Source organism: Pinus tabuliformis, chromosome 2_2, assembly GCF_031772625.1.
Source record: "Pinus tabuliformis cultivar Carrire ecotype Pingquan chromosome 2_2, CPIR1, whole genome shotgun sequence".
In the NCBI taxonomy this organism is placed as follows: Eukaryota; Viridiplantae; Streptophyta; class Pinopsida; order Pinales; family Pinaceae; genus Pinus; species Pinus tabuliformis.
In genome coordinates, this window is record NC_142300.1 from 737,577,299 (window position 1) to 737,649,387 (window position 72,089).

Below are 72,089 nucleotides of genomic sequence, written 5' to 3' on the forward strand. Positions count from 1 at the left end.
ATTTTTGGATGTACGGAAAAGATCCTGGATCAGGCTTCCTTTCTTTATTTGTATGTATCTGCTCGTCATTTGTGAATTTTGACTTCACATCGGTAAGGACCATGTATTTTGTTCTCATGGTGATCTACGCTTGGGGTAGAGACATGCTGTCATGGTGATCTACGTCAGAAATATATGCATGTGCAAGAAGCTCAAATCAGATGCTGCGTTTGAGAGAAAGTGCTGAAAATTTTTAGGTAATTGTTCCATTGTTCCACGAATTGTAATTGAGTTCTATCTACCTCTGATCTAATGATCTGTATGAATGAACCTTAGAGAATTGTGGAGGAATGTGTTGATGCTGGTCTAAATCTTCTCTTTGGACTGAAAGAACGACGTGCAGTGTGCGGCAGAAGTTTTCCATTTGGGATGAGGATATTTTGGGTTTCAATGTGTGTTTAACAGTAAGTCAGCTATAATATTGAATGGTAGATTTGTTCTTTTCTGTCACTTTCCGAACCAGGAAAAAAAATCAGGGATAAACATACATATCTGGTAGACAAACCATTTTCGATACATGCCCATTGAATGGTAGATCTGTCCCTTTCTGCATTGTGGACTGAACATAATCTGGACACGCAGCAATTTCAATGCAGATCAACTTTATGTGAACCAACGTGGCCAAACTAAAATCGGATAACAATTCTTATCCGTGAGCATGTCAAAACGGTGTAATATCATTTTGAATACAGTTCAACTTTATATCGATAAGGTTATACTATGTTCTAATATGTTATAATATCATTTTCAATGAAAGATCAACTTTATATCAAAAAAAAAATTCCAGATCCAATTTTATTGTGACAGTGCCATGAGAAGGAGTCCAATCAGCCTATAGAAGGGTCGAATATATTGTTTTTCACCAGCAGTAGGAGGGCTGAGCTATTTATCATTCAGAGTACAAATTCCAAGAAGATTTTCTACCACCATCAGTTGATATTGAAGTCGTTGTGTCCAGTAGTTGAGGAGCTTGCACTGGTTGATATTAAATATATGGTGATTGTCATTTTCAGATCCAAGGATGTGCAAATAAGGAGCCTGTTTCAGATTTATTTATGCTCAGAATTTCAAGGTATCATGGCCGCATTGATTAGGAAGTCGTAGAGATTAAAGAGTCGGAGCATTGAGGTATGGTTTCTCATTGTACCCAAGGTTGTTTTGTGCATTTTTCAGAGAATATTAAAGCTGAACCAGGTGCCAGAGAAAGCTCTATCTTTGTTATGGAGGAGAGCCAAAATTCTTTATAAGAAGATGGGACAAATTTCCTAACTACCAAGCATAAAACCGAACTAGATAAATGTACAATGATCCTATGTTTAAAATGAATGAAGAGGGACAACAAATCTGATATGAAGGAGACCATCATCGTATATATAGGTTCACATGCACCAGATTTGAGTATTCTGCCATAATTCTGTAGCAGACTGCCTATACAGAAGATTGAGTTTATTTCAGTGGCATATGCAATCAACTTGTTCAATTCCTTAATAGAAGGAGCCTATACCAGGTGTACTCCTCCAATAGCCTTATAACTTCCAGACCTAAAGCAATCTGTCTAAAGTTGGTTCGTGACCTGCATAGGCCAACTTTGTATTTTCTACAGCGACTTCCATAAAGAATGATCTAGCCCCAAGGCTACAAACTTGTATTTTCTGTGGTTGTTTCAGTTGAGCAACATATCTATTGTATCTGTGTTGGAAGGACTTTGAGCCTCTCATTCTTGCTGTGAAATTTCTACAGAATTTAAAGAACAAAAAGTCTGGTGATATTTGTATAATTTTGACAGTTTCAAGATATCTCTGGTTGATTTTTTCCCTTTAAGCTATAGGGCTCTCTTGTGCAACTTGAAGATATTTAGCAGCTTACATTTTTCTGTGAGATTTGGAGATTTTTAAGGTGTAGAAAAATGGCTAAGCTTGAAAGAATATTAGAATTATTGAGAACTCTAATCATGTCCACTGCTAACAGCACAGTCAAAATTAACAAAGCCTCTCTTTCAGACATTCAAACATGTCTGCAATATGCACAAGAAAAGATAGAGTTTTTGCAGCTTGAATCACAACTGCAGCAGGAAGAATTACAACAGTGGAGTCATCATTCTGAACCTGTTTCTGTTCAGAACAATGAAGCAGACTCCCATAAACAGCAAGTCAATATTGTTCAAGTTCATTCAGATCCAAAATCCTATAAAGCAGCAGTTGTACATGCAGATGCAGAAACTCAGTCTGCATTTCCCAAGCCCATCATCAGACCTTGGGAACAGCTTGTCCACAACAAGCACAGAACTGGTCTTGGATATGACAAGGACTTGTCCTTTCATATTCCAGACTACTCAAAGCCCATTTAGTTTCAGAGTACTGGATTCATTCATGACAGTTCAGCTGCTCTTCATGACAGTTCAGCTTCAGCTGTTCCAGAATCTGCCCCTCTTCCACAACAACAACAACAACAACAGATCGTCAAATGCCAACACTGTGACTGAGTTGGCCATCTAAAAGATCACTGTTTTGATCTTCATCCATGTGAGCACTGTCATAAAACTAGCCATTCTTCACACAAATGCTTCAGAAATAAACGTCCTGCAAGAACAAAGATTCATCTTGGATGGATCGCTTCTTGGCAATGGGCATCAACAGCCAAGAAGATATTCCAAACACATGTCAGAACCTGTTCCAGAATATTGAACAGTCTTGCAGTTGAGTTTTCTCCATCTTCTCACCTTGTATCTGACAGGGGGGGAAATGATGGTCATCTACAAGTTTCAAAGCCACATCAAGCGAGCCTGAGCCATAACCTGCCACACTAGTTTCAGAGTTGTAGCCAGAGACAAGATGCCTGAACATGCCTTCAGTTGGCAATCTGGGACTTCCTCTAGCAGAAGACTCCAGCTTCTTGCCAGTTTTGGAAGAGTTCCAGCAGAGTTGTTGGTCATCCTTAAACCATCACAGATTGAGAACACTTCCTCTAGCAGAAGACACCAGCTTCTTGACAGCTTTGGAAGAGTTCCAGGAATTGCATTAAGCATTCCAGAGTTGTTGGTCATCCTTAAACCATCACAGAATGAGAACACTTCCTCTAGCAGAAAACTACAGTTTCTTGCCAGTTTTGGAAGAGTTCCTGGAACTGCACTAAGCGTTCCAGTGTTGGTGGTCATCCTTAAACCACCGCCCTTTTTTTACCAACATTTCATAGAGCACATTCAGCCTAGTGCTGCCATGTATTTTTTGCACATTTTGTATTACAGCTCTCTTCTTGGACTCATACATAACCCTTCGGATTAAGGGGGGGGAATGTTGGACACCTAATCCTAAAGGGTTAGTGTGGAATTCGAATGGACAAAAGCAGTCCAAGAGACCTTGGGATCTGAATCCCAAGAGTCACCTATTGTACTATAAATGTGTATCTTATGTTAATAAAAAAAACTCACTGATTTATCTTTCACATTGTTTTGTTATCCATGTGTGTTTAACAGCCTACATGAAATCTTATGTAATCCTGACATTTGGAAATTGACATAGATCTCCTGGTCTTCAAGATCTGCTTTGAAGCCTTTTGCTGACAACACCTCATTCACTTTCTTCCATATCATGTCTGACTCTTTCTATATGAACATCTGAGTGTCTAAGTAAACAGGAAAATTCACTAGAGTACTCTCAATTGCCTCCCTAGTGTTGTGAATTATAGTGTCCTTTGAGAAATATCTCTTAGGATCCATATTGATAGTAACTGATCAAGAGAAGTGCTCGAAAACTACAGTACTTGTACGATAAAAATGAACTCATGGGAAACAAAAATTAGCTCAAGAAAATTGATTCACAAAGAAAGATCAAGGAAACAACCACAATACTATGAGGAAAAATTTCACAATTTCTAGACTGAGGGAAGAGACTGGCCTCATGAATTGCACATTTCATAGTATGAGCAGTCAGGGTTAAAGCTTGAGGCTTGAGATTCTACAATGCATAGTCTTAGTCTAGGCAGACTAAGGGAGAGACTATGCATTGTGCAGTCTCAGTGGCCAAGGATGAGGCATGAGCCCTAGAAATGCACAATGCCCAGTTGGGAAAGCCATGGAATTTTCATTGTACAGTCTCAAAGGCCAAGCCTCAAGCTTGAGCCTTGGACTTGCGCAATTCCCAGTTGAACATGGCAATTTCTGGCCAAGTAAAGAGGTAGATATTCTTGGGAACAGGATGGGGAAGGGGTATATCTTAGTGATGGTGCAAGTAAGAGTGAAGATCTAACTAAAATATAGATTAATGAATATCAAGTGTAGAATATCAACATGCAAAAAGAAAAACAAGCATGCAAAGGGAATTGTCGAAACAACAACCACTACTGGGTAAAAATAAGAAGTTGATGTGACACTTGTAAAATGTAAATGAAGGACCAAGCCAACACTAATAAAAACTAATAGAAGATAAACAACTAGTAACCATGAAAAGAAACAAGAAAAACAACACTCACAAAAGTGAAATGGCAAAAAGTGACAAAAGTAAAACTCACCCCGAAAAGCGCTGAAACTCCACCAAGGTTTCCTTGATCTCCTCGGGAATGCTAAAACTTCAAGATCAAATGTGCAAATGATATCTAGGGGAATCTATTATATATATCTAGATTAGATAGGGTTTTTTATGCACATGCCTAAAATCAAGGGAAAATTGCCAATTGACAAAAAGTCCAAAAATAACAACTTGTGGCACTCTTCAAGAAACTAATTGATCACTCCCTATTTTCTAGGGATTTGTTTTTCTTTTTTTTTTCTTTTTTGGAAACCATCCATTCACACTGCCAAGAAGGATTACGCAGTTCCCAACCACAAGGGGTTGGGCAACTCCTTCACTTAGTGAATTGTGGAAATTATGAGAGAAAGGGAAGCTTTGCGCAATTTCTAAACTAAAGGCCGAGTTGTCTCCGAGAAGTGCACAATTTCTAAGCTCAAGGCTACCCTGCCTATTTGGATTGTGTAATTCATATCCTCAAGGCTACCCTGCCTTCCAAGATTGCGCAGTTTCTAGAGGAAAGACTAGCAATGCTACAAATTCAAGGCAGGAGATAGCATGTGTCTAAAAAGTATCAAATCGGGATCAAAACAACACATCACAAGCTCTGCATGAAAGATAATTATTTAAGATAGCATAAATACTCGATGATAGTGAATGATGAGATCCCGTCAATAGAAGGAAGGCTCTAAAACCTAAGCACGAGAATTATTTTGGAGGGTGGTTGTAGCAACTACAACACATACTTATTGAAATTAAGGATTACAAATTTTGTTTCACATTGAACATTAAAAAGAGCTTGTTCATAGACAGAAGATTAAATATTTGTTATTATCTAGGCTAATGATAGTAACACCAATTTCAAATTATTTTTTTCTCATCTTTGATATGTAAGGACCTTTGGAAGATTTTTGGAATGTTGGGAATGTGAAAATAAAGAATATGTAGCCATTAAGGTTTTGTGGGATGTACCGAAATTTCAAGTCATAACAATGATTGAAATTGATGTTCTACATACACTTGCAAAGCATGATAAGGTTGGAAAATAGATTGTATTTTTTTTTATGCTCATTTAAAGCAACTCATTCTACATTTTGAACTTTTTCATGGGTTTTGTAAATGGAAAGGTTGGGAATTTTTTCTTAGTTAACTTGGATTTATGATTTCCTATTTTGAGATTGGGTTTTATAGTTCCTTGCTTTTAACATGATTGAAATTTACTTGTAAGGGTTGCTTACAATTGAATAATTGATTTGAATACCAAAATCATTTCTGCATTGTAAGCCATCACTATTTATTCCAAACCATTTTTACAAAATTAACACGTTAGATATTCTCTTGGAAATAAAAATTTTAAGCAATTATCAGATGACCATCTATATATTCGAAGGATTTTGGTAGTTCAGTGAGATGCTTGCACCAATTCTATATGATCTTATATGTACACTTGCAAAGCATGATAAGGCTGGAAAACATATTATATTTTTTTTTATGTTCATTTAAAGAAACTCATTCTACATTTTGAACTTTTTCATGGGTTTCGTAAATGGAAAGGTTGGGAATTTTTTCTTAGTTAACTTGGATTTGTGATTTCCTATTTTGAGCTTGGGTTTTATAGTTCCTTTCTTTTAACAAGTTGGAAATTTACTTGTAAGGGTTGCTTGCAATCGAATAATTGATTTGAATACCAAAATCATTTATGCATTGTAAGCCACACTATTTATTCCAAACCATTTTTCCAAAATGAACATGTTAGATATTCTCTTGGAAATAAAAAATTTAAGCAATTTTTAGATGATCATCTCTATATTCAAAGGATTTTGGTAGTTTAGTGAGATTCTTGTCCTAATTCTATATGATTTTTTTAGAGAAAATAATCACTGCCCCTTCCCTGTTGATCTTGTTCGAGTTTTTTCTCATCAATTCTCAAGAATGTTGCATATAAGTTGTCTCACTTTTCATAAATTTTGTAGTTAAAAACACACAACTACAAGTAGTTGTTGCTTCATGATCCTTTCCCAGGGATCACCAAAAACATAAGTTTGTTCCAAGATGTAATTCAAACAATTACTTGGTTATGTAGACAATAATTTACAAATAAGAGTGATGGGAGTTACTGGACTTATCGCTAAATCCTTGTCTCTATTGTTGCAGCTAGATTGAAAGAAGATCTACAATAGATATTAGCTCCTACTTCTTTCCTGCAACTTTCACAAAAGAAAGAGAACAACCTCCTACTTCACTATAATCACAATATTAGTGCACAAAAAAATCCAACATGCAATCTGTTGGCTTGATGGGGCCTGACCCAAGTTCAGCATTAGTTAGCCAAAAAAATCCCTACATTACTGGCCCTTTAGGCATCAACCCGTGGAGCGTGGACTGAAGTATCACTTGAAGAAATATGGGGGGATGCTGGAACCAACTTTCCACACCCTGAGATGGTTGTGATGTAGTTTTATTTATTCTATCCCTGCCTTCGCACAGGTTGCTTCGCTCTAGGGCTTGCAAGACAAACCATGCGTTCCGTTCTTCAATATCTCCGCAAAAGGATACAATCATCCTTCGTGCAACCTGAGCCTACTGCTTGGGGGATTTCATGCTACTATGGAAGTGTGCTGTACAAATTCCCAGATTAATCTAATTTCATTTCTTATCTTATCAAACAATTATATTTATTCCCACATAAATAGATATTCATATATGTGTACAGTTATTCAATGTAATTGCATTCATTCGTGCACCATATAAGCATAATAAAGAAACATTCATATATAACATATCAAGATGTTGAGAGGTAAAAACAGGAGACGAGATGCCTGGGAGAAAGATGTCTGGGCGTGGAAAGGGCGGAAAGGGTTTGGGAAAAGGAGGTGCCAAGAGGCACAGGAAGGTGCTGCGTGATAACATTCAGGGAATTACAAAGCCCGCCATTAGGCGTATTTCCAGGAGAGGTGGTGTCAAGCGTATTAGTGGCCTTATATCTGAAGAAACGAGGGGTGTACTAAATATTTTTCTTGAGAATGTCATCAGAGATGCCGTCACATACACAGAGCACGCCAGGAGAAAGACTGTAACCGCCATGGATGTTGTCTACGCCCTGAAAAGGCAGGGCCGAACCCTATACGGCTTTGGAGGGAAAATGAAGACGGCGGCAAGAGCAGGGTCTCCCAAGCCTGTCATGCAGACCCAAAAGCTGAATCAGAAGAACGAAGAGGCAAAGAGGAGGGATCGGCATAAGCAGGAAGTGCTCCCTTCCCCAGCAAAAGGTATGAACCAGATTCAGCCGTACTCTCCTCCCTTTCAAATTTTTATTAGACCTCCTATGGGTAACCCTCATATTGTCTGGGTAAACAATGATTTTTCTATCCTGCAACTTAAGCATAAAATATGGGAAATGATGGGGTATCCTATACCGATCCAACATCTGGTAAATGGCCTCCGCTCTCTCCAGGACTGCCGGCTCTTAAAGGACTACTCCATAAAACCAGAGATGACCATTACCCTAAACTTGCGGCTGTGAGGAGGTGCGGCTCAGAGCATCCCAAGATCTGCAGAGGGAGACAAAAGGAATATGCCCAACAGTCAACAGCAATCAAATAGAGGCCCCTCCTACCGAAACATCCTTCAAGGGAAAAAAGCGGCAGGCTCTCCTTCAGAACAGGCTGGAAATACACTGAGACCCTACATAGTAGAACTTCAAGAACAAACCCCAGCACTGGAAATCAACAGTACAGCAACAGAGGAGCACACAAAGATATATGAAGCCCAGGCACTAATATGCCGCTTCAATTGTTTCTGGCCGAAACCCATGGACCTCTTTCACTGGATTTTTACTCAATGGTCTCTGGAATGTGAAATACACCTCTGTTCCAAGGGGTTTTTTATTGTTAAATTTCAAACCGCGGAGGAAAGGGATACAATAATCAGAGAGGGGCCTTGGTTCTGGGGGTCCACGGGGTTGTTTATCACCCCATGGTTTGCAGATTTTGACCCCAACACCATGTTAGTCTCCAAACTACCAGTATGGGTGAGGCTTCACAACTTGCCTCTTCATTTTTGGAACGAACAGGTTCTGGAAAGCATCGGAAACAGCCTCGGGCGGTATATTAAAACAGACACGGAAAGGCAAGAAAATAGAATCTTCACCTTTGCTCGGATCTGTGTAGAAGTAGATCTAAGTAAAGGTTTACCAGAGAATATCATGCTGATCTATAAGCAACAAAACTGGCTGCAATCTCTTGATTACGAGAATACAGCGTTCAGATGCAGGAATTGCAGGATGACAGGACATCTTCAAAATACTTGCCCAGAGGTTAAGAAAACAAACAGCAAAAAGAAACCGATCAGGAAGCAGAGGAAAGGTTGGCAGTTTCCTCCTCCTGAGCCAGAAGAGGATGAGTCAGAAGAAGAAGAGGAACCAGTTCCATCAGAAAGCAATAAACCTACACAGGAACCTGAGGTGCAAACAGTGGACTCGTCTGTTCCCGTGGATCCACACCGTCCATCGGCTGATATGATTGTTGTGGACCCAGGCAGCGGAGGAATTAAAAGACAACATACTTCAGAAACATCAGATTCGGACAAGGACACAGGATCTCCTCATGCCGAAAGCCAGATTGTCCTTGCCTCTTGTGAGCCATCTCTGGGAGAATGGCGCAAGGTCGAAAAAAAGAAAGGGAGAAAAACGTGATCTTGCAGTTTCCGCTTTTCTCCTCTTTCTCTTCCCCTCTTCTTTTTCTTCTTCTTGCATTCTTTTGAATGCAAGGTTGTCTCGCTTCGCCGCTTTGTGTGCCAATGTACACGAGCTGCTCTGACAGCGAGCCGTTCTGGTAGCTGAGACTCGCCCCGATTGCTGGCGGTTGTAGTCTTGGTGTTACGCTTACATAGTTTATGTAACCCTTTTTATTAATAAAAGGTTGGTCTTTTTCTGTGGAAAAAAAAACATATCAAGATGCATCAATAGAACATAGACACAGAAATTACAGAATATCTCTTTATTAATATCTTCGACGTGGTTACAAACTTTGTCCGCCCTGCGCACACAGTTGCAAGGGTCCACACACTTAGCTGTGGACTTCTACCCTAGGCCTTTACACACTCAGCTGCAGAGCCTTTACCTACACTACAACCCAAGACTTAGACTTATTTCTCTAAAGCTATGATTCTATTACATCATTCATTATTGTCTATCTCCTCTCAAACTACTTAGGGCTTAGCTCTTTCTATACAATCCCATGGTCCGCGGACCATGGGTAGTTCTCTTACAGTTGACTTTAATTTTAAAAAAACTAAGGGCAGACTACCCTTTATGACATATAACACCTTCATGCTCTATGACCACAAAATGCGGAGTCTTTACAATAATATTACAAAAATTGACTTAAATATGGGCTTTTAGCCCCAAAAATACCCTTGGAGTATCCCTCTCCCAACATAATCTATTATAGAATTACACAGTGGAAATATGGGAGGGAGTCACTTTCATTATAGTAACATGGAAGATACATAGAAAATATGCCTAAAACATGAGATGAACCTCCTCTTCATCTTCCTGCCTAGTCTACTACTCCTTAAAAGGATATCTTCTGATAAGATTAGAGCTCTTGCACTATATTATGGACACTAGATCTAGCCCCTTTCATCTTGATAGAGTGAGATTATGTAGGTTCATTATATACTCTAGGAAAGTGTAATTAGACAGCTAGGGGCTTGTGAAGTTAGAAAACTTCCACAATAATAGAACCCTAGCCAACTCATACACAACTGGGTGAAGTTGATCTCATTGGGAATTACAAACTCTAAAACCCTTTTTCTCAATTGTAAGCCTTTTCTCAATTATGAAATAATAATTATTTAATAATTTTGAAATTTTGACAAAATAATTATGAGAAATTACTTAATTATGTAATTTCACCTTTTTAACATGGAATAACTCCCACATATGTAAAAGAAAAGGTGAAAGGGAATGCATTCTAGCCAGCATCTAAGATAAGTTGAACTTGGGTTTCTCTCATTATGGTGAAGTGGAAAACAAGTTTATGACATATTCCCCCTAACCCATGAGGCCAAAAGAGCAATTGATGGTTGAAAGGCATCACAATAAAACTATAAGATCAAAATGGGAGGAAGGAACCACGACTACAAAGTCAAATTAGAGAAAATCACATGTTAAAGTCTCAATACTATTAGTATTATCATTGAGTCAGGTACACCCATGCTTGGTCATACAGAGAAACTAAACATGGTCACAAAATATAAAATGTGGATCCATGTGACAAATCAAAAAGATCATAGCCACCAACAAATATAGTGTGGATCTATTTAAAAGTATATATCAATAGGATTATGGACACATAAAATACAGGGTCCACATAGTAGTCCCCAAACTACATAAATGATACATAACTCTAATCCAATCTGTAGGTGATGCCATATAAGAGTGAAATATCCCCAACCAAGGGTCTTCTACACAACCTCGATGGTAGAAATATAGAACATGCGAATGTATGTGCTAATATTGAGCATGATAGAAACCATATTATTATTGGTTAATGAGGTGTACTATTAACATACATTAGGGGAATCACTAGTGATGAAAATTGATCCCAAGGTACCTAGAATAACCCATAGGTGTGAATAAATGAATTGAATTCCAACACCTATAGACTCAACTTATTAGGATTCAATGAGGTAAGCCCATTGTCAATCGTGGGAAAGCCTACCACTATGGACTACAAGATCTAAGATACTACTCATTCCTAGATTAAGATCCTCGATAATGAGTTGAAATAAATAGGAGAATATTCCTTGAAGGAGGGTGTTAAAGTATTCCCCACCAATCTAAGTGAGAAATACTAAGACATGATGTCAATGGATGAAGTCATGAAGTGATGAAGTAAAATTGATACAAGGGTGGCCGACAAAAAATAAGGTCAACAAGGACTGCAAATGGTTGACATACGCTGAGACTTCCCTTGAAAACATAATGACAGGACACAAAAGTGACTTGGAAACATTGAATATTGAGAATAATGTAATATTATGCAACAATACATGAGGAATTAAAGCACACTCCATAGTGAATGGAAGAGTAACCAGCCAGAGGAGTAAACAAACTCATGTATGGTGTAGCTCATAGGAAAGCTAAAACCAAGTTGTGAGATAATGAGTCAATAAGTTCCATGTCTAATGGAGACATGACTGATGTTTCCATTTCAAATAATAATGAGTGAATGATTCCCCTTCCCTGTTCTCTTTGTATCCTTTATAGGTTAATTACCATGAAGAGAAGGTAAGTAAGCTCAACAATTCCATTTTTGTTCAGTTTTAATGAGATTTAAAAAGAGATCAAAAGATACTCTATTCCTTTAAAGGATTCATAAGCATAAGAATGACATAAATTAATATCATCCTAGAGGAATCAGTGGTATAAATGGTAGCAACTAGTTCCAAGTTGACATAACCACCCTAAGAATAAGGAGGGAAAGATGTTGGCAAATAAGACCACTCATGATAGGCCACTCTAGGAAAGGGTAAAAATACCAAGTGAAAGTGAGCGATAGGCCAAGAACATAATGATATTTGTGGTGAAATGAAACAAATGATTATCAATGTTTCTAAGATAGGTGAAAGAGATATAACAATCACAAGGTATATAAATATGCAATCCTCCAATGCTAGGGCCAGAAGACGACGAAGAAGAGAAAAATGAGGCTCAGATTTTGAGTCATGGCGGGTCAAGAGAAGGGATTCAGAAAAGGAGATAAATAAAAATTGCATGGATCCAACATGAACAAAGGTCTTAAACTAGGGCAAACATGTACAAGTAAGATCTACTACGAATTTACACAGTGCATAAGAGATATGAGTTAATATCGTAACTTGACAGGGTAAGACCTAAGACATAATGAATTTCAAAATGATGGTCAATAATGCAATAGAGGTAACAATATGAGATACCTACACATATATGGAAAGTTCAAGGGAAACACACCTAAGATACAACAAATGTTGAAATAAAATCGACACCTTATTCTATAAAAACCATCCAAAAATACTAGACCAATGGTAAAATCACATAATAAAAGAAATAAAACATGGATTAGGTAAAAATAGGAACATACATATTTTAAGTTTTATTATTTTTTTTGGGATTTTTTGGCATATATGAGGTATAAAAATTCTCACATCACACGCCAAACCAAAAAGGATAAAAAAATCACACACACTCTTATGTACAATATGTCCAAATGCAACTCAATCTAATAGATCATGTCAAGGTGTACCCACTACTTGATTAGGTAAAGTCACATAATGAAAGGAATAAAATCATTATCGTAAAATCAAATAATGAAAGAAAGAAAAAATAGACTAGGTAAATATAGGACCATATATTTTTTGAGTTTTATGATTTTTTTGGATTTTTTTTTGCATATATGAGGTAAAAAAATTCTCACATCACACTCCAAAACAAAAAGGATAAAAAATATCACACACACTCTTATGTACAATATGTACATGTGCAACTAAATCTAATATATCATGTCAAGGTGTGCCCACTACTAGGAACAAGCCAAGGATTTTGTTGACAACGTTAATCCTCTCTGTGGACAAAGATAATCCCTCTAGCTGAATGAGTGGGTCTAGCAACTGAAGTGGCAATCAATTAGTCATCTTCCTAGGTTATAATTGAAAAGTATAACGAAAGAGATGACCTACCTCATTCTGATGTTATTCTCGTTTCCTCTGCTGATAGACTCGAACCACTTGTGTCACGGAATTGTTCCTGCTTCTATCAGCATTTATGTACCTTCACAAGTGATCAAGAGACAACATAGCATGCCAAAACCAATAGAAAATCCAATAACAACCTACTTAACTAATCAAGGGATGTCAAGCTAATAAATACATGAACATATATATTTTGGGAAGATGAACCATCAGTTGTATATTATTTAAGGAATAAAGAGAAGCTTACAACCAAAGCCTTGATGTTGAAAGGTTCTCCCTAAGTGGTAATCCAAGTCCAAGCCAAGAAACTCTCCAAGCACTTCTTCTCCAAGTCTAATTAATAGCCTCTAGGCACAAGCTTAGGATAGGGGTGCAAATAGACATAGACCAACCATTTGGGAATGGGAGAGGAGGAATTTATAGGCTAGGAGAGGGAGTTAGGACTTCTCCAAAGATAGGGTTAGGCCCACATCTCAAGGAGGTAGCTCATAGGGATAAGACAAAGACGCTAAATTGGGAGGATTCCACCTCATCTATGCACAACCACTTCCATCACACCACTCTGGAAGCTTCTAGATCACGAAGCTTCTCATCTCCTTTGGGAAAATTACCTTTTCGGGATCATCGCAAGTATGAAAGGGAACAGATCAATGCCATTGAGGATCAAACATAGTGCACAGGCGGTCATCATTATTTTAAACTTGATAAGAGTGATGAATCTCATTTTAGGGTTTTAAGAGTTATTTCTTTAGAGAAAGCTCAAGACATTTTCCAAACAAAGTCTTAGGAGGGATATGAGTTGTATACATGGATGAGTATACTGTATAATGGTGATGTTTCAGGAACTTCGGGGTATTTCACAGGGAAGTGTAGGAGGCATGAAAAAATATTGTGTAACAGATGCCCCCTAAACCATGAAGGCATAATGAGGAGTGATGGCTGAGATACTTTACGGGCTCTCGCAAGGATGAGGACACACACTGTCAGGAGACCTGCAAATCAAGGATGCATATACATATATCAATAAAAAAATTCATGGCATGGACGCAGCCATCCGAATGATTAAGACTATATGAAAAGATCCATGATATGGGCACAACCATCTAGATAATGAGGATCATCATAAATATAAAGTCCCACGGTATGGTCACAGCCATCTGTATAGTAGAAACATGTGTACAATCATGAATGACATATATCTCCTTGCAACCTAAGTCATAGAAGACAAGACTCAGGGTCTTTCGCTCCATCCTAACTTGATCAATGTACGAATCCTAACATGTGAAAATGTATTGAAGTTGAACATGCTAGAAAACCACCTAATTACCGACCAATGATGTGTACCATTAATTGGTACGAGAGAAGACACCAATAATGAAAATGGCTCTCAAGGTACAACAATTCAATCCGTGAATGTGATAATGAAGATGAAGTCAAACACTTGTGGAATCACCTAATCGAAAGCCAATAATGAAGAACTGTTATCATATGCAAAGAACTGGCTATTAGGGCATGCCAACTCTAAGGTACTGAAAGGGAATTTCTAAGTTATCTTCCTAGATAATGAGCTGGAGTCGACAAGAAGCGACCCGTCGAAGGAGAAAAATGATGAATCCCCCATAATCGACATGAAACAAGGAATAAAGTGGAATAATGATTAGGACTATAGTAATGACTCAAATAGTGTATAGGTAAATAATTGTAGATTGGACTTCTCTTGAACATTGGCAACACAACTCCGAAGTGTGGCATCATCTGACTCAACATAGGGCTAAAGGTCATGATGATAGAATGGAATAATCGAATGAGAGGCAAAATGGATCACCCAAACCTGGGAGGACAAGTGACTAAGTGATGAAATCCGAAACCCGACATGAGAGCAGAAGAGTGTCATGTTCAAGAGCGACATGCTACCTATAAAAATGATGTCTCATCTTCATTTTTCCCCTGCTATTTCTAGCGATTACCCTACTTATTTTTTATCAAAAGATTGAAGGGGATATCATATGCTTGTCATGTAAGTTCATTCTTCGAATGAATCCATCCTAGTAACTTTTTTGAGACGTAGGAAGGAGAAACTTGGTCTCATCATGGTGAAGATTCTTTCATCATAAAGTTTTAATGAGTCTGATGTAAGAATAACTCAGTATCTTTTTCATATTTAGGGAGTTTGAAAAAGAAATGAAAAAGAAAAGTCCATCATGTCCCTTTTCGTAATTTGTCCCTCAAACTCGAAAAGGTAGAAAACAATATCTGATCAAACCTCTTGACCATGTCGATCAAGGTGTACCATTTTTGTAAATTTTCAATCTCAGCCCGAAAAATGGGTAAATGTATACTGAGGTGACTTCATTTACTTTAACGATTTCAAAACGTCAAGTACTCTGAAACCTTTTTAGTTTTCGAGAGTCATAAAAAAGCTCAAAGATGACTCCAGGGGGGTTCCTTTTTCATTTATTTAATGAGTCCAAAAAGAGATAAAATAAAACTTGCAAGAATCATCCAACAATGATCACTTTTCACTTTGAAGGTACCTGTAACTGCACAAGAAACACACCAATCACTTATATCAAGAAAAAATATTAAAATATTATGAAAATATTGACAAAAATGACTTTAAAAACTTATAAATAGCCAAAAGTAATTTTATTTTTTTCCATTTTACCATAGTAAGCTTTGAAAGTGCATTTTGTGCCCTAATTCTCTCGATTTTCTAGTGGTTATTGTAGGAGATCCAGGGTATTGTTTCACTAACTGTCTGTAATAGGTAAGAGGCCCATTCATGCTCTTGTATTTTTTCACTTTTTAATGCATTTTAAACGGTTATTTTTATGTTATAGGGGAGGATTTAAATTTTTTAGGGTGCCGACGACCAACACAGGTATGGTCATCAGACACACGATGATCGCGCTCGAGGTCAAAGGCTCATGTGATGCCATCACACTATTTGTAAAAATAGACGTGATGGCACCAAGGCAGATTTTTTGGAAAGAAAATCCTCTTTTAAAGCAAAACATGATGATTTCATTGCATGAAAAAAGAACTAATTGATGTTTAAATGATGTTTTGCAAGAGAAAATGGTCTTGGAATGGAAAGAAAGAGGCCGTGAGGCTGAATACTTCCAAGCAGTTGAGGACCCTAAATGTATAAATGCTTTGAGTAATTGTGGGCTGCTAAAATTCTTCAGAACGACAACGTTAAGGGCTTAGATGGAATTTCTACCCTATTTAATTAGTCTCTGGGATATAGATCAAGAGATTTTCATAATAAAATGCCAGGAACTAGAACTTAAGGAGATGGATATCTACTTCATCACGAGATTGTCCTGACAAGGGGAACTGGTCCAACTCTTTGGATTTCACCAAGGAGGTGAAAGTACAAGGAGTCTAGTCCAAAGGTATTGTCGAGGTGTTGAAATGACCAATGGAGGGAAGGTGAAGATATTGAAAATCACCAACAACCTCGTCTTGAGAATGATTTTGTTCACTATGGCACGTGTAGCTAGCACGCAAGCCTTGCTTGAGGCTTCAAAATCCTAGTTCCAATATGCTATCGCATGTTTGACCCCCGCTGTATTCAACTGGTGTGGAGGCCTTTTGGCAAACATGAAATGACAACTAACCAAGGCGAAGCATGGACACCTGAAGTAATTCAGGTTCAGTTCGATATTGGTGACCCTTTTTTTTAGAGTGAGTGCCCTTATTCTAGTATTAGTGAGCTGAGGTAACCGATCCTATCCCCTGAGGTTCGAGACTCATGTGATGAAGTCAACTCATGCCTCAAGGAGGAACAGGTTAGCATATGCACTACCCACCACAATTTTTCATTTGGCTAGAATGCCAACTACTCGTGGTGGATGACTATGCTTATGTTGGCATGGATTTCAGCTGGGATCTATATCTGCCTCTACCACCAGGAGAAAAATGGACCGACGTAGGTAAAAACTTGCTTTTTGGATTTTTTCAAGTTTTACGGTTTTTTGTAAAAGTGTAAATTGAGACTCAACTTGTGATAAATGTGTAGATGTGGGACCAGCGAGACCATCAGGCATGTCGCCAATAGCATGGAAAATTGCGCATTAGATAGTGGGCATAGACTATGAAGAAGGGGCGGACCCCTTAGCCGAGATGGAGTGAAATATGGAGGCAATAACTCGTGGAGTCCCAGAGTATGCCACTATTGATGATGTTACACTTCGTTGGCAAAGGCACATAGTGGGAGTCTCTGTGAGACTGTGTTGGCTGTTAGTCTGAGTGATCAGAGCGGTCTTGTGCTATCATGAGCATCTTGTGGGACGATAGTTTATCTAGGTCTTCTTACACATTTTGTAGGCTTGGAAAGTCAACTGTATCAGAACACTTTATTTTTTTATATTTTGATGTAAACACTTCGATAGCCCTGAAATATATATATATATATATATATATATATATATATATATTATATATATATATATATATATATATATATATATATATATATATATATATATATATATATATATATATATATATTCATGTTTTATTTCCTACTTATCTATCCATAACATGATTAGTTTTATAAATGAAGAAAATTCCTATCAAGAACAAAATTTTCTAATGCATCTATTAATGTATTTAAATTACGTGGAATATGTTGATATGTAATGAAATCAAAATTTCTTTCAAACAATCTAACATGTATATACATACACAATATTTGTGGATTTCTCACTGAGTAATGATTCTTTAATTGTAACACAACAAGCTATGAATCCAACTTGACAACTAAATCCCTAATGCCAACAGCAACTACTTCTAACAAGAGTTCAATAACTGCACTATATTTAACAATATTATTGGTTGTTCGACCAAGGAAAATACCTTGTAAGTTAGTTAGATCACCATTAGGGTCATAAATCACCCATGTTGCGGAAGACAAATTTCGTGTGCTACGACAAGCACCATCATCAAAACCAACATAATGGCTTGACATTTTCAAACTGAGTGGAACACATGGTAAGTAGAAAAACACATGTCTACAAAAAAAACAAACACACCAAAAATAAAAAATGCACGCTAGTGAATTAACACACAGTTGAAGCTTCGAAAATCAGGTCTACAACAAGGGGGATACCCACCCGGTCTGGACCTTGGTTAGCAGCTCCTTTTCGACTTGGGGTGGTGGGTCCGACTGGGGATAATGCGACTAGTTTTCCAATATGTGTGTGTGTGTTGAGAATTGATATTTCCTGTTATGAAACCAGCTCAAGAAAAGATAGAAAAGATAGATCAACGCCTTAGAATTCAGCCTCTTCGAGGGGGCAACCTCCTTTACATTACATAAATGAACAATTCTTGGATGATACAAATGACAAAACCTCCTTTCTATATATAGCAGTCTAAGGAGTCACAATATAATCCAGCCGACCTAACAATAATAATATAAAGCCACAAAAATAACAATAGAGGGATTCTATGGGGCACAGAAATAACAATATGGGGGTAATAGGGGCACAACAATATAAATAAGGGGTATAACTACAATAGTAATGGGGTAATCACTAGTATTATAGGGACCCAACATGCCCCTCTCCTTCAAAAAGTGTTGCCCTCAACGCTTGAGTAGTTCTGGATACTTCTGCATAAAATTCTCATCCTCCCATGTGGAATCTTCAGCGGATAAGTTCTTCCACTTGATAAGATACTCTGAAATTGATCGATTTCGTAGCTGTTGAGTTCTTGTTTCTATGACTGCTTCTGGTTCCAATGTAATTTTTCCTTCCTCGTCAAGTTCTGGCAATATTGTTTGAATTGGGAGCTTGTCACCTATAACCTTCTTTAAACATGAAACATGGAAAACTGGGTGCAATCGAGAAGCTGCAGGAAGCTCCAATTTGTATGCCATAGTACCAATCTTTTGCAACACCTTGTAGGGACCATAATACTTTGGTGATAATTTATTATCCTTCTTAGCTTGCTTTAGGGACATTTGCTTATATGGTCGTAGCCATAGGAATACCTAATCACCTACATCAAAACTTCTTTCACTGCGATGTTGATCTGCCTGTTGTTTCATTCTATTTTGTGCCAACACGAGGTTATCCTTTAAGAGTTGGAGGACTTGTTGTTGATGTTCGATGTGATGTTCCACTGCCTGAACCTTAGAATTTTCTCTTAAATTTTATGTGATGGATGGTGGCTGATACCCATAAAGTGCCATAAATGGGGTCATTTTTGTTGCTGTATGGAAGGAAGTGTTATACCACCATTCAGCCAGAGGCAACCATTTGACCCATTTTGTCTGTTTATCAGATACAAAGCAACGAAGATATCCTTCCAAACATTTGTTTACTATCTTAGTTTTCCCATCAGATTGAGGATGATAAGATGAGCTATGAGCTAACTGAGTACCAAGACAAGAAAATAATTCTGTCCAAAAATTTCCAGTGAAAATGGGATCTCTGTCACTTACAATAATCTTTGGGTTTCCATGTAGCTTTTGAACTGTTTCCATAAATGCAGTAGAAACTGTACTGGCTTTAAATGGATGTGATAATGCACAAAAGTGTGCATACTTGGTAAGTCTGTCAACTACCACCATGATGACACTCTTTCCCTCAGACTTGGGTAAACCTGTGATAAAATCCATTGAAACCTCCTCCCAACGTTGGCTTGGAATGGATAAAGGTTGTAATAGACCCGGTGTCTTAATTGTTTCAACTTTATTTTGCTGGCAAAACCAAACATTCCGCCACAAACTTTTGAATATATGATTCAAGGCCATCCCAAAAAAATTCCTTCTTAACCCTGTGGCAAGTTTTTAAAAATCCTGAGTGCACTCCTAAGGGAGAAGTGTGCAATTCCATAAGAATCTTTTGTTTTAGGTGGGAATTCTTACAGAGGTATAAGCGATCTTTGTACCATAACGAATCATTTTGTCAGCTAAATGTATCAGAAAAACTGGAATCTTATTGTAGCTTTCGAATAAGTGCCCACACTTCTTCGTCATTCTTCCATTCCTCCCTTGCTTCATTTATCCAATCTGGTTGGATAATAGAAATGGCACACAACAATGCTTCCACATCCTCATCCTTTCTTGAGAGTGCATCTGCCACCACATTTTGCTTCCCTTTTTTTTAGATGATTTCAAAGTCATAACCCAACATCTTTGTGACCCACTTTTGTTGCTCTTCAGAGGATAATCTTTGTTCTAAAAAGTATTTAAGGCTATCATGATCCGTTTTTACCTTGAAGTGTCTTCCCATTAGGTAGGGTCGCCATTTCTTAAGTGCATGGAGTATTGCCAACATTTCCTCCTCATAAATAGCTTTGCTTAAAAACTTTCCCTTGATTGGACGACTTTCAAAAGCAATGGGTCTTTCATCTTGCATTAGAACAGCACCAATTCCATTTCCTAAAGCATCACATTCCACAATAAAGGTTTTTGTGAAGTCCGGCGTAGCTAAGACCGGTGCTTGGCACATTGCCTCTTTAAGATGTTCAAAGGCCTTTGTTGCTTCCGGAGTCCATGAAAATGAATCTTTCTTCAATAATGTTGTTAGAGGTGTTGCTATTCTCCCATAATTCTTAACAAACTTACGATAATACCCTGTCAACCCAAGAAATCCTCGCAGATGCTTTAGGGATGTGGGGATTTTCCATTCGTTAATGGCTTTAATTTTGCTAGGGTCTACCTTAACTCCTTCATGAGATACAATATGACCCAAATATTCCACCTCCTGGACTCCAAAGAAACATTTGGATCTTTTTTCATATAATTGTTTCTCCTCCAATAGTTGTAGCACCCTGTCAACATGTTCAACATGATCCTTCCAAGACTTGTTGTAGATTAGTATGTCATCAAAAAATACTAACACAGATTTTCTAAGGAATGGTTTGAAAATTGAATTCATCAAACCTTGAAATGTTGAAGGTGCATTGGTAAGGCCAAAAGGCATGACCAAAAATTCATAATGACCCTCATGAGTTCTAAATGTCGTTCTTGGAATGTCTTCAATCTTCATTCTGATTTGATGATATCCCGAATGAAGATCCAACTTGGTGAAGTAAATTGATCCATGCAATTCATCCAATAATTCATCAATAACAGGAATGGGGAACTTATCTTTAATAGTGAGCTTATTGAGCTCCCTATAATCCAGACACATGCGCCATGATCCATCCTTCTTGTGCACCAATACTGCTGGAGCTGAGAAAGAACTTTGACTTGGTTGAATTATACCAGCCTCTAGCATTTCTGCAACCATACGTTCAATTTCACTTTTTTGGGCATAGGGATATCTGTACGGCTTGATGTTTGGAGGAACACTTCCTGGAATCAGATGAATAGCATGATCATGATCACGCATAGGTGGGAGACCTTTGGGAGTCTCAAATACCTTGGAATGATTGTCCAGGACATTTTGGAAATCTGGAGAAATAGATGATTCTAATGTGGAAACATCTAGCGAACATAATTGTGCAATTACACCTCTTTGCTCCTTATTAAGAAGCTTAGTCATGCCATTAGAGCTGATTATCTTTCCTGGTTTCCCTGCAATACCCCTTAATTCAACTTCTTTTCCTTCCGTAGAAAATTTGATGAAAAGTTCTTGAAAATTAAAAGCTATTGTACCCAAGGATTGTAGCCATTGGACTCCTAGTACAACATCAGCACCTCCCATTGGAATGGAAAGCATTGGGCTAGTCAATACATATTCTCCCATGGATAGCTTGATATTATGGCACTTTCCAGAGCAATTTATTGTTCCTCCATTTGCAATCATCACTTGACACTCTGGTGCTGGATATAGGAAGCAATTCAATCCTTTTGCTACCCTACAATGAATAAAATTGTGGGTGCTTCCTCAATCAATCAACACTATTACATTTTTCTTCTTGATTTGTCCTTCTATTTTGATGGTTTGAGGAGTGGTAATTCCCGCCAATGCATTACAAGATATGGTCGGATTTATTTTTTCTTCATCTAGGCTTTGTTCTTGGAGTATATCTTCTTCTTTTGACCTTTCTTGCTCCTTTTCTTCTTCCTCTTCACAATCTATGTAGAATAATTTCTTCTCAGCACACTTATGACCTTTAGTGTATTTTCTATCACAACTGTAACAAAGCCCTTTTGCTCTTTTTTCTTCCAATTGTTGTGGTGTCAACCTTATAGGTTGTGGAAGACTAGGGGCAACAACACTTCCGTCTTTATAGTTGTGAGTGGTATGCTTCCTGGTTGCCATAATTTTGCTTTCCATTTTTCTTGCTAACCTGAATGCCTTCTCTAATGAATCAGGTTCCCAAAGGCGAACATCATGTTGGATATTATCCTTTAAAGACCCTATGAACACATCAATCCTATGCTCCTCTGGAATATCTTTTACCCTTATGTTCAATTTTTGGAACTCCTCAATGTGCTCCATACTTAACCCTTTTGTTTGAGACTTATCAATTGGCTAAAAAAAGTGTTGCTTTTTGTATCTTCATAATGTGCTATCAATTCTTCCGTAAAAATTGCCCAAGTGATAAATTGTTTACGAGAGAAAAGCCATTGATACCATACAAACTGATTTGGTTCCAAATATACAGTTGCCATACGTACCTTTTGTGTGTTTTGCACATTATTGAGATCGAAGAATTGCTCCATCTGTAATATCCATGTGGCGGGATCCTTGCCATCAAACTTCCTCATATCGATTTTTGGAATATGGTGATTCTTCGATCCAACATTAGCGTCTATGGAATCATGATTAACATTTCTTTTGTTCTCATCATGAGTTTCCTTTACTACCTTTTCACCATTAGTGACCCTTTCTTGTAGCAACTTCTTCAATTCTTCCATGTCTGTCTTCAAATCTATCTTCAAATCTGCCATCGAATCCTCCATCTTAGCTTCCATGCCCTTTATCTTAGATTCCACGCCATTTATCTTAGATTCCACGCCACTTATCTTAGCTTCTGTTAGCTTTTGTGAGCGTGACATTTGTTGCACGTGTTCTTGTAATTTTGATATATCATGTAGCATTTCTTCCTCTTCTTCATGAGTCATGCTAGAGCTTTCAGGTTCCTTACTAGGTGTTTGCATTTTCTTTGCTCGGGGCATCGGTTACCGACAATAATGCTTTACTATGCCCTTTGAATTCCGTTAAACCAAGCTTACACGAAATTTAAAAAAAAAACTACACACCTTTTTTTACTTTATAGAAGCCTGATATTGAATCTGATGTATCTCTGTAATTTCGGATCATCCAGTTCTGTAATTGCTACTTGTAGTAGCCTTCTGCGTCCTCTTTCCAATGCCACAAGTCTGAGCCAAATTGGATTCTCCAAGGAAGCGTTATGTGAAATCTCCCACAGTGACTTTCTTTTAGACTGGTTCAGTAGAGCGAACTTGTATGACATGCCACGGGTCACTGTTTCAACCTTTGAATCTAAAACACACACAAAAGAAACTGCAGTCCTTCCTCTTTCTGTACCTTCTTATGAAATTTCAATCTGATCCCCATAGAGAAAGTTATGACGATTTTCCCCAGGTCACATGTTTTGAATGTAATTCAGGAGTCTGCAAAAAGACCAACTTCCTCAGATCATATCTCCGTAAATATTGTGCGAAAAGCTCTGAAATTCAGACCCAAGGTTCAGCGCGATTTCTTCTCAAATGGGTTTTTTTTTTTTACTTCTGAAACGTCACAGAAAAAAGTTATAGCGAAAATGCCACGATGACCTGTTTGGAGCAGCGAAACCCTAGAATCCAAAGCTCTGATACCAAATGTTATGAAACCAGCTCAAGAAAAGATAGAAAAGATAGATCAACGCCTTAGAATTCAGCCTCTTCGAGGGGGCAACCTCCTTTACATTACATAAATGAACAATTCTTGGATGATACAAATGACAAAACCTCCTTTCTATATATAGCAGTCTAAGGAGTCACAATATAATCCAGCCGACCTAACAATAATAATATAAAGCCACAAAAATAACAATAGAGGGATTCTATGGGGCACAGAAATAACAATATGGGGGTAATAGGGGCACAACAATATAAATAAGGGGTATAACTACAATAGTAATGGGGTAATCACTAGTATTATAGGGACCCAACATGCCCCTCTCCTTCAAAAAGTGTTGTCCTCAACGCTTGAGTAGTTCTGGATACTTCTGCATAAAATTCTCATCCTCCCATGTGGAATCTTCAGCAGATAAGTTCTTCCACTTGATAAGATACTCTGAAATTGATCGATTTGGTAGCTGTTGAGTTCTTGTTTCTATGACTGCTTCTGGTTCCATTGTAATTTTTCCTTCCTCGTCAAGTTCTGGCAATATTGTTTGACTTGGGAGCTTGTCACCTATAACCTTCTTTAAACATGAAACATGGAAAACTGGGTGCAATCGAGAAGCTGCAGGAAGCTCCAATTTGTATGCCATAGTACCAATCTTTTGCAACACCTTGTACGGACCATAATACTTTGGTGATAATTTATTATCCTTCTTAGCTTGCTTTAGGGACATTTGCTTATATGGTCGTAGCCATAGGAATACCTAATCACCTACATCAAAACTTCTTTCACTGCGCTGTTGATTTGCCTGTTGTTTCATTCTATTTTGTGCCAACACGAGGTTATCCTTTAAGAGTTGGAGGACTTGTTGTTGATGTTCGATGTGATGTTACACTGCCTGAACCTTAGAATTTTCTCTTAAATTTTATGTGATGGATGGTGGCTGATACCCATAAAGTGCCATAAATGGGGTCATTTTTGTTGCTGTATGGAAGGAAGTGTTATACCACCATTCAGCCAGCGGCAACCATTTGACCCATTTTGTCTGTTTATCAGATACAAAGCAACGAAGATATCCTTCCAAACATTTGTTTACTATCTTAGTTTTCCCATCAGATTGAGGATGATAAGATGAGCTATGAGCTAACTGAGTACCAAGACAAGAAAATAATTCTGTCCAAAAATTTCCAGTGAAAATGGGATCTCTATCACTTACAATAATCTTTGGGTTTCCATGTAGCTTTTGAACTGTTTCCATAAATGCAGTAGAAATTGTACTGGCTTTAAATGGATGTGATAATGCACAAAAGTGTGCATACTTGGTAAGTCTGTCAACTACCACCATGATGACACTCTTTCCCTCAGACTTGGGTAAACCTGTGATAAAATCCATTGAAACCTCCTCCCAACGTTGGCTTGGAATGGATAAAGGTTGTAATAGACCCGGTGTCTTAATTGTTTCAACTTTATTTTGTTGGCAAACCAAACATTCCGCCACAAACTTTTGAATATATGATTCAAGGCCATCCCAAAAAAATTCCTTCTTAACCCTGTGGCAAGTTTTTAAAAATCCTGAGTGCACTCCTAAGGGAGAAGTGTGCAATTCCATAAGAATCTTTTGTTTTAGGTGGGAATTCTTACAGAGGTATAAGCGATCTTTGTACCATAACGAATCATTTTGTCAGCTAAATGTATCAGAAAAACTGTAATCTTATTGTAGCTTTCGAATAAGTGCCCACACTTCTTCGTCATTCTTCCATTCCTCCCTTGCTTCATTTATCCAATCTGGTTGGATAATAGAAATGGCACACAACAATGCTTCCACATCCTCATCCTTTCTTGAGAGTGCATCTGCCACCACATTTTGCTTCCCTTTTTTTTAGATGATTTCAAAGTCATAACCCAACATCTTTGTGACCCACTTTTGTTGCTCTTCAGAGGATAATCTTTGTTCTAAAAAGTATTTAAGGCTATCATGATCCGTTTTTACCTTGAAGTGTCTTCCCATTAGGTAGGGTCGCCATTTCTTAAGTGCATGGAGTATTGCCAACATTTCCTCCTCTCATAAATAGCTTTGCTTAAAAACTTTCCCTTGATTGGACGACTTTCAAAAGCAATGGGTCTTTCATCTTGCATTAGAACAGCACCAATTCCATTTCCTAAAGCATCACATTCCACAATAAAGGTTTTTGTGAAGTCCGGCGTAGCTAAGACCGGTGCTTGGCACATTGCCTCTTTAAGATGTTCAAAGGCCTTTGTTGCTTCCGGAGTCCATGAAAATGAATCTTTCTTCAATAATGTTGTTAGAGGTGTTGCTATTCTCCATAATTCTTAACAAACTTACGATAATACCCTGTCAACCCAAGAAATCCTCGCAGATGCTTTAGGGATGTGGGGATTTTCCATTCGTTAATGGCTTTAATTTTGCTAGGGTCTACCTTAACTCCTTCATGAGATACAATATGACCCAAATATTCCACCTCCTGGACTCCAAAGAAACATTTGGATCTTTTTTCATATAATTGTTTCTCCTCCAATAGTTGTAGCACCCTGTCAACATGTTCAACATGATCCTTCCAAGACTTGTTGTAGATTAGTATGTCATCAAAAAATACTAACACAAATTTTCTAAGGAATGGTTTGAAAATTGAATTCATCAAACCTTGAAATGTTGAAGGTGCATTGGTAAGGCCAAAAGGCATGACCAAAAATTCATAATGACCCTCATGAGTTCTAAATGTCGTTCTTGGAATGTCTTCAATCTTCATTCTGATTTGATGATATCCCGAATGAAGATCCAACTTGGTGAAGTAAATTGATCCATGCAATTCATCCAATAATTCATCAATAACAGGAATGGGGAACTTATCTTTAATAGTGAGCTTATTGAGCTCCCTATAATCCAGACACATGCGCCATGATCCATCCTTCTTGTGCACCAATACTGCTGGAGCTGAGAAAGAACTTTGACTTGGTTGAATTATACCAGCCTCTAGCATTTCTGCAACCATACGTTCAATTTCACTTTTTTGGGCATAGGGATATCTGTACGGCTTGATGTTTGGAGGAACACTTCCTGGAATCAGATGAATAGCATGATCATGATCACGCATAGGTGGGAGACCTTTGGGAGTCTCAAATACCTTGGAATGATTGTCCAGGACATTTTGGAAATCTGGAGAAATAGATGATTCTAATGTGGAAACATCTAGCGAACATAATTGTGCAATTACACCTCTTTGCTCCTTATTAAGAAGCTTAGTCATGCCATTAGAGCTGATTATCTTTCCTGGTTTCCCTGCAATACCCCTTAATTCAACTTCTTTTCCTTCCGTAGAAAATTTGATGAAAAGTTCTTGAAAATTAAAAGCTATTGTACCCAAGGATTGTAGCCATTGGACTCCTAGTACAACATCAGCACCTCCCATTGGAATGGAAAGCATTGGGCTAGTCAATACATATTCTCCCATGGATAGCTTGATATTATGGCACTTTCCAGAGCAATTTATTGTTCCTCCATTTGCAATCATCACTTGACACTCTGGTGCTGGATATAGGAAGCAATTCAATCCTTTTGCTACCCTACAATGAATAAAATTGTGGGTGCTTCCTCAATCAATCAACACTATTACATTTTTCTTCTTGATTTGTCCTTCTATTTTGATGGTTTGAGGAGTGGTAATTCCCGCCAATGCATTACAAGATATGGTCGGATTTATTTTTTCTTCATCTAGGCTTTGTTCTTGGAGTATATCTTCTTCTTTTGACCTTTCTTGCTCCTTTTCTTCTTCCTCTTCACAATCTATGTAGAATAATTTCTTCTCAGCACACTTATGACCTTTAGTGTATTTTCTATCACAACTGTAACAAAGCCCTTTTGCTCTTTTTTCTTCCAATTGTTGTGGTGTCAACCTTATAGGTTGTGGAAGACTAGGGCAACAACACTTCCGTCTTTATAGTTGTGAGTGGTATGCTTCCTGGTTGCCATAATTTTGCTTTCCATTTTTCTTGCTAACCTGAATGCCTTCTCTAATGAATCAGGTTCCCAAAGGCGAACATCATGTTGGATATTATCCTTTAAAGACCCTATGAACACATCAATCCTATGCTCCTCTGGAATATCTTTTACCCTTATGTTCAATTTTTGGAACTCCTCAATGTGCTCCATACTTAACCCTTTTGTTTGAGACTTATCAATTGGCTAAAAAAAGTGTTGCTTTTTGTATCTTCATAATGTGCTATCAATTCTTCCGTAAAAATTGCCCAAGTGATAAATTGTTTACGAGAGAAAAGCCATTGATACCATACAAACTGATTTGGTTCCAAATATACAGTTGCCATACGTACCTTTTGTGTGTTTTGCACATTATTGAGATCGAAGAATTGCTCCATCTGTAATATCCATGTGGCGGGATCCTTGCCATCAAACTTCCTCATATCGATTTTTGGAATATGGTGATTCTTCGATCCAACATTAGCGTCTATGGAATCATGATTAACATTTCTTTTGTTCTCATCATGAGTTTCCTTTACTACCTTTTCACCATTAGTGACCCTTTCTTGTAGCAACTTCTTCAATTCTTCCATGTCTGTCTTCAAATCTATCTTCAAATCTGCCATCGAATCCTCCATCTTAGCTTCCATGCCCTTTATCTTAGATTCCACGCCATTTATCTTAGATTCCACGCCACTTATCTTAGCTTCTGTTAGCTTTTGTGAGCGTGACATTTGTTGCACTTGTTCTTGTAATTTTGATATATCATGTAGCATTTCTTCCTCTTCTTCATGAGTCATGCTAGAGCTTTCAGGTTCCTTACTAGGTGTTTGCATTTTCTTTGCTCGGGGCATCGGTTACCGACAATAATGCTTTACTATGCCCTTTGAATTCCGTTAAACCAAGCTTACACGAAAATTTAAAAAAAAAACTACACACCTTTTTTTACTTTATAGAAGCCCGATATTGAATCTGATGTATCTCTGTAATTTCGGATCATCCAGTTCTGTAATTGCTACTTGTAGTAGCCTTCTGCGTCCTCTTTCCAATGCCACAAGTCTGAGCCAAATTGGATTCTCCAAGGAAGCGTTATGTGAAATCTCCCACAGTGACTTGCTTTTAGACTGGTTCAGTAGAGCGAACTTGTATGACATGCCACGGGTCACTGTTTCAACCTTTGAATCTAAAACACACACAAAAGAAACTGCAGTCCTTCCTCTTTCTGTACCTTCTTATGAAATTTCAATCTGATCCCCATAGAGAAAGTTATGACGATTTTCCCCAGGTCACATGTTTTGAATGTAATTCAGGAGTCTGCAAAAAGACCAACTTCCTCAGATCATATCTCCGTAATTATTGTGCGAAAAGCTCTGAAATTCAGACCCAAGGTTCAGCGCGATTTCTTCTCAAATGGGTTTTTTTTTTACTTCTGAAACGTCACAGAAAAAAGTTATAGCGAAAATGCCACGATGACCTGTTTGGAGCAGCGAAACCCTAGAATCCAAAGCTCTGATACCAAATGTTATGAAACCAGCTCAAGAAAAGATAGAAAAGATAGATCAACGCCTTAGAATTCAGCCTCTTCGAGGGGGCAACCTCCTTTACATTACATAAATGAACAATTCTTGGATGATACAAATGACAAAACCTCCTTTCTATATATAGGAGTCTAAGGAGTCACAATATAATCCAGCCGACCTAACAATAATAATATAAAGCCACAAAAATAACAATAGAGGGATTCTATGGGGCACAGAAATAACAATATGGGGGTAATAGGGGCACAACAATATAAATAAGGGGTATAACTACAATAGTAATGGGGTAATCACTAGTATTATAGGGACCCAACATGCCCCTCTCCTTCAAAAAGTGTTGTCCTCAACGCTTGAGTAGTTCTGGATACTTCTGCATAAAATTCTCATCCTCCCATGTGGAATCTTCAGCGGATAAGTTCTTCCACTTGATAAGATACTCTGAAATTGATCGATTTCGTAGCTGTTGAGTTCTTGTTTCTATGACTGCTTCTGGTTCCATTGTAATTTTTCCTTCCTCGTCAAGTTCTGGCAATATTGTTTGAATTGGGAGCTTGTCACCTATAACCTTCTTTAAACATGAAACATGGAAAACTGGGTGCAATCGAGAAGCTGCAGGAAGCTCCAATTTGTATGCCATAGTACCAATCTTTTGCAACACCTTGTACGGACCATAATACTTTGGTGATAATTTATTATCCTTCTTAGCTTGCTTTAGGGACATTTGCTTATATGGTCGTAGCCATAGGAATACCTAATCACCTACATCAAAACTTCTTTCACTGCGCTGTTGATCTGCCTGTTGTTTCATTCTATTTTGTGCCAACACGAGGTTATCCTTTAAGAGTTGGAGGACTTGTTGTTGATGTTCGATGTGATGTTACACTGCCTGAACCTTAGAATTTTCTCTTAAATTTTATGTGATGGATGGTGGCTGATACCCATAAAGTGCCATAAATGGGGTCATTTTTGTTGCTGTATGGAAGGAAGTGTTATACCACCATTCAGCCAGCGGCAACCATTTGACCCATTTTGTCTGTTTATCAGATACAAAGCAACGAAGATATCCTTCCAAACATTTGTTTACTATCTTAGTTTTCCCATCAGATTGAGGATGATAAGATGAGCTATGAGCTAACTGAGTACCAAGACAAGAAAATAATTCTGTCCAAAAATTTCCAGTGAAAATGGGATCTCTATCACTTACAATAATCTTTGGGTTTCCATGTAGCTTTTGAACTGTTTCCATAAATGCAGTAGAAATTGTACTGGCTTTAAATGGATGTGATAATGCACAAAAGTGTGCATACTTGGTAAGTCTGTCAACTACCACCATGATGACACTCTTTCCCTCAGACTTGGGTAAACCTGTGATAAAATCCATTGAAACCTCCTCCCAACGTTGGCTTGGAATGGATAAAGGTTGTAATAGACCCGGTGTCTTAATTGTTTCAACTTTATTTTGCTGGCAAACCAAACATTCCGCCACAAACTTTTGAATATATGATTCAAGGCCATCCCAAAAAAATTCCTTCTTAACCCTGTGGCAAGTTTTTAAAAATCCTGAGTGCACTCCTAAGGGAGAAGTGTGCAATTCCATAAGAATCTTTTGTTTTAGGTGGGAATTCTTACAGAGGTATAAGCGATCTTTGTACCATAACGAATCATTTTGTCAGCTAAATGTATCAGAAAAACTGTAATCTTATTGTAGCTTTCGAATAAGTGCCCACACTTCTTCGTCATTCTTCCATTCCTCCCTTGCTTCATTTATCCAATCTGGTTGGATAATAGAAATGGCACACAACAATGCTTCCACATCCTCATCCTTTCTTGAGAGTGCATCTGCCACCACATTTTGCTTCCCTTTTTTTTAGATGATTTCAAAGTCATAACCGAACATCTTTGTGACCCACTTTTGTTGCTCTTCAGAGGATAATCTTTGTTCTAAAAAGTATTTAAGGCTATCATGATCCGTTTTTACCTTGAAGTGTCTTCCCATTAGGTAGGGTCGCCATTTCTTAAGTGCATGGAGTATTGCCAACATTTCCTCCTCATAAATAGCTTTGCTTAAAAACTTTCCCTTGATTGGACGACTTTCAAAAGCAATGGGTCTTTCATCTTGCATTAGAACAGCACCAATTCCATTTCCTAAAGCATCACATTCCACAATAAAGGTTTTTGTGAAGTCCGGCGTAGCTAAGACCGGTGCTTGGCACATTGCCTCTTTAAGATGTTCAAAGGCCTTTGTTGCTTCCGGAGTCCATGAAAATGAATCTTTCTTCAATAATGTTGTTAGAGGTGTTGCTATTCTCCCATAATTCTTAACAAACTTACGATAATACCCTTTCAACCCAAGAAATCCTCGCAGATGCTTTAGGGATGTGGGGATTTTCCATTCGTTAATGGCTTTAATTTTGCTAGGGTCTTCCTTAACTCCTTCATGAGATACAATATGACCCAAATATTCCACCTCCTGGACTCCAAAGAAACATTTGGATCTTTTTTCATATAATTGTTTCTCCTCCAATAGTTGTAGCACCCTGTCAACATGTTCAACATGATCCTTCCAAGACTTGTTGTAGATTAGTATGTCATCAAAAAATACTAACACAAATTTTCTAAGGAATGGTTTGAAAATTGAATTCATCAAACCTTGAAATGTTGAAGGTGCATTGGTAAGGCCAAAAGGCATGACCAAAAATTCATAATGACCCTCATGAGTTCTAAATGCCGTTCTTGGAATGTCTTCAATCTTCATTCTGATTTGATGATATCCCGAATGAAGATCCAACTTGGTGAAGTAAATTGATCCATGCAATTCATCCAATAATTCATCAATAACAGGAATGGGGAACTTATCTTTAATAGTGAGCTTATTGAGCTCCCTATAATCCAGACACATGCGCCATGATCCATCCTTCTTGTGCACCAATACTGCTGGAGCTGAGAAAGAACTTTGACTTGGTTGAATTATACCAGCCTCTAGCATTTCTGCAACCATACGTTCAATTTCACTTTTTTGGGCATAGGGATATCTGTACGGCTTGATGTTTGGAGGAACACTTCCTGGAATCAGATGAATAGCATGATCATGATCACGCATAGGTGGGAGACCTTTGGGAGTCTCAAATACCTTGGAATGATTGTCCAGGACATTTTGGAAATCTGGAGAAATAGATGATTCTAATGTGGAAACATCTAGCGAACATAATTGTGCAATTACACCTCTTTGCTCCTTATTAAGAAGCTTAGTCATGCCATTAGAGCTGATTATCTTTCCTGGTTTCCCTGCAATACCCCTTAATTCAACTTCTTTTCCTTCCGTAGAAAATTTGATGAAAAGTTCTTGAAAATTAAAAGCTATTGTACCCAAGGATTGTAGCCATTGGACTCCTAGTACAACATCAGCACCTCCCATTGGAATGGAAAGCATTGGGCTAGTCAATACATATTCTCCCATGGATAGCTTGATATTATGGCACTTTCCAGAGCAATTTATTGTTCCTCCATTTGCAATCATCACTTGACACTCTGGTGCTGGATATAGGAAGCAATTCAATCCTTTTGCTACCCTACAATGAATAAAATTGTGGGTGCTTCCTCAATCAATCAACACTATTACCTTTTTCTTCTTGATTTGTCCTTCTATTTTGATGGTTTGAGGAGTGGTAATTCCCGCCAATGCATTACAAGATATGGTCGGATTTATTTTTTCTTCATCTAGGCTTTGTTCTTGGAGTATATCTTCTTCTTTTGACCTTTCTTGCTCCTTTTCTTCTTCCTCTTCACAATCTATGTAGAATAATTTCTTCTCAGCACACTTATGACCTTTAGTGTATTTTCTATCACAACTGTAACAAAGCCCTTTTGCTCTTTTTTCTTCCAATTGTTGTGGTGTCAACCTTATAGGTTGTGGAAGACTAGGGGCAACAACACTTCCGTCTTTATAGTTGTGAGTGGTATGCTTCCTGGTTGCCATAATTTTGCTTTCCATTTTTCTTGCTAACCTGAATGCCTTCTCTAATGAATCAGGTTCCCAAAGGCGAACATCATGTTGGATATTATCCTTTAAAGACCCTATGAACACATCAATCCTATGCTCCTCTGGAATATATTTTACCCTTATGTTCAATTTTTGGAACTCCTCAATGTGCTCCATACTTAACCCTTTTGTTTGAGACTTATCAATTGGCTAAAAAAAGTGTTGCTTTTTGTATCTTCATAATGTGCTATCAATTCTTCCGTAAAAATTGCCCAAGTGATAAATTGTTTACGAGAGAAAAGCCATTGATACCATACAAACTGATTTGGTTCCAAATATACAGTTGCCATACGTACCTTTTGTGTGTTTTGCACATTATTGAGATCGAAGAATTGCTCCATCTGTAATATCCATGTGGCGGGATCCTTGCCATCAAACTTCCTCATATCGATTTTTGGAATATGGTGATTCTTCGATCCAACATTAGCGTCTATGGAATCATGATTAACATTTCTTTTGTTCTCATCATGAATTTCCTTTACTACCTTTTCACCATTAGTGACCCTTTCTTGTAGCAACTTCTTCAATTCTTCCATGTCTGTCTTCAAATCTATCTTCAAATCTGCCATCGAATCCTCCATCTTAGCTTCCATGCCCTTTATCTTAGATTCCACGCCATTTATCTTAGATTCCACGCCACTTATCTTAGCTTCTGTTAGCTTTTGTGAGCGTGACATTTGTTGCACTTGTTCTTGTAATTTTGATATATCATGTAGCATTTCTTCCTCTTCTTCATGAGTCATGCTAGAGCTTTCAGGTTCCTTACTAGGTGTTTGCATTTTCTTTGCTCGGGGCATCGGTTACCGACAATAATGCTTTACTATGCCCTTTGAATTCCGTTAAACCAAGCTTACACGAAAATTTAAAAAAAAAACTACACACCTTTTTTTACTTTATAGAAGCCCGATATTGAATCTGATGTATCTCTGTAATTTCGGATCATCCAGTTCTGTAATTGCTACTTGTAGTAGCCTTCTGCGTCCTCTTTCCAATGCCACAAGTCTGAGCCAAATTGGATTCTCCAAGGAAGCGTTATGTGAAATCTCCCACAGTGACTTGCTTTTAGACTGGTTCAGTAGAGCGAACTTGTATGACATGCCACGGGTCACTGTTTCAACCTTTGAATCTGAAACACACACAAAAGAAACTGCAGTCCTTCCTCTTTCTGTACCTTCTTATGAAATTTCAATCTGATCCCCATAGAGAAAGTTATGACGATTTTCCCCAGGTCACATGTTTTGAATGTAATTCAGGAGTCTGCAAAAAGACCAACTTCCTCAGATCATATCTCCGTAATTATTGTGCGAAAAGCTCTGAAATTCAGACCCAAGGTTCAGCGCGATTTCTTCTCAAATGGGTTTTTTTTTTTACTTCTGAAACGTCACAGAAAAAAGTTATAGCGAAAATGCCACGATGACCTGTTTGGAGCAGCGAAACCCTAGAATCCAAAGCTCTGATACCAAATGTTATGAAACCAGCTCAAGAAAAGATAGAAAAGATAGATCAACGCCTTAGAATTCAGCCTCTTCGAGGGGGCAACCTCCTTTACATTACATAAATGAACAATTCTTGGATGATACAAATGACAAAACCTCCTTTCTATATATAGGAGTCTAAGGAGTCACAATATAATCCAGCCGACCTAACAATAATAATATAAAGCCACAAAAATAACAATAGAGGGATTCTATGGGGCACAGAAATAACAATATGGGGGTAATAGGGGCACAACAATATAAATAAGGGGTATAACTACAATAGTAATGGGGTAATCACTAGTATTATAGGGACCCAACATGCCCCTCTCCTTCAAAAAGTGTTGTCCTCAACGCTTGAGTAGTTCTGGATACTTCTGCATAAAATTCTCATCCTCCCATGTGGAATATTCAGCGGATAAGTTCTTCCACTTGATAAGATACTCTGAAATTGATCGATTTTGTAGCTGTTGAGTTCTTGTTTCTATGACTGCTTCTGGTTCCATTGTAATTTTTCCTTCCTCGTCAAGTTCTGGCAATATTGTTTGAATTGGGAGCTTGTCACCTATAACCTTCTTTAAACATGAAACATGGAAAACTGGGTGCAATCGAGAAGCTGCAGGAAGCTCCAATTTGTATGCCATAGTACCAATCTTTTGCAACACCTTGTACGGACCATAATACTTTGGTGATAATTTATTATCCTTCTTAGCTTGCTTTAGGGACATTTGCTTATATGGTCGTAGCCATAGGAATACCTAATCACCTACATCAAAACTTCTTTCACTGCGCTGTTGATCTGCCTGTTGTTTCATTCTATTTTGTGCCAACACGAGGTTATCCTTTAAGAGTTGGAGGACTTGTTGTTGATGTTCGATGTGATGTTACACTGCCTGAACCTTAGAATTTTCTCTTAAATTTTATGTGATGGATGGTGGCTGATACCCATAAAGTGCCATAAATGGGGTCATTTTTGTTGCTGTATGGAAGGAAGTGTTATACCACCATTCAGCCAGCGGCAACCATTTGACCCATTTTGTCTGTTTATCAGATACAAAGCAACGAAGATATCCTTCCAAACATTTGTTTACTATCTTAGTTTTCCCATCAGATTGAGGATGATAAGATGAGCTATGAGCTAACTGAGTACCAAGACAAGAAAATAATTCTGTCCAAAAATTTCCAGTGAAAATGGGATCTCTGTCACTTACAATAATCTTTGGGTTTCCATGTAGCTTTTGAACTGTTTCCATAAATGCAGTAGAAATTGTACTGGCTTTAAATGGATGTGATAATGCACAAAAGTGTGCATACTTGGTAAGTCTGTCAACTACCACCATGATGACACTCTTTCCCTCAGACTTGGGTAAACCTGTGATAAAATCCATTGAAACCTCCTCCCAACGTTGGCTTGGAATGGATAAAGGTTGTAATAGACCCGGTGTCTTAATTGTTTCAACTTTATTTTGTTGGCAAACCAAACATTCCGCCACAAACTTTTGAATATATGATTCAAGGCCATCCCAAAAAAATTCCTTCTTAACCCTGTGGCAAGTTTTTAAAAATCCTGAGTGCACTCCTAAGGGAGAAGTGTGCAATTCCATAAGAATCTTTTGTTTTAGGTGGGAATTCTTACAGAGGTATAAGCGATCTTTGTACCATAACGAATCATTTTGTCAGCTAAATGTATCAGAAAAACTGTAATCTTATTGTAGCTTTCGAATAAGTGCCCACACTTCTTCGTCATTCTTCCATTCCTCCCTTGCTTCATTTATCCAATCTGGTTGGATAATAGAAATGGCACACAACAATGCTTCCACATCCTCATCCTTTCTTGAGAGTGCATCTGCCACCACATTTTGCTTCCCTTTTTTTTAGATGATTTCAAAGTCATAACCCAACATCTTTGTGACCCACTTTTGTTGCTCTTCAGAGGATAATCTTTGTTCTAAAAAGTATTTAAGGCTATCATGATCCGTTTTTACCTTGAAGTGTCTTCCCATTAGGTAGGGTCGCCATTTCTTAAGTGCATGGAGTATTGCCAACATTTCCTCTCATAAATAGCTTTGCTTAAAAACTTTCCCTTGATTGGACGACTTTCAAAAGCAATGGGTCTTTCATCTTGCATTAGAACAGCACCAATTCCATTTCCTAAAGCATCACATTCCACAATAAAGGTTTTTGTGAAGTCCGGCGTAGCTAAGACCGGTGCTTGGCACATTGCCTCTTTAAGATGTTCAAAGGCCTTTGTTGCTTCCGGAGTCCATGAAAATGAATCTTTCTTCAATAATGTTGTTAGAGGTGTTGCTATTCTCCCATAATTCTTAACAAACTTACGATAATACCCTGTCAACCCAAGAAATCCTCGCAGATGCTTTAGGGATGTGGGGATTTTCCATTCGTTAATGGCTTTAATTTTGCTAGGGTCTACCTTAACTCCTTCATGAGATACAATATGACCCAAATATTCCACCTCCTGGACTCCAAAGAAACATTTGGATCTTTTTTCATATAATTGTTTCTCCTCCAATAGTTGTAGCACCCTGTCAACATGTTCAACATGATCCTTCCAAGACTTGTTGTAGATTAGTATGTCATCAAAAAATACTAACACAAATTTTCTAAGGAATGGTTTGAAAATTGAATTCATCAAACCTTGAAATGTTGAAGGTGCATTGGTAAGGCCAAAAGGCATGACCAAAAATTCATAATGACCCTCATGAGTTCTAAATGTCGTTTTTGGAATGTCTTCAATCTTCATTCTGATTTGATGATATCCCGAACGAAGATCCAACTTGGTGAAGTAAATTGATCCATGCAATTCATCCAATAATTCATCAATAACAGGAATGGGGAACTTATCTTTAATAGTGAGCTTGTTGAGCTCCCTATAATCCAGACACATGCGCCATGATCCATCCTTCTTGTGCACCAATACTACTGGAGCTGAGAAAGAACTTTGACTTGGTTGAATTATACCAGCCTCTAGCATTTCTGCAACCATACGTTCAATTTCACTTTTTTGGGCATAGGGATATCTGTACGGCCTGATGTTTGGAGGAACACTTCCTGGAATCAGATGAATAGCATGATCATGATCACGCATAGGTGGGAGACCTTTGGGAGTCTCAAATACCTTGGAATGATTGTCCAGGACTTTTTGGAGATCTGGAGAAATAGATGATTCTAATGTGGAAACATCTAGCGAACATAATTGTGCAATTACACCTCTTTGCTCCTTTTTAAGAAGCTTAGTCATGCCATTAGAGCTGATTATCTTTCCTGGTTTCCCTGCAATACCCCTTAATTCAACTTCTTTTCCTTCCGTAGAAAATTTGATGAAAAGTTCTTGAAAATTAAAAGCTATTGTACCCAAGGATTGTAGCCATTGGACTCCTAGTACAACATCAGCACCTCCCATTGGAATGGAAAGCATTGGGCTAGTCAATACATATTCTCCCATGGATAGCTTGATATTATGGCACTTTCCAGAGCAATTTATTGTTCCTCCATTTGCAATCATCACTTGACACTCTGGTGCTGGATATAGGAAGCAATTCAATCCTTTTGCTACCCTACAATGAATAAAATTGTGGGTGCTTCCTGAATCAATCAACACTATTACCTTTTTCTTCTTGATTTGTCCTTCTATTTTGATGGTTTGAGGAGTGGTAATTCCCGCCAATGCATTACAAGATATGGTCGGATTTATTTTTTCTTCATCTAGGCTTTGTTCCTGGAGTATATCTTCTTCTTTTGACCTTTCTTGCTCCTTTTCTTCTTCCTCTTCACAATCTATGTAGAATAATTTCTTCTCAGCACACTTATGACCTTTAGTGTATTTGCTATCACAACTGTAACAAAGCCCTTTTGCTCTTTTTTCTTCCAATTGTTGTGGTGTCAACCTTATAGGTTGTGGAAGACTAGGGGCAACAACACTTCCGTCTTTATAGTTGTGAGTGGTATGCTTCCTGGTTGCCATAATTTTGCTTTCCATTTTTCTTGCTAACCTGAATGCCTTCTCTAATGAATCAGGTTCCCAAAGGCGAACATCATGTTGGATATTATCCTTTAAAGACCCTATGAACACATCAATCCTATGCTCCTCTGGAATATATTTTACCCTTATGTTCAATTTTTGGAACTCCTCAATGTGCTCCATACTTAACCCTTTTGTTTGAGACTTATCAATTGGCTAAAAAAAGTGTTGCTTTTTGTATCTTCATAATGTGCTATCAATTCTTCCGTAAAAATTGCCCAAGTGATAAATTGTTTACGAGAGAAAAGCCATTGATACCATACAAACTGATTTGGTTCCAAATATACAGTTGCCATACGTACCTTTTGTGCGTTTTGCACATTATTGAGATCGAAGAATTGCTCCATCTGTAATATCCATGTGGCGGGATCCTTGCCATCAAACTTCCTCATATCGATTTTTGGAATATGGTGATTCTTCGATCCAACATTAGCGTCTATGGAATCATGATTAACATTTCTTTTGTTCTCATCATGAGTTTCCTTTACTACCTTTTCACCATTAGTGACCCTTTCTTGTAGCAACTTCTTCAATTCTTCCATGTCTGTCTTCAAATCTATCTTCAAATCTGCCATCGAATCCTCCATCTTAGCTTCCATGCCCTTTATCTTAGATTCCACGCCACTTATCTTAGCTTCTGTTAGCTTTTGTGAGCGTGACATTTGTTGCACTTGTTCTTGTAATTTTGATATATCATGTAGCATTTCTTCCTCTTCTTCATGAGTCATGCTAGAGCTTTCAGGTTCCTTACTAGGTGTTTGCATTTTCTTTGCTCGAGGCATCGGTTACCGATAATAATTCTTTACTATGCCCTTTGAATTCCGTTAAACCAAGCTTACACGAAAATTTAAAAAAAAAACTACACACCTTTTTTTACTTTATAGAAGCCCGATATTGAATCTGATGTATCTCTGTAATTTCCGATCATCCAGTTCTGTAATTGCTACTTGTAGTAGCCTTCTGCGTCCTCTTTCCAATGCCACAAGTCTGAGCCAAATTGGATTCTCCAAGGAAGCGTTATGTGAAATCTCCCACAGTGACTTGCTTTTAGACTGGTTCAGTAGAGCGAACTTGTATGACATGCCACGGGTCACTGTTTCAACCTTTGAATCTGAAACACACACAAAAGAAACTGTAGTCCTTCCTCTTTCTGTACCTTCTTATGAAATTTCAATATGATCCCCATAGAGAAAGTTATGACGATTTTCCCCAGGTCACATGTTTTGAATGTAATTCAGGAGTCTGCAAAAAGACCAACTTCCTCAGATCATATCTCCGTAATTATTGTGCGAAAAGCTCTGAAATTCAGACCCAAGGTTCAGCGCGATTTCTTCTCAAATGGGTTTTTTTTTTACTTCTGAAACGTCACAGAAAAAAGTTATAGCGAAAATGCCACGATGACCTGTTTGGAGCAGCGAAACCCTAGAATCCAAAGCTCTGATACCAAATGTTATGAAACCAGCTCAAGAAAAGATAGAAAAGATAGATCAACGCCTTAGAATTCAGCCTCTTCGAGGGGGCAACCTCCTTTACATTACATAAATGAACAATTCTTGGATGATACAAATGACAAAACCTCCTTTCTATATATAGGAGTCTAAGGAGTCACAATATAATCCAGCCGACCTAACAATAACAATATAAAGCCACAAAAATAACAATAGAGGGATTCTATGGGGCACAGAAATAACAATATGGGGGTAATAGGGGCACAACAATATAAATAAGGGGTATAACTACAATAGTAATGGGGTAATCACTAGTATTATAGGGACCCAACATTTCCTTTCTAATAATTCCTAAGTAAAATGATTTTATTCTAAATATAATCTAACAACATGCAATTGTATTCTAATGAATAGAAATATCTAATTCTAAAACTAACCCGAGATTTAATCTTTCAATTATGTGATCTAAAATAGTTTCTAACAGCAATTGGTAATAAAGATCATTCAATCGCTATTGGAAAAGAATTCAATAAAGATGAACCGTTTCGTATAAAAATTTAGCCGAAACAATTGTGAAAATCATATCGCATAATAAGTCATTCATATATTAAGCATAAATAGAATAGCCATCACCATACAAAAGTGCCAAATGATAACTCAAACATTCAAGCATTCATATATAAATAACTAAACATAAATATCACTTAAACACATAAGCAGAAATCGTTAAGAGATAAAAGTTCCATTGATAACAAGTTCTACTCATGAGCTTCAGCAATAATGATTTATCTCTTCTTAATTCAACATCTACTAAGAGTACAAAACTGCATTTCAGTAGAAGATATTAAACGCAGATATCAATAAATCTTGTTCCATTCATTCATCAAAACCTCCTTCGAGGGTGCAGAAGTGCATGTTTTGAGGAAACGATTTTGACAAATTTTAGGACCCTTCTCTAAATGCTTGAGAAGGGTTGAAATACTAATAGCTAAATTCTAAAAATAGTTTATTACAAAAATATAGGAGGAGGTTTAAATGACTGTCCTCATCTAAGGCAAAACTAAAATTAAAACTAAAACTAAAACTGAATCTGGAAATTACTATCTATGTATCTGTTCTCTGTGGTTGCAAGCATTCAGCATCGGCTTGAGGATAGTTGGTTGGTCGACCTTCGACTTTAGTTGCCCTGCAAAAATATAATCAGCAAGTGCTAGCACTATCTTCTCGGCAGAGTTAGTGAGGCATTTGAGAGTCATGCATTGACTGTGTGGTTTAACCAAGTACTGCCAGTAAGAATCCCAATTCAACTTGGTTAACCTCTTGATGGACTCTGCTCTTTCTTCAACCTTTTGTCTCCAACTAGTCTGTAGATGTTGTGCATTTGGGAGAAATTTACATACCACTTAAGGATATCCCTGATAAATACCACTGTTTTTTGGAGCTCGAGTTTTGCCTTTAGCTTTTAACACTTTTTCCTACAATTTCCGTGCTTTCAAGCAATTGAACGCTCAGAGGCTTTCCTTTTCAAGGGGTTTTTTCCCGGCAATCCACAATTAATGTTAAGCGCTAATTGCGCATCAAAAACTACCTTCATTTCTCAATCCAGGCTTCCCTGGTGCTAGTTTTCGCCTCTTGCGTGTTTTTGTTAGATGACTTCAGAAATCGAAGCTTTTTCCTTCTTCCCCATAACACTGCTACGTATACCTTTCTGCTTTCCGCTCCTGCAATTTACAAACAAGGAAAGAGTAATGATAAGAATAAGGTGACGGGAAAGCTTTAAATGCCGAAATCATATAAAATATACCACCTTACGTGAAATGACCTTTCGATTAGATCGAAACCTTATCTCATTAATGATCATCAACTAAATTATTAAATTAACATTAATGCGCATAACTTGACATCGGATTACGAAAAAAAATTGAACGATGTTCCTTGTAGATCTGCGATAAAGTGATTTTTCAATTTGCTTTGCAATATCACAGATCATAATATTGTAGATCGCAATATCGCTAATCCATTGTGTTTTACAATCATTCATTACCATGTGTTTCTGCGAATTGCGATTTGCAAGGCGCGTTATCGCATATCGCCGGTTTTGAAGTGTTTCACCTTAAGTGATACTTGAGGCATGTGAACACTGTGACGCACGATGAATTTCTTCGGTGTGCGATGTTGCATCGCGATTTCGAAATCTTAGGAGTTTGCCTATATGGTGTCATCCATTACCTTTTTGCGATGTGATGCATAATTATTGAGAGAACAATTTTGTTCGAACTCATCATAAAACTTAAGTCCTTTTGGATTTTAGCGGGAATTCTCCTAAGTTTATGATAGTAATATTTATTCAAAAAGGGAATAAAAGTTCTAATTTATTTTTATTTTCTAGATGAAGGGTCCCCACTTATTTAGTATTAGTAATAAAACTAAATAAGAAGGGGGGTTGTTGCTGGCCACAACAATTGGTGATTCACTTGGAAGAACTAGTTATCTCTGATTTTCTTTTGAATTTTCTAAACTTCCAAAACATAAGAGTTTTTTTGGAAAATCAAATTTTATTATAGAAAGATAAAGTATATCATGCTTTCAGCTGTTAATGCTAGTTTGTTTCTTCTATGTTGACTTTGATTATTTACTTCCTAAAGCTAGTCATTGTATTTACATTAGCCACTACTTGGTTTGTAAAGATAAAAACAAAGTCTCCTCTATAAATCAATTTTAAATATGCTCATTTTTCGTAGGTAAAGCCTCTGCTACTAGCAAGCGTTTATAGCCTCGACAGGGTTACCTGTTACCCAGAAATGATCCTGTATCCTACTTGGAGAAATATATGATTTTCAAAGGGAAATCCATATCCACACTTATTGATTTTATTTTCTTTTAATTCTTAAAGAACAATGCCTTGGTTTGGTAGCCAAATTATGACAGTGCCACTCACTTGATATATAACTTTGCTGAACAAGTTGGCTCATGATGAGACCCCTTGTCTTTTGATTTCAACAATCTTGATTCATTGCCCTGTTGTGATATGTAGTTTTGGCAAAGTCAACAAGCTATAATATATATGATCATGATAAGTTGGCTCGTGATGAGACCTCTTATTCTTTAAGTTTAAAGTGTATCACTGGACTATTCCTTGAAGGTCGTAATTCTCTAGGTGGGGAGGAAGTCATTGGTTCCTTAAGAATAGCTCTGGATGACAATTGTACAGTTTTTGGAAAGAGTTTCTCTACAAAGAATCTTTGTTTTTTGTTATTGACACTTTTCATTGACTGATATAAAACAAATTCCCACTAAAGGTTGCTTTATATCAAAATTCGCAAGGTTGAAACTAGTATCATTTCCAAGATTATACCCTTTGACTGTATCTTTCAATAGTAATGACCAATTTTCCAAATCAATTCTATTTATACAAGCGAAAAACAAAATCTAAAATAAATACTAGTCTTTTTCATGAATTCCAAATGTAACCATTTACAACTGGTTTTATTATCAAAATAAAGAAAAAACTAATTTACAAAAATAGAAAATTGATCTTCTATGGAAAATACTTTTTAAGGATCTTCCCGTTAACACGTAAAGATTCTCTTTTCCCTACTAAATCCTGCAACATAAAAGTGGATGGACCTATGATTTCCACAGTTTGGAATGGGCCAAGCCACATTCGTTGGAATTTTGTATGTTTGCCTTTTTCTTCATGAGCCTTATCCCATTTTAAAACCAAATCTCCAATTTGAAATTCCTTTCTAGATACCATGTTTGAATCAAAAGAATCCTTTACTAATGCTTGATGATGAGCATGAGTTATTTTAGCCTGTTCTCATTGTTCTTCTAGCTTAAGGATTTGCAATTGTCTTAGCTGTAAGGATGAAGTTGGTGTTTCGTCAATAAATTGAACTAAGGCCAAAGAGGGAATTTCTAGATGAGTTGGGAGAACCACTTCTTTCCCATAAACTAAATTAAAGGGAGAAGTTCCAATGGAGGCTTTCTGCGTTATTCAGTTTGCCCATAGAGCATACATCAAAGATTTGTGCCAATTCTTATGATTTTGATCGATGGTTTGCTTAATGATTCTGATTAAGTTTTTATTTGTTGATTCAGCTAACCCATTCCCTTGTGGGTAATAATTGGTAGAGTATTTAAGTTTAAAACCTCTTTTGAGTGCAAATTCAGTCATAGCATTGCTAGAAAAATACGATGCATTATCAAACATTAAAGCAGAGGGTAAACCAAACCTGGTGATTATGAACTGATCTATGAAATCGAAGATGTCTTCAACATTAGCTGTCTTGAGAGGAACAGTTTCTACCCATTTGGTCAAATAATCTATAGCTGTAAGGATATACCTATGCTGTTTAGAAGAGTGAGGAACGATCTCACTTGTTATATCCAATCCCCATTGATCAAAGGGTTGATCGATATTGACGGGTTGCAAAGGAAATGACAATTTCTTTTGTCTTCCAGCAGCAGTTTGATAAAATTGACACTTCCTTACATAGCTATGCACATCTTTAAATAGTGTAGGCCAATAGTACCCTGCGCGCAAGATCTTATGTGCTGTAGCATCTCCAGCATAATGTCCATCTGTCAGTACATCATGGAGTTCCTGCAACACTTTTTCAGCTTCATATTTCTCAGGACATTGAAGGAGAACAGAATCATAATTCATTCTAAACAGTACATCGTTTATGACTTGATATTGCTTAGCCTTCAATCTTAGGGCTCTTTTCTTTTTATAAACCAGGTTTGAAGGAGCATATCTGTTCTTTAGATAAACTATGATATCAACATATAATGATTCAATATTTCTTAGGCTTACCTCATAAATTTGTACTTCTGAAGATGGTATTTCAGAAATAAGTGATGCTTCGACTAGCATTTTGCAAAAGCCTTGACCTTTTACAATATTTGCTAGTTTAATTTTATTCTTGTAAGGCTGTACCCCAATTAGCTCTTTTCTCACCCACGTCTTTCTGTACTAAGAGATTTCTTACTGCTGGAAACGGTACTATGATCTTTGTATGGTTTTTAAGTAGGAAGGGTCTGAAGTGCTTAATTGCTTTAAAAACAGCATACACTTGTTTCTCGACGTCAGAATAATTTAATTCGGCCACTTGTATATTTGAACTGAAAAAGGAATTTGGGGCTTCCGCCTTGTCTTGATTTGCTTGAGTGAGTATCACAACATATGATCTATCAGAGGCAAATGTATACAAAATGAAAGGATCGAAAAAATTTGGAATTGCTAAGGATGGGGAATTTACAATTGCTTGCTTAATCAGATTTAATGCTTCATATTCCTATTGGCCCCCATTTGAAGATTGAATTCTTTTTAATTATTTCTTGTAAGGGAGATACAATCCTTGAGAAGTCTAGAAAAAACCTCATAAAAAAATTAATTTGTCCAAGGAAGGATTGCATGGCTTTCTTTTTGTGAGGCAAGGGTATTTTGGAAATCTCCTTAATTCTATCAGGATCAATATGGATTCTAGATTTTGAAACTATAAATCCAAGAAGTTTTCCTTCACTTAATGCAAAAAAGGAATTTTTTGGATTAAGTGAAATCCCATACCTTTGGCAACGATGGAAGATCTGCTTTAAGTCTCTGAGATGATTACCACATTTCTTAGAGTATATAGTTATATCATCCAAGTAGATTACTATTGATTTGTTTACTAATCCCTTAAATGTGATGTCCATGGCCCTTTGAAATGTGGTACCAGCGTTGATCAGACCAAAAGGCATCTTTTGATATACGTAAGTACCCCATTTGGTTTTGAACATAGTTTTTAATTGATTGTCAAGATGACCAAAACTTGGTTGTAGCCGCAGAAGCCATCCAAAAAGGACATTAATTCTGATCCTACAACTACTTGCAATATTTACTCCATGGGAGGCAGGGGAAAATTATCCTTTTGGCAGGCTTTGTTTAGGTTTCGAAAGTGAATACAAATTCTAATGTCTCCATTTTTCTTTCTGACAAAAACTAAGTTGGAAACCCATCTAGAATTTCAAATGGGAAAAATAATTTTGGCTTTCAATAATTTGTTGAGCTCAGACTTAATCTAGTTTTCCAGATTAGGATGGATTTTCCTTAGCTTTGCTGGACGGGTTTTTCATTGGTTATCATTGGGATAGTATGCTGAATGATAGGTGTCATAAGTCTTTAGATCATCGTAGTTCCAGGCAAAGACACCTTTGTATTATTTCAGGAGATGAACATAAGATAATCTTTCTTCTTTGGTTAGGCCAAGACCTAGGTTTATATTCTACAGCTTGGTATCAATTCCTAGATTACTAATTCATAGTTCAGGGTTGAGCTCTAAAGTTTTGAATTGGTATATGTCTTGAGTTGGTCTTTCAAATCATATAGGTCTTCTAACTTGACTACTAATTTTGGCATAGCATTATTAGTTCTTTCTTGTTCCAACTGTTTGTCATGTTGGTCCTCGTCAATTATCTGATTAGTATAAGATCCCTATGATGTGAGGAAGCTTACAATTTCAGGATCATCATTGAAAATTCTCCAGTTTGTAACATTGTCAGGAACTGAGGGTCTAAAGATTAATTTGATTGAGAATCTATCTAGGCTATAGTATTTTGAGGGAATGAGCTTGGAAGCTACGTTTTCCAAGAGGTCAACACTAGCATTTTGGAGTCTGGGAATTGGTGAAATATTGAATGCTATAAAATGTTCAGTCAGATCTTGCACTAAAGATTGATAATGCTTTAAATGACCCGATAAGTAATGTATAGTATTTCGTACATGTCTAATAACAATTTCAAAATCTCCGAAGACTTGTAGATACTTGATATTTAATCCGATTGCCTTGTATAATCCTTGGACTAAAGCCTCGTACTCTGCAGTGTTATTGGTGCAATCGAACTTGAGTCTACAAGTTAGCATAGTTTTGTTTCCCTTTGGACTAACTAATACGCATCCTGCTCCTGCTCCATCGTTAGACTTAGAACCGTCAAAAAAATAACTTCCAAAATAAAGATTTATTTACAGGACTATCTATAAAATTAACACAATTAGAACTATATATTTGGGAAAAGTTTTCCACTTGAGACAAAACAGAATGTTCTAATTAAGGCAAAGTATGAGCATTAAAATTTCTTGAGAAAGAATCAATAGAATAGTTACCAATTATATTGTTGTTGTATGCTACAGGTTCATTTTCTCCTTCCAAATCCGTTACTATGTATTTTTGATGTCTTTCTTGCTCAACCTTTATCTTATTCTATTTACCATTGTAAGGGAGACACATATGTGACCAATCGATAGCAAAGTATCCATGAAGCCTTTCAAACCAATCCCTACTAAGAATTAAGCCATAAAATTCTGGAATGTCTGCAACTAGAATATCAATAGCTTGACATACCTTTGGATTCGATGACAACCTTATGGTAACTTGATTTAGTTCACTGATCACTTCAACCTGTGACCGGTCCAGCTGAACTATGTGTACTATAGACTTTTGTGGTTGAACATTCAACTTTGCACATATTGATTTAGGTAAGATATTAGATGAAGCTCCTAAATCTACTAAACAATTATGCAAGTTTTTGTTGAAAAATTCATAAGTAAGAAGAAATGGGGGAGTATGAGATCTGACCTTCCTCCAATTAAAGCAATATCATTTGGATCAACTTTATTAGTCACATTAGTTGGAGGTCTTCCCATCTGATGAGAAGCTTGTGAGATTACAGCGACGGGCACAGGTGGAACAGGTATCACATGTAACTCTTTCAAAAGGAGCTTTTGTTGATGTTTTAATTTGCTCAATTAATGAAAGGTAATGTTAGCCCTAGTCTTCTTCATATATTCTACGATATTATACTCCATCTCATCAGAAACAATCAATGTTTTGGATGGAGTTGGTGAATTGGCTTGGACTAGGCTTGTTTGAGTCACTTTCGGTGATGTTTTTTTACCTGCGACTTTATCTTTAGATATCGATCTTGCACTCTTCTATTTAGGAGTTGGTTGTGGAGGATCGAGTTGATTTCTACTTCTGGTACTGACTGGTGATGCCTCTTGATCCTCTTCGTCAGGGAGAATGAAGTCCCACATTCCCTACACTTCTGCAACTTCTTCATTAGTGGGTTCTTCGTTAGAAACTTCCTCTTCTTCTTCTTCTGATTCTACATTTGTAATAGCATTGGGAGGCTTTGAATCAGTTGAAGGATTTCTTCTATAAGGCCTGTAAGGATTTTTAGAAGAAGTCTCTGCTACTTGTTTCTTAATATCAACCATCTCGTTAGACATGGTTTTCAAAACTTTCTGCAATCCTTCTAAATCAAATGGGTCTTTTGGTTGTTTTTTCTAGGGGTCTTCTTTAAAAGTGATATTCTTAGATTTTCATTCATCAACAGCATTTTTCTTCTCTAAGGCTATGATACATTTTTCTACCGTTATTGCTTCTTTCATATTATCAGCCAAAGTTGTTTTGGTAGCCCTATCGACAAAGATCGCTATGTTTGATGGTAGAGCAGATATGTACCATTCACTTCGAACTTCTTCGCTAGGCTTGGAAGCGGCAAGAATTTTATTCAAAAGTTTATTGAAATGCGAGTTAAAGTATTTGATAGGTTCTCTTGATTGAGTCTTAAGATTTTATAGGTCATTCATAAATGTCGTAGTATACCTATCATCACCAAACTTAGTCAAGAATTACTCTTGGAAAATATCCCAACTAGCGATAGATCCGAATGTAATGAAAAATACCAAGATCTGGCTGCTCCTTGCAAAGTGTAAGGGAAGAGCCGGACAACAACATCTTCATTAGTAACTCCATTGAGATCTATAGATAACATAAGGTTGTTGATGTGTTCTGCTAGCATGCTTGCTGTTATCACTCAAATTTTCCTTGAAGTTGTTGGGAAGAGGAAAGGGGTCCGAGGTAACCAAAAACCAACGTTTAGGTACAGAGTCTTGCCAATTTGTACCCAGAGAGGGCTCCCTCATTAAGTTTTAGCTTTGTTTTGAAAGATATTAGGCTAGTTATGAAAGTTTATGGGTTTTGATTGTGTTTGGGTGGTGAAATTCAATAGCAGAGGGTTAGAACTAAGTAGTTTAGGCCATTGGGCTAATAGAGTCAAAGAAGGTGGCTTAACTGGATTTGGTTTCTTAACAAGGGATGGTTTCATATGGAAAGATATTTAAACAAGGAACAAATAAAGACTTAAAAAAGATGGAATGGACTCAAAAGGGATGAAGGGCAATTAAGAATTCTTTACTAAATAATCAAAGTGAATAAACTAGGAAACATGCGCAATTCAGAATTCACTATTTATGCTAGTTTAGAGGAAAACATTAAGAACAAAAATGCTTGAAAACAGATTGCACTCAAGCACCTTCTGAATTATTCTTTTTTGTTTATCATTCAGATATGAAACACAGTTGATATAATAAACAAGAAAACTTTAAAACATGAGACATAAAAGACTTATTGATCCGGTGTCTGACTCATGAATCCTATGAAAAGTCCTTTGCATCAATTCTTCATCCAGCTAGCCATACAAAATTTTTTCCAACAACACTTTATTCCAAGATAATCAGTATTACAACAATGTCTAAGAATCCACCCACAATACTCCAATTGAGGGAGTATTTATACAAAAATTTTACAAAAAATGTATCATAACGAAGTGAGATATATTCTAGGCTGACTATGAATAAGTTACAAGAAAAATAGAGATAGATGGTCTCGTAGATAGAAGAAAAGGAAAATGACGTTGTGTTGTTCCTATTCTTGTGAGTGTGCTAGAGGCAGGCCCTATGATTTGGCTTGCTACTGTCTTCTTGGTAATTCTGTGTTGGCTGCCCTGTTTTCACTGATACTCTTTACCTGCTCTAATACTCTTCGACCTGTTTGATCTCTATTTATCCTTTTTACCATTACTTACTGTAGTAAATAACCAAACTTTACATTTTACCAAGGATAATTTACAAAATTTCTAACATTTCTTCCCACCATTATGGTTCTGGTATTCTGGTTCTTTGAAGTTTTCTCAGTGTCCCATCAGTTTTGGTGTACCTGAAAAAGGTAGGCTGAATTGGAAACAAGGGCTTTATTTCATGCTCGACATAGAATAAGTTCTCTAGACTGTCATAGAGAACTCTGCCTGTAGGCAACGCTTTTGATGCTGATGCACTTGTTAATGAACTTGCCTGGTTGCTTGCATATTGATTCAATTTCTCCACATAGTCTATATGCCTCATCAATTTGTCATTAATAACTAAAGTGCTAGGCAACCCTTTACTCTGCAAAATATCAAATTTCTTCATGAAAGCATTAATTTCTTCCTGCATGTCATGGCATCTTCTTTCTAAATTTTGCATCAGATTCCTTTTAGTTAAAACCCTTTTGACTTCTAGAATTGTTCCTGTTCTGCCTTGAATGCCTAGTTCTTCAAGCTGGTACTTATTCTTGGTATTCAAAAACTGTATGAGCCTAGTGGCTTCCTTAGGCATATTTCCTAACTCTGCTCTTGTCTTTTGAACCTCTTCTCGAGCTTCCTTTACTAAATCAATTTGCTCAACAATTATTTGGATTGATGGCCAAACATCATTTATTGACTGAGTGATGTTGGCCCAAAGAATTTTCCTAATTTCTGTCAAAGGTTTATCAAATGTCAAATCCTTTTCTAATGATTTCACTCTCTGTTCTAATCCTTTAATTTCCCTTGTCCTTTCTGCAACATTTATCTTTGAGAGATCATACCTTTGCTCCAAGGTAGCATATTATTCTTTTACCTTTTGTAGCTCTATAACTTGGAGCTTTAATTCCTCCATTGATTTTACTAATTTATCTGGGCTAAGACCTGTAATTCCTACTTGTGCTGTACCTGTTTTTGTTGTTGTTGTCACTGCCTCTGTTGTGACTGCTGGAACATTAGGTGCTAGAGCTATTCCAAGGGTGGAAGGGACTATAGTGGAAACTACTAGAATCACATTAGGAGGCTAAGAGGTCGACTCTCCCTGCTTATCCTTCAATAATTTTTCCAATTCTAGTTCAGTTTCCTTTAGCTCCTCATTAAGTTTCAAGACTAAGTCCATCAACTCTTCTTCAGTTCTTTGTTTTATCACCTCAGCTATTTGTGAGTGTCTTGAAGGTGGATATTTTAGTTGCTTTCTCAAAGCAACAATGTCTTCATCCTTCTTTTTTATTAAGGCTTCCGCAGCCTTCACATCTTTGGGGTCATGACCCAACCCAATGATCAATTCTTCTAATGTTTTGATCCTGTTGTCTTTAGCCTGTGAAGAGGCTTTCTCCAGCTGTAGTTGGGCAATTGTGTTATTCAAAAATATTTCCACCCTTTGGGCCATCATAGCCTTACCAGTCAAGGTGGAACAAATCATCTCTCTAGTTTGTTTGTGCAATTCAATTTGATCTAAAGGATGAATATCCTTTTCCATGACCTCCAAATTGGTTCTAAGATAGTCTACTGCTGATTGAGGCTGTTGCACTTTAGGTTTGAAATAACTCATTATCATCTTACCTTCCTTGATGTCATAGGCTAACGTCAATTTGTTTTTGATTAGCGGGAGCCATTTTCAAATATTTATTATAAACCTGAATCCTCAATGGATCATTTCTGGCTTTTATTTCCATAAATGTCTTCTTGATATCTGAAGTGTCCTTTCCTAGTGGTCTGAAAGATGATACCTTTGCACTTTGTTGTCTTTCTAGCTCCTGTCTCTGTGAGCTAGTAGATGTTCCACCTACTGGGAATGTTTGATGACTATATTTTCCTTCTTTCCTTTGACTATCAGTAGTCTCTTCAAAAAATTCTTCCTCTGAAAGAGGATTTAACCTTTGTCTTTTTGCACCAGGCTGCATTGAGGGTCCATTGGCAGGGGTAGCTAATTGCCGTCTCTTTTCTTATTCCTTTCCTCATTCAGAGGAGTCTATAAAATTGGAGGTTCTCCCACGTTGCTCTGAATTGGGGGGGTTTGCATTTGGGCCTATTTCTTGGAAGTTTCAGGCTGTTTGACATTGTAGATTTCTTAGTGGCCTGTGTACTGGTCTCTATTTCTTTGCCCTTGGAGGTATTTGTGGCTAGTATATTAGTCTATTGTGAGTGCATTTCTGAGGTCCGAGCTGCTGAGGCACTTATTCCTGATGCTGATCTCTGAGAACTACCTTGTACCTTCCCAAAAGAATCTAAGTCAAGAGTCTTTTCAAGATCTCTCATTACATTTTCAATATTAACCTATTCACTGTCAGTAGCTACTAAGGTCCTCTCTCTCCATTCATCCATATTGGAAAACTATTCAATTTCTGGGATCCTATGATGCATATAGGGGGACAACCTATTCTTCATTCTTCTATCACAGATAAAGCCCTGAGGGTCATATGGGGCCCAACCAAAACTCTTTTGTAATCTAAGGCAGCCTTCTAGAATTCTTTCTACTACTTCTCCTGCTTCTCTACTGTTGCAGACAAAAGGGCCTATTTGATGTTTGATCCTTAGCTGTGCTTTCTTTTTGGCTTTAGTAAAATGGATCAAATCTACATTACACATCTGCCTATAGTATTCCAATGCAAACAGTCACATTGGAACATACTTTGGTAATTTGAATGGGGAAAGCTCACATCCATATATTCTGAATTCTGTGATGTTCTGGAATAAATACCAGTCTCCCAATTTGTACTGCTTGGAAAGTTGAAGGGTATTTTTAATATCACCACTGATCCTAGGACAAGAAACCCTTGTCAACAAGGTGGTTTCTGGGTGAGAAAATAGGTCAATTAATTCATTATAGGAGTAAGGGGTTAAGGGGTTTCAAAGTAATCATGGAAGACTGTAGACTAGAAGATTACAAACCTCAGATTTCCTCTGGTGTCAAGTTTCAAGATAGGGAATGGGAAATTGTCTGACTGATAAAAGAGCATAAGATGGTATAAAGGTGGAGTACTTGAAAACTCTTTCGTTTTCCAGTCTCATGAACTGGTCATGAATCTTGTCAGCAATGTAGGAGGCAAAGTCATATTTGATAGCAGAGGGTTGTCTGGGAGTAAAAATTGACAATAGTGCTAGGGTTAACTCATCAACAAATTCACTATTATTGAAACCCATTATTGATGATATCATGTCAATTATGATTTGTCCCATATCTGTGAAGAAAGTTTGCATGTAAGGAGGTGGGCCATGAGGCTGATGCTTTGGTGACATGAAAATTTGACAGAGGCGAGTGAGTTCCTCTTAGGATAATTTAACTGATTTCTCAAGTAAATCTCGCATGGAAAGGGAAGTCAGGGCTTCACTGTGATGAAACTGTAACATTTCATTAGTTGTCTCAGCAGTTATTGGAAAAAGGACCGTTTGGCTCGGGGACATGACTTCTCGATGATTAGGGTCATAATTTGCATGACAATGATGAATTATTTCTGGGAAAATATGAATTGAGGGTAGAAAATACATAGGAAGGTTGGATTCCCACAGTCCTATGAAATCAAAACCATTTAGGTAGTTATCTCTGCTTTGGAAAAAGACTTTCAGGTGATTTTTGTCAGTGATGAGGTCTTTTATCTAGAAGTCCTTATCTGCCAAAGGCAGATAGTCTAAATCTTTGTGGGGAGAATTTAATGGTGCAACACTTAGGGCCACAAGGGTTCCATGTCCGGTTCTTGTGGATTCAGATGGAAATAATGTCTCTCTATAAAAATGGGAAAATAGAGGGTTTGGGAACTTACATAATGAAAACAAAGACTAAACTGCAATGAATTTGGGCTTTTTCTGTCGAATTACAGTGGAAAACGAGAACTTGCAGTGTTTTATTGGGAATTTGGATAAATACCTATGTTCGCGGGATGAATAGTGAAATAACAGCTGCTGGTAGTGGCTACTAGGTTATGGGCTGCATCATCTGCAAGTTTTTTGAGCAAGTTGGCGGTTGAAATCCTTGGGCAGTTGACCTCGATGTTCTTTACATGGGAGCACAATTTTACGGTACAAAAAAATGAAAACGACATTTGTTTGTTTTATTTACAAATTCAAGGGTTGGCAGGGGTTTTTAGTTTTCCGGCGGATGACATCAGCAGGGAATGAAGTGATGTTTTTGTCATATGCGAGAAAGCGGTAAGTGGTTTTGCATCACACTGCTTTTGGGGATGGGCGGTAACTAGCTAGGAGCAAGCAATTACATAGGATGTGTGATGTGTGGCAGAGGTATGGGGAGAAAACCACTTAGTGATCACGTGCTAACGCTCGGTCACAAAGGGGTGTGAGATATTCATTAAGGCTATCAGATCTCGAGGACTTGATTGGACGGTCGACGGAGAGGTGAAGTGGCGGAAGGTTGGGGAGGGTGTGCCCGATATAAATTAAAGGATTTAATCATATCAGTGGTGATGCGATTGGTTATTAGAGTTATTAATTTGTCCAAATGACACAATTAATCCTCATTAAATGGTGGTGGAGTTAGGCTCTTAATTAACTACGGATTAGTTAATTAATCCCATTTTATTGTTTGATTTACGGTTATATTTAACCATCGGGGCGGGATATGTAATTTTTCGGGATTTTGTATAATAATATAATACGGGCGTGGGTAATTTTATAAGGGATTTATATAAAATAAGCTATAAATTAATATGGTAGTGTAATGAAAAGTGCCAAGTAGAAAACATTAGAATTGTGTATTTAATTTAGGCTTGAATCGAAAAAGGGTTTTTATGGGGTATTGTGTAATTTTCCTACGTAAAATAGGATTTTACTTACGAAAAGACTTATGAAAGTAAATGAATGACTTCTGGTTGGTTTTAAGTGCTTAGACATTTAAATTATTGGGTTGAGGGTCCGGTCCCTCCAGAAGTCAGAGAAATGCTCTAAGCCCCTCTAATTTTAGCAAATGACTTAGTACTTAGGGGGAATTAGTGAAAATTTAGGGAAATATGAGAAAGGGAGTTAATTATTTGACCTTGCCTTGCTTGAAATGCTTCCAGTTTAATGTCTACCTTGCACTTGTGATGAAAGTAAAAATTAAGACATTTAGAGTCATTATGCATCATATGTAATTCTACAACATCATCTACCTACCCTACCTACTTTAACTTAACATTTTTTCTTCTTTATTTAGGTGCAATTAAACTGGAAAACCCTTATCAAACTTTTCTTTTCTTTTACATGGAGAAATCTATCTAAATCTAGCCTTATTACATCCAAGGTCTTAGGTTAAACTGTTGAGCTCCTTTTATTCACTTTACCTGCCAAGATTAAACTGTTTGGTCAGATTTTATTCTCTATCTCTAAAACATAAAATTCAAATATGAACTAGCCAAGCTTAAGTTGTTTGAATGTTCATCAATTGTAGCATAAATTACAAGCTGCACATAATTGTTTATTGCATAAGCGTAAAAAGTAGTGGCATTTAGACTTGCACACTTTCCTTGGTCTTTATTTTGGTGGGGTTCATTTTCTTTCACTTTTTTTTGACCATCTTATTCTTTTCACCCTTTGATTTTTATTTTAGGGTATACCCTCTTTACATTTTTTAAATTTTGTGATTTTTTGAAAATATGGAAAACCTTTGCAATAAGGAAACGTATGAACATGTTCATAGCTCATCAAGTCAACCATGAAATATGACACAGGCTATTGGTATAGGAGCATAACACCTACTTTAGGATTAAACTTAGGCAGCCATTTTTCAGGATGGGTTGGTAATTGACTCAAGGACGCAGGAATTAAGGCTACCCCTGGGTTATTGCATGGGTTTTGGGCCATCGTTGAACTACTAACAGAAGAAAGCGCAGAAGATGTTCCTTGTGGTTGGGAAGATGAGGATATTACAGTTCCAGATGACTGTGAAGCAGATGTTGAAGTTTCAATAGTCTGTTGGACAATAATTTGAAGTGGAGGAGTGGATGGTTGACTTCGCAGTGGATAGGTTGAGATGGATGACGATGATGAAAGAGTCTCGCTATCAGACACTTTAGGTGATTTCCTTGATCCTTTCCTTTTAGGTAGAGGTAATTCAGTTCGTTCGATACCAAAATTTTCACTCTGCAATCTAGTAAGAGGATGAGAATGGTTATATTGCGAAGTCACACTACCTTGAGATATTTTAGATTTCTGGGTTGATATAGAAAATCCTTGAAGTTTATGGATCAAAGATTCAGGAGGTTCAATCGTCAATTTCTCTGAAATGTGCGGGTTAGTGGCAGTGATTGTTGTTTTTTAAACTTCTCTCTCAAGATTTAAAGATTCTAAGTGCGATGGAGAAGTTAGGGGAGATGTTGAGGGCAATTTACTCTCAGAATGGTATTTAGATTTAGTTTTAATAGCTATTCATAGTTCGGGCCTTCCTTCTAGTGCCAAATAAGTTGAAGCCCCAAAAATTGTGTCTACAACAAGGGGGATACCCACCCAGTCTAGACCTTGGTTAGCAGCTCCTTTTCCATTTGGGATGGTGGGTCTGACTGGGGATAATGGGACCAGTTTCCCAATTTGTGTGTGTGTGTTGAGAATTGATATTTCCTTTCTAATAATTCCTAAGTAAAATGCTTTTATTCTAAATCTAATCTAACAACATGCAATTGTATTCTAATGAATAGAAATATCTAATTCTAAAACTAACCCGAGATTTAATCTTTCAATTATGCGATCTAAAATAGTTTCTAACAGAAATTGGTAATAAAGATCATTCAATCGCTATGAGAAAATAATTCAATAAAGATGAACCATTTCATATAAAAAGTTAGCTGAAACAATTGTGAAAAGCATATCGCATAATAAGTCATTCATATATTAAGCATAAATAGAATAGCCATCACCATACAAAAGTGTCAAATGATAACTCAAACATTCAAGCATTCATATATAAATAACTGAACATAAATATCACTTAAACACATAAGCAGAAATCGTTAAGAGATAAAAGTACCATTGATAACAAGTTCTACTCATGAGCTTCAGCAATAATGATTTATCTCTTCTTAATTCAACATCTACTAAGAGTACAAAAGTGCATTTCAGTAGCAGATATTAAACATAGATATCAATAAATCTTGTTCCATTCATTCATCAAAACCTCCTCTGACGGTGCAGAAGTGCATTTTCTGAGGAAACAGTTTTGACAAATTTCAGGACCCTTCTCTAAATGCATGAGCAGGGTTGAAATACTACTAGCTAAATTCTAAAAATAGTTTAATACAAAAATATATGAGGACGTTTAAATGACCATCCTCATCTAAGGCAAAAATAAAACTAAAACAAAAACTAAAATTGAATTTGGAAATTACTATCTATATATCAGTTCTCTATGGTCACTGATAATTGAGGGGGATGTAGTCAACGAGCACTGATCAGCGTGTCTTTTAAAGAATTGAAGGATTTTTGGGCATCTTCATCCCAAATAAAAGGGATCCCCTTCTTAAGTAAGCATGTAAAATCCTTGGCAGGTTCACCATAATTAGGGACAAATAGAAATGAAAATTAGCCTTTCCCTGCAGGCTCTGCAATTGCAGTAATGATGTAGGGTGGGTAAATTGACAATGATCTCAACTTTCAAAGGATCAATCCAAATACCTTTGCGATACACCACAAAACCCAATATCCGGTCGGACTCAACGAAAAACACACACCTGTGTGGATTGAGATAGATATTATAATGCCAACATTGTAAAAAGATGGATCTTAAGTGATATGAATGGTCACGACACTTAACGGAATGAGTTGGTAAGTCATCAAGGCATGGTTGAAAAATGTGTACAATGTCGTGGAATGTATAATACATTACCCTTTGGAAGATAGCGTCAACATTCTTCAAGCCGAAAGGAAGATTTTTGTAAGTGAAAGTACCCTAGGGACAGATAAAGGTTGTTTTATGTTGATCAGTGGGTGAAATGTTAACCTGGTTATAGCCATAAAAACTATCCATGAACAAGGAAAGTCACTGCCAGTGCATTCCTCGATGATTTGATTGATAAATGGAGTGGGATAATTGTCGTTAGGACATGCACAATTGATATAATGGTAATCAACACAGAAATGGATCATGCCCTACTTTTTGGCCACAGGGATGATATTGGACACCCAATCCGTCAATGGAATAGGATAAATAAAACCCACTTTTAAAATCTTCTCCACTTCCACTTTGATAGCACTAGTCTTTCGAGGGTGCACAGGGCGAATCCATTTTTAAACAGGCTTAGCACTAGGATATGTTTAAATCTCATGCACCACTATTTTTGGGTCAATACTAAGCATTTCCTTGTATGACCAAGCAAAGACGTCTCAAAACACTTTAAAAAGTTGAGTATAAATCTTGATCTCATCTAGAGAATAGGATATCCTGACATGAATGTTCTCGATAATTTTGGATTTAATGGAAATGTTAAGAGGCATAGTAGGAGTGATGTTTCCCATATTTCCCTCTAACAAGACTTCATGCACCGGGACAGGTGTCTGAAGCAGAGCTGTGGGATAATGAGAAATAGACGCTTCAATACAAGAAGGCATCTCATTGAGGCTGGGAAGAAATGAAGAACGACGATGTAGACCGTTCCATCGAGTTTCATCTAGAGAAATGACCTCAACAATACTCTCATTGGTGGGGAATGTCTCATTTAAAGGATCCGAAGAATCCCAAGAACCAAGCCAAGGAGATCGTAAATAAGTGTCTAGGTTCATATTGAAAACAATATAACTTTCTGAAGTGGCCATCAAAGCGAAGACAATTTCTTGATAATTTTTCTCCAATGGAATTAAAGGCATAGCATCACCAAATAAATCAATTTAATCTGCGGGAGGGATAATCCAAGGATTTGTAGAGACAGAGATCATATTGACTGAATGAACATCTAGAGGTGGGAGAGTAAAAGTACCCATTAAAGTAGAGTCTTTAAAGAGACCTGCCCCCACACTCTCATAAGGAATCTCAGTATTTCCCACCTAAGGGACATTGTCATTTGATGAACCAGAAGAAAAGAAGGAAAATTAATAAACAGTGACATTTTTTCCCTCATGGGGAAAAGGAAGCACACAAAACAAAGAATACTCAACAAAAAACATAGTGTGGGTCCAGCTTCGCCCAAGAAGAAGGTTGTAGTTTAGATTTGCATCTACAACTTCTACTTCTAATTCAATAGTCTTTCCTTGTAATGTAATCAACACACTCATGAGAATATCATAAGGATGTGAACCTCTGTCATCAAAAGCTTCCAAGGTGTTTGGGGATTGGTTAAGAGTAGGAGATCCAATGGCCTTCCAAAACGAAACAGACATGATGTAGGTATAGAAACCTTCATCAATAACCATCCAATGAATCATCTTTCCTTTGATAAGGACTTTGTATCAGAAATGAAATCTAATGAGGAAGATGGGGCACATGATTTTCAAGATCGAAGGTAATCGAGCTCAAATAAGAAGGATCAATAGCACCTATGGTAGACAACAGTGACTTTCGCTACGTTGGACAGGATTGGAGAACCTCCAAAGCAGACATTGCCGAAGGTACCTGAGATAAATCCTCAATAATAGTGTAATGTTGCACAGCTCTAGCATTCAGATTAAAATATGATTTCCAAAGAACACCTTTGGGAGGTGGTCGGATTACGGACTCACTGATAGGGCACTCAATATGGAGCAGACCAAAACTAGACAAAGTAGAATTACAAGGAATATTGGTAGCTTCTTTCTCCACCATGTTCTTAGGCATGGTTTGATAGTCCTTAATTTGAGTAGCGATTGATATAGGTGATGAACCTTGCATCATCAACACTTAAGACGCTGAGGAAACAAAGAACTGTGTTTGGTCTACCAACTATGTCTACTGAGATGGAAATGGTTCTTTTAAGACAGTCGGAGTCCCTTTCAGCAATTGATTAACTTCAGCACATCAGGGACAATCCCTGGTGTAATGATCCTCCTGAAAGATGATGCAAAGATATTTTAGATTTCTTTTAGAAGCATCATCAGCAGATGATTTAGGAGGGTCCTATTTTGGGGCATCAGCTTTGGCCTTACCTTTTCCTTCTCTTTCCGTTTAGAGGACTTATCTTCTATGGTAGGCTGAAAAACATGTACCTCAAAGTTTTTACCAAGACTGGATGAAATTTTTTACGGATTATTAGAACCAATGCTTGAGACATATTTCTACTTTGAAGAATCATTCGCAAAAGTCTAAGACACGGAACCAATCACACCATCAACAAGTGTGGTATAAGGAGACTTTGATGATGTCATATCTGATGATGGTCTCGGAGTATTAGCTAACATCTCGTACAATGTGCCATATTGTGAATAGACCATGTCTAAATAATAGGCATGAGCTTACTCTTTAGTAACACATCCACCCATAGCTATGTCCTTAACAATCTTGATGACGAATGATTTTGTGTACCATTCTCTCAACAACTCATCAACAATCTCAAATTTGATAAGGCAATGTTGACGTCTCCATTCATGGATATGATCAGAAATGTGGGTTGCAATATCTTGCTTAAGGGATGTAAGCAAATGAGTGCTAGTTCCATATTGAACCAACAACTGGAAATGAGTGAGGAAAGCCATAGCCAAAGAGTTGAAGTCACATAGGTAACCCAAGGCAACTTGCTATACCATTTCGCAACAACACCTGTGAGAGTTCTCTGAAAGAGTTGAAGATAGATAGAATCATTGACATTGGAATTGGAGGAGCACCAGAGGTGATATGTCATCACATGGGCTTGTGGGTCCTCCTTAGCTTTTCCCTCTAATTTGGGGAAAACACTTGGAATTTTCACTGGAACTGAAGGCCAGTAAGACGAATGAAGAATGGGGTCATTCAAGAGCGTCAAGACATCAGGAAGCTCAAACATAGCCAAGAAAGGAAATTGCATGTTGAACGACATATAGGGCCTTTGAGGAGATCCAAACTGCAAAGTCCATCCTTGTTGGTAACGATTTCCCCCCCATAGTGGAGGATTTTGTCCATACGGGACCTGATTTTGTCCCCATTGAGGGTTACCTTAAGTATTAGGTGGATTTGGTCCAAGGTAGGCTTGATATTGTCCTACCATAGGCTGTTGATAAGCATTGTATGCAGCATACGGTCGTAAGGTTGTTGAACTTGTTGACCCTGGATGTAAGGATATTGACCATGTTGCTATAGGGGTTGACCTTGAGCTTCGAGAGGCTGACCTTGTATATACACATATAAAGCTTGTTGCTACTAAGGTTGACCTTGTTGTTGCAAAGGTTGAATTTGTTGTTGTAAAGGTTGAGCTTCTTGCTATAAAGGCTGGCCTTGCAAGGACAAAGATTGGGTAGATTGCTGAACAAATTGAGTTTTCAGCTACAAATTTTGTTGCAACTGCAGCAAAGGTTGGCCCTGCTACTGTAACATTTTCCCTTGTTGTTGCAATGCTTTCCCTTGCTACTGCAAAGATTTCCATTGATGTTGTGATGGCTTCCCTTGTTGCTGCGAAGGTTGCCCTTGTTGTTGCAACAGTTGTCCTTGTTGCTACAAGGGTAGCTCAATAGTTCCTGGGGTTATACCCTGAGGGTATTGATAGTTCATGAATTGAATCTAGCCATATCCACCAGGAATAGTGGATTGATCAGGCTGGACATAAGCTCCTACTTCAGGAATGTAAGACGGATTAACCAAGGCTTTCGAACCATATGGGACATAAGCCTGTTGGAGTGGAATCTAAGCCATATAAGTCCATTGGTATTGTATGTTTCTTGACCCAGATGGACCAAGAAGGTTAGGAATACTACCATAATAAGGTTGATTAAATCTAACCATGTGATTTTGTAATCCACTCACATTAGTTTCACGTGAACCAAGAGGAGTATTTGGATCTTGCCCCCTAGGCAATGGCACATTCTGTCCACTTGATGGAGGGGTAGAAGAACTTACCAATACCTATCCTGAAATAGTCGGTTGAACCGAAAGTGTTGGTTGAAATGATGAGACAAGCTGTGACAGAATGGTAGGTTGAATAGGAACTGAGGTGACTATAGTTTGTATAGAAGTTTGAGAGGTTGTGTTGAGAATGAACGGACTCGATGTAGGCATAGCATTGGAAAACCAAATGGGGTTTTGATACAATGACGATGCACTAGGAGTACATGAAACTAACTGAGCTAAGGTGGTATAACCATATGGCAACATGGGTCCACTAGCCTTAGGAAAGGCGAGAGACAGGACTCTTCCTATATAAGGAAAGCCTTCTAGAGGATTCGATGAATACACAACAAGCCTCTACAAAATCTCAAGAGTCTGCGGACTCTGAGGGGTCTGAATAGGATTATCAAAGGTATCTGGATGAGGATCTTGAGGCGACTAAGAATCTAATGGAGATGGATGAGAAGACAATGGTTTGATGCTTGGAGTAATTCCAAGTTCAAAACCTTGATCCTCAAGTGACTGAGGAAGTTTCATATGAACTCCTTGGGAGGACCCTTCAGTATGAGATGCTGAAGGGGAACTATGACATGAACTCAATGGTTCAGCCATGATGACTTCCTCTCAAAATAAAAGATGAAAGGAGATTCATTTAGGGCTTTTAACAATCTTGAAATTAATATGGAATTACTCAATATTAGTCCAAGAAGAAATTTCTTGGTTTCGACATGCTTATCATGTGTAGTTATTTTTAGAAACAAAAAATTTGCCTTTTCATCTTTTAAGAGTCAAGAAAAGATTGAAAAGGTGACTGTAGTCGCTTTTTATGATTTAGTGAGCTTGAAAGGAAAATTTTATCGATGATCAATTCATATTTAAAGAGTCAAAAAAGATCCAAATGAATGCTTAGGTGAATCTAGGTAAAAAAGAGTACCAAGTAACTGCGAACTGCAATATGCACCTCAACAAATAAATTTACCAAGGACTTGACATACGTGTAGGAAATCTCCCTGAATGTTGTGTTCAGTGTATCACGTTTACATGGTAGCAGACTCAGCTTCCTATGGATAAAGGTTTGAAACCTATGGGGGTCTCCCTTTATATACGCAATAGTATAGGGAGAACAAGTCCATGCTAGCGCTGTCTAATGCCAAAGAGAATGACAGCAACTAAGTTTTAAAGACGCTGGAACACGTCTATAACCTAGAACACTAAATATGAACGTTAATGTTTCAAATTTCCATTATATTAATTGATAGATTTTAAAGTTGATCTTGGAATTATGTTTCACTTTCAAGACCTTAACAATGTTACCTGTTCCTAAAATGAAAACTAGATGATGAAATCAAAACCCTCAATTCGATGAAAGCTATCTATGTAGGGAAGAAGATCACTCAAATCATGCATCAAATCAAATGTAAAAGTGCATCCATGAAAATCTCCAAACACTAAATGAAAAATATGGAATCCAATCTTTCATATCATAACAAAATACAATGCCAAAACAAACCTTAAAGAAAACTACCTTAATATATAATTATGATTTTTTCTCTTTTTCAAAATGCAACCAATGTAATCTAGTGAAAATGTAAAAGAGAATACAAGAAAGCCAACAAATATGAAAATCCCTTTCACATTAATGATTTGAATGTAACTAAAAACTCTTCCAAAACTGTGAAAATATTAACACCTTCACTTTCACTTTTCGAGACACAAAATTCAAAGCAAGCACTTTCTTTTGATTCAAATGAGACAATCAATTTCTAATCTATTGTTTGTCAAATGGAGCTTAAGTGACTTTCAAAATATCTACTAATAAAGATAACTTAAGATACAAGAACCAAAATTGATCTGCAAAGGGTGTCTGAACACACAAAGACTCTTTAACGCAGGCCATTGATCTCTGATCCCTGATGAGAAGACCAACGAGTGGACGAAGGTTGACCTAGAAGACCTAGAAACCATAAAAGGTTAATCAAACTTCAAGTACACTCAAACCAAGTTAAAAGGTGATTGCAATCAGACAATAAGAGAGTCAACCAAGATCACACTGGTAAATCACTCGATGAAGGTAAACAAAATTGAAAATAAGAAGACAAAACCTAGATTTTTCAATCTTTTGCCATCATCACACCTATCAAGAGGAAAGTAGAGATAATCACTATTGTAATAAAAAAAACCATGATATCATCGTGACCGTCAAGGTCAAAAATGTGATGGTCGAGAAAACGAAAGAAAAAACACAAAATCTTCAAGAACAACTCAAATCAACAACCTTCAAGCATCTACCAGAAGGTGACACTAACTACAAACAAGTAATGAAGTCTAAAAATGAATGTTTGATCAAGGTCATCAAAAGACAAGGTGAAGAAAGGGAAGGAAAGGGTCATAGACTCTCGAGTGGAGTCTCCATTTTTTTGACAAGGTTAATACTCTCTATGGATAGAGATGATCTCTTTAACCAATTAGTGGGTCTAGCAACTGAATTGACAATTAGCTAGAAATATTGCTAGGTTAGAACTGAAAATTAGAAAGAAAGAGATGACCTACCTCGTTCTGATGTTATTCTGGTTTCCTTTGTTGAGAGACTCAAACCGCTTGTATCACAGGCTTGTTCCTGCTTCTCTTAGCATTTATGTACCTACATAAGTGATAAAGAGACAAAAAAGCATGCCGAAACCAATAGCAAATCCAATAACAACCCACTTAACTGATCAATGAATGTCAAGCTAATAAATACATGAACATATATATTTTGGAAAGATGAACCAACAATTATATATTATTTAATAAATAAAGGGAATCTTACAACCAAAGCCTTGATGTTGAAAGGCTCTCCTTGAGTGGTAATCCAAGTCCAAGCCAAGAAACTCTCCAAGCACTCCTCCTCCAAGTCTAATGAATAGCCTCTAGGCATAATCTCAGCATAGGGGTGAAAATAGACATAGAAAAACCATTTGGGAATGGCAGAGGCAGAATTTATAGGCTGGAAAAGGGAGTTAGGACTTCTTCAAATATAGGATTAGGCTCACATCTCAAGTAGGTAGCTCATAGGGATAAGACAAAGAGGTCAAATTGGGAGGATTTAACCTCATTTATGCGAAACCACTTCCAGCTTGCCACTCTGGAAGCTTCTAGATCACGAAGCTTCTCATCTCTATTCGGAAAATTACATTTTTGGTATCATCACGGGTATGAAAGGGAATAGAGCGATGCCATCACTGGTCAAAAATAGTGCAACAGGCGACCATCATTGTTTTAAGCCTCATAAGGACAATGAATCTCATTTTAGGGTTTTAAGAGCTATTTCTTCAAGGAAAGCTCAAGACATTTTCCAAACAAAGTATTAGGAGGGATCTGAATTGTATACATCGATGAGTATAATGTATAATGGTGATGTTTCTGGCACTTTGGGGTATGTCACAAGGAAGTGCAGGAGGCGTGACAAAATATTGTGTAAAAAATTCACATACATGAAATCATGGTGGAGTGGAGGTAGCATATGGTGCACCATAAAGGGGCCATGCCATGAAAAGTTTAACTGTCACATTCCTAAAGGTTGATGATAATAGGGAAAACAGATAACCATAGCATTATCAAGAATGACCCAAGGAAATACAAAGTAAGTGATTTCATCATCTAACACAACTCCATTACAAGGATTATCAATACATAAAGGAGGCAAAAGTCACTCTTCAATGGGTGGATATGAGTTGGACAATTCAAATCCCAAGACTTGAATTACTCCATGGGTAAAACTTCCAAGGATGGTTGAGGAAATTCCCCTAGGGTCAATTCAATATTTTCTTTGCCAATCTCTACCTCTTATAAATCAGGGAGAATAGAGGCATCAAGAGGCATAATGTCCCTAGGATTATAAATAGGATTTCTGACCTCGAAGATGACTTGCCTAGAGGGAGGTTCATCATTGAGGGAGTCACATGGAAGATGCAGAGTGACGGCCCATGTGGGAAAAGGACCTTGATCATGTTCCATATTGGGATGGGGTTTCTAACTAATGTTAGGAGCTATTGATGGGACTGCAAAACAGGAGATCACTTCCAATAAAGGTGGCATATGCTCACCATACTAATCTAAATCCAAAGAAGAAGGCACCACCTAAGGTTAGGAGATCGATGGGGTCCATAGGTTTTGAAAGAGACTAAATGAATAGGAGTAGTAAAAGAAGAAGGGATGTCAGGTGGGGGTAAGGGAAATACACTAATAATAAATTTAATTTAAAAATTATCCCACACCAACATTCTCATGAGTGCTAGGGTTATATCCAATGAGTGGCACAAAAGTTCCAATAGTGGCTACCTTGGTTGACAGTATACAATAATCCAAATGGTCAATCATGGAAATATTGTATTCATGGGGAAACTGAATCAAATGGAACATTGAATCCATGGTAATAAACATGGCATAAAACCAATTACGACCAAGGAAAATATTGTAATCCAAGGGAGCATATACAGATTCAATATCAACATATGTAGTCTTACCCCTAGCTTGATGTGAAACTTTAGAAAAAATCCTTGAGGTACAAAATGATGTCCTGAAAAGACCTGTAAGGTAGTACTTGGATTATCAAGTGTTAGAGAACCAATAGCATTCCAATATGACATTAGTGTCACACAAGGAGAAGGTCTTTCTTCCCCTGAAATGTGGTATATGTCACGATTAAAAATATGCATTGAGATCTAAAAATTGACCTGATGAGAGTCTAAGACAAGGGGCATCAATGTCAAACATGATCAACCTAGATTCTAAAGGATCCACCCCTTTTATAGTAGTCAACAAGGTTTTACGTTGAATGTGGTATCTCTACAAAACCTCCAAGGAAGCTATCGAACATGGTGTTTCGGATAGGTCCTTAACAATACTATAATGTCGGAATCCTGCACACTGGGATTATGTGTTGCCTTTCAGACAATGCCCTTAGGTGCATGATATACAGGTTCCATAGGCTTATCTAGAATGAGATATATAGTGGAATCAATAGGGGTGGTTGAGTCCTTATAATCATATCTCAACTCAAAAGGGACACAATATTTCTCTCTCGTAGCAAATCAACTTGTGAATGTATCTGAAAACCCACAACTAAAAGGAAATGTTTCTTTGTGATCCTTTCACAGGAATCACCAAACGCACATGTGTTCCAATATGTGATTCAAATAATTCCTTAGTTATGTATACACAAATTTTCAAACAAGAGTTATGGAATTTACCAAACTTATCACTAAATCCTTGTCTCTATTGTTGCAGCCTAGTCTCCTCCTCCTAAAATGGATAGGTTCCCACAAGATCATAGCTTTAATGCTATATTATGGAGACTAGATCTAGCCCCTTTTTACTTGATAGGGTGAGATTATACATGTTCATTATATTCTCTAGGAGAATGTATTTGGACACCTAGGGGCTTGAGAAGTTAGGAAACATCTAGAATAATGGAATCCTAGCCAACTAGTACATAAGTGATTTAAGTTGATCTCTTTGGGAATGACTATTGGGGGCTATATTTTTTTTGAAAAAAAATCACAGGAAAACATCGCACAGTGGAATAGGATGTTGTAGGGAAGGAAGGTGCATCGTAAGAGAAGCACAATGCTCAACACATACAATACCAACTGGATGAGAATGTGTGTAAAGAAAATCATGACAATTAGGATTTGAAAGTGTATGGCAGAAATGGAAAAGATCTTCGTGATGGACATTATGAAGGATATTGGTTATAAAAGGTAAGTGATAAAATGGAGAAGTTATTAGAGGATACTTTGAATAGAGACTACTTGTCAATGAGAGAGTGTGGGACACTTGGGAGATGTTGTCAGAAAGTCTCAAAGAGGTTAGGCTGACGTGGAGCAATGGACAAGTTGGATAGAGACTAGATACATGATGAAGAAGGATATGCTAAGGAGCATTAAAAACACCATATTTACTCAGACCAGGGTTGGCCCAATTCTCTGCTGTTGTTTCTTGGATAGTTTTTATCTTTATTTAGATATTTTAGAAACTATATCGAGTCTCTATGTTGAACATTTATCTAGATATGTAATGTGCACAGAGTTATCCCATACTCTGTGGTGATAAAGTATGTGTTGTTGCTATGTTTTATGTATGTTAGGTTGTTGATCCAATTTATGGACTACATAGTTGTAGCGTATTGTGAATCTATTTTTTAAAAGGTAATGGAAAATATGATTGGGTTCCTTCTATATTTATCTATGATTATATGTAATGTCTCTTATTTTCATCATATTTGCTGAGTAATGTTAAATTGTGTCTATGTAAAGTATTGTGTAGCATATGAGTTAAGCACATCCCTTAAAAATAAAATTATGTTCATGTTATGAGTATAGAATAATAGATTTGGAGAATAAGACCACATACACAACACTTCCATCTCACTGCAAAAACTTGGTTCTAGTAGTCCCCCATGGTACCTCGGGTGAGACTTCATCCACAACTTGACTAATGTTGAAAGGGCTAGTGTTGGAGAGGTTTTTTTTGGACTATACTACCTGCTAACCCAAGGCTATCTTGCCCCACACCAACAAATGCTCTATTGCTAAGGCTGATATTGTTGTATGATGGGATTATTGTGTAACAAGAATATGGAGACCATGGAATCTAATGAAACATAATAGCTGAGTGGTTGAAGTAGAAGCAACATGAGTTTGTCGCAAGTGATATCAAAAAATCAAATAATTATCACCAAATATTAGTTGCATAAGTACGTTTTAACTGAGTTTGATGAGATATTATCTATAGAATTTCTTGTCATCTTGACATAGTGGATTCAACAACTAGTGAGCAATCATCCAACCTACTCTCATGTCAGGCAAAGACAATGGATTCTAGGACAAGTGGGTCAGTTTCAAACAATAAGCAATCATATTTCTCATGATGTGGTCTTCTGATTCAAAAGTGTGTTGAAATGATATATTTTTGAATTTGTAGTAGAATCCACAGTACAACATAGTGAGACACTGAGAAAATTATTGCATTATCCATGAGGAATATTTATATGGTCATTGTCGCTATTAATTAAAATGTTGTTGTTTGATCATGGGGCTCTACCTATGGAATTTGATTCCATGAGTTGCTAAACCACTCACATGCTATCGGGAAGTGGGGGAGCACCAAGAGGTGGTCTAAGGTAAAGGGATGAGAGATGTAGTTGGGAGACAATGGTGGAAGCCAAAGGTGTATTGCGGAATTTCAAACATGAAGATGTTAGTGTCAGTATATGCATACTTCCATCAGGGATCAAATCTACTCTTTTCATTTTCATTTTAGCTGTCTCATACTAAATTTTTTATCATTCCACTAGGTCATGCCAAAATGGTCCACTGATAGTTGTCTTCTTCTCAGAAATTCAAATTTTCCCTCATGAGGTACATTTGCTAACCCATCTCCATGTTGCATTCAGTTATGGTTTCAGTTATGTTGCATTTAGTTATGTTATTTTTAGACTCAAGGTAGTCATGTTTCCATTAGGTCTTAGGGTTCATTTCCAAGGTAAAAAGCATAGTTTTAGTGTAAATAAAGGGAAGCAAAGGTATGAGGAAGACCAATAAACAAAAACATGTAATAAACAAAAACAAAAATCCAATATTATTTCACTGATGTAATTTTCATCTCAAAAATATGTTTTTGAGAAGAAAAAAGAGTATTTTAGTTTGTTCATATTTTTGACGTAATTGAAGTCATTTTATGTAAAAATTGTTCCCATAAGCTGCCCAAGCATTTCTTCTTGCTGCAAGAAATGATCCATTAAATAAATCAGCTCAATCAAAGCATCATCCACATGAAAAGAGTTAAAGAAATCAAACATAGATTTGAAGACAAAATAAAAAGTTCCAAACAAACATTATAAAGTGGGTTTTTCTAAGGAAAAATCAAACTCATCCTCTATATAAGATATTCAAGGCATCTTTCAAATTTCATCAGCTCTTTTGCACCCTAAGCTCTCCTTGCGAAAGAGGAAATTGAGTGAGAATTTGAAAATTTTAGAGGCACTACACGTTTCAGTTGGATGTTGCATGCTGGGCAGAGTTGTTGTGTGCCTAGGTGTGGTGCTTCGTGCCTATGCAGTGAAGGGCACATTTTCCTTAAACAGACAAGTGGATTTCAATGGTGTTGTGTGCCTATGTGTTGAAGGCTGCATTTGCTAAGGACGTTGCACACTGGCACTTGGTGCTACGCGTTCGGCCAGAGGAGCCTAACAAACCCTAGGAGCACCAAAACATCACTTTCCTTCATTTTCTCAAGCCACAAAAGCTTCAACTACCTACATACAACAAGTAAGTTGCCCAATATCTATTTTTCTCCATCATTAAGCAAATTGGCACCCTAAATTTGAAACCTTAGCAAAGCTCTCTTGTATGTTTCCAAAATTGCCTATTTGATTAGAGTTATAGGACTTCATAAACTTTTTCACCTTCCAATCATCCTGACTGTATTTCACTCCACCTCCTCACTATTTGACTCACCTTGACATATATATTAGTCCCGCAAGTTTTCACCTAAAAAGCATGACAGAAGATAGTAGTTCAGAAGAAGGGGAAAGACAACCAAGGAGGCCAACCAAGAAAGGAGGGAGAATTATCAGATTTGAACCCACTGATACTATAGAACTTATGGCATCACCACTTGTAGTATCATGTTTCAAGTACATGGGTTGTTTTGAGTTTTGCCAAATGGTTGAAATGGTGAATTTTCATTAGCAGTTAACCAAGCAGTTCATTCTTAATTCGCAAAAAAACCAGGTCACTTTAGCCAGGGTCACATTCACTATATCTCATGCCATCATATCACAGACCACTGGAATTCCAATTGCAGGAGAGAAATGGTTCAAGCAAAGAAATCTGCATCACAATTTTAATGAGCCATATCTTAAGACAAGGTTCAAAAATTATAAGAAAATAATTTTCCCTTTCTCTTATATTTTGGATAAGCATGTGCCATTAATGAAGATCATCATGAGGTATTTCACATGTGAGGGCAGGTTTTCTAGAGTATACTCATATCATATCAGGCTTCTCATGCACTTTACCAAGGTAAGAATGCTCAGTTTTCCATATTACCTTTTTAGAAGTATTGACAACATGACATATATTGCTCAGAAAAGGGATCTAGCTCATCAGATGCATAGTATTTTCAATCACTTAGATCAACTAGGTATTTCTTGGGATACCTTCATAGCTAATGAAATATTCAATGAACCACCTACTCAGCCAGCTCCCTGCATTCCTCCATCATCCTCCACTCATCCATCTACTTCTTCTCATTCACCACAACTTACTTATCACTCATCCACAATAAATCATTCTTCACCATACACCTCCACACCATATACATCACCATTTCATGTAGTCATTCATTCACCCAATGGAGATGATGACAGTGATGAGGAACATGATGATCATGATGGCAATGAGGGACATGATGTACACACTGAGCATGGTCAAAGTAGTATACCACAGAGGAACAGTTTGTAGCCATTATCTTTCACCTATCAGAGGGGAAAGAGGCATACCCCATGGAAAGTGGGAGGAGCCTTACCTTCATCATCAGCATTACAGGTTAAAGGAAAAGAGAAAATGGTAGAGGAAGTAGAGGTCAAACACCAGGATGAAGAACATGAAATTGAAAATGAGTTTCTCCTTG